This window comes from Henckelia pumila, chromosome 3 (genome assembly GCF_033568475.1).
Source record: "Henckelia pumila isolate YLH828 chromosome 3, ASM3356847v2, whole genome shotgun sequence".
Classification (NCBI taxonomy): Eukaryota; Viridiplantae; Streptophyta; class Magnoliopsida; order Lamiales; family Gesneriaceae; genus Henckelia; species Henckelia pumila.
The window spans coordinates 123,096,849-123,168,937 of record NC_133122.1 but is presented as its reverse complement, the minus strand read 5'-3'; the positions used below and the strand labels follow the sequence as shown (position 1 = coordinate 123,168,937).

General features: G+C 36.9%; 4 protein-coding genes and 1 long non-coding RNA gene across 10 annotated transcripts; 3 read left to right on the top strand and 2 right to left on the bottom strand.

The window, feature by feature from the left end:
* Positions 1-14,235: 14,235 nt before the first annotated feature.
* LOC140892114 (heparanase-like protein 3) lies at positions 14,236-16,661 on the bottom strand. The gene is made up of 9 exons (XM_073300862.1): positions 16,332-16,661; positions 16,229-16,265; positions 15,970-16,153; positions 15,741-15,889; positions 15,429-15,659; positions 15,152-15,341; positions 14,930-15,055; positions 14,742-14,841; positions 14,236-14,659 (listed from the first exon to the last, which is right to left on the bottom strand). The coding sequence occupies exons 1-9, from the start codon at positions 16,554-16,556 to the stop codon at positions 14,354-14,356; spliced, it is 1,548 nt and encodes a 515-aa protein (XP_073156963.1). The 5' UTR covers positions 16,557-16,661; the 3' UTR covers positions 14,236-14,353.
* Positions 16,662-26,295: 9,634 nt separating this feature from the next.
* On the bottom strand, positions 26,296-27,555 carry LOC140889417 (putative F-box/kelch-repeat protein At1g15680). Its single transcript, XM_073297130.1, has 2 exons — positions 27,392-27,555; positions 26,296-27,196 (listed from the first exon to the last, which is right to left on the bottom strand). Exons 1-2 carry the CDS (start codon positions 27,553-27,555, stop codon positions 26,296-26,298), a joined length of 1,065 nt encoding a protein of 354 aa, XP_073153231.1.
* A 1,948-nt stretch (positions 27,556-29,503) lies between these two features.
* Positions 29,504-41,186, top strand: LOC140891881 (uncharacterized). 3 transcript variants are annotated; one of them, XR_012152648.1, is made up of 6 exons: positions 29,504-29,758; positions 29,887-29,928; positions 30,241-30,383; positions 31,084-31,191; positions 31,318-31,400; positions 40,960-41,186. It is a non-coding gene; the product is annotated as an uncharacterized lncRNA (long non-coding RNA). The 3 variants fall into 3 exon arrangements; XR_012152647.1 differs by lacking the exon at positions 31,084-31,191; XR_012152649.1 differs by lacking the exons at positions 31,084-31,191; positions 40,960-41,186 and adding an exon at positions 35,116-35,893.
* A 3,239-nt stretch (positions 41,187-44,425) lies between these two features.
* On the top strand, positions 44,426-45,619 carry LOC140892856 (protein VACUOLELESS GAMETOPHYTES-like). Its single transcript, XM_073301881.1, has one exon. The coding sequence runs from the start codon at positions 44,582-44,584 to the stop codon at positions 45,452-45,454; it is 873 nt and encodes a 290-aa protein (XP_073157982.1). The 5' UTR covers positions 44,426-44,581; the 3' UTR covers positions 45,455-45,619.
* A 6,508-nt stretch (positions 45,620-52,127) lies between these two features.
* LOC140886286 (delta-1-pyrroline-5-carboxylate synthase-like) lies at positions 52,128-57,473 on the top strand. Of its 4 annotated transcripts, none has more exons than XM_073292810.1 (20): positions 52,128-52,259; positions 53,043-53,114; positions 53,253-53,356; positions 53,504-53,606; positions 53,711-53,872; positions 54,002-54,279; positions 54,397-54,547; positions 54,657-54,821; positions 54,985-55,062; positions 55,153-55,242; positions 55,491-55,577; positions 55,661-55,747; positions 55,820-55,916; positions 56,010-56,113; positions 56,189-56,264; positions 56,362-56,512; positions 56,639-56,707; positions 56,808-56,874; positions 57,003-57,073; positions 57,157-57,473. In XM_073292810.1, the coding sequence occupies exons 1-20, from the start codon at positions 52,209-52,211 to the stop codon at positions 57,251-57,253; spliced, it is 2,160 nt and encodes a 719-aa protein (XP_073148911.1). In that variant the 5' UTR covers positions 52,128-52,208; the 3' UTR covers positions 57,254-57,473. The 4 variants fall into 4 exon arrangements, with proteins under 4 accessions (XP_073148911.1, XP_073148910.1, XP_073148912.1 ...); XM_073292809.1 differs by having other exon boundaries at positions 56,362-56,527; XM_073292811.1 differs by having other exon boundaries at positions 52,210-52,259; positions 53,275-53,356; positions 56,362-56,527.
* Positions 57,474-72,089: the final 14,616 nt, after the last annotated feature.

The following is a 72,089-nucleotide window of genomic DNA, read 5'->3' as shown; positions in this document are numbered from 1 at the left end:
GAAATAATCAATCAGAGAATAATGGTCTAGAGGTTTAGATTTCACCTGGTTTCAACAACAATCAATCCTAATTAATTAATCTTCATGAATTTCAATGAATTAATAGCCAAGAAAACTTAAGTGTATTATTCCCTCTCCCGAGTGCCGAATAAAATATATCAACAACAATTCAATTCCAATATCCCTATTAAGAATCTATTTGCAGTGATCAATTCAAAACAATGTTCTCTTTAAAAAGCTCTGTTAAAATTATACACTCTCCAGAGCAATATAAATAATTAACAATGTATTTTCTATTGGTCCTATTCAAAATCTCCTCTCCCGAGTGCCTGATTTCAAATAAATATAACAAATCAATTATTGATCAGATAATTGAAAAGACAATCAATTCTAGAAAAAACAATTAATCTAGAAGAAACTCAATTCAATAAAATCAAAAATTCATGAAAGCGTCTACACCAAGTTCCATCGGATCTCTAGACTTCAAAAATTTAGTTCATAATAAAATTCTGAATAAAACAAAACATGTTCAGAAATCCAAACATAAATTCAGAATTAAAATAAAAGATAAGAAACAAATCCGTCGATGCGATGCCGTGTCCGATCGATCGAACTCCGTCTTCGTTCTTCAGAAAAGCTCCAGAAATTCCTCTTCAAAAATCACAATCAAAGCCCTAAATTATTCTCTGATATGCACGATATGTGTGTGTGGCGGCTCTCCCCATTGTCTGATGAAAATTTCCTTTTATATAGTCATGGAAAACCCACTCAAAAGCCCAAGAAAATAATTGCCCGAAATAATTAAAACACTCAGATTCCCGATCGGGGCAGGCTCTCCAAGAACATGCGCGGGCGCGCATAAGCCTCTGGAATTCAATTTCCAGACCTTCACTACTCAGCGCGATAGCGCTTCTTCAAGCGCTAATGACAAGCGCTAATCTTTGGCCCATTAAGAAAGCCCATATTTGTTCCTTCTCCTTTCTTGTCTGACTTCTTTTCTTTTCTTCTTTCTCTTTTCTTTTATTCTTTTAATTCCCTTATTTTCTTCTTCAATTTCTTATTTTTCCTATCTTTTCCAAATAAATTCAATAAATCACTATAAACACAAAAACAACAAAATACCCACAGAAATATGCTCGAAACAAACATTTAACAATTAAAATCATAACTAAATTAAGTGTATAAAATACACTTATCAACCAGTGATGAGTTTGATGCATTTTGTCAGCATGAGGGCATCAAAAGACAGTTCACGACGGCTTACACGCCTCAGCAGAATGGAGTGGTGGAGCGGATGAACAAAACTTTGTTGGATAGAACAAGGGCCATGTTGAGTACTGCGGGTCTACCAAAGTCATTTTGGGCAGAAGCAGTCAAAACCGCTTCTTATATCATCAATCATTCTCCTTCAGTGGAGATTTATCTGAAGACTCCGATGGAAATGTGGACTGGCAAGCCAGCTGATTATTCTCGATTACATGCATTTGGAAGTCTTGTGTACGTGATATACAATGAACAAGAAAGATCGAAGTTGGATTCCAAATCCAAAAAGTGTATCTTCTTGGGCTATGCTGATGGAGTAAAGGGGTTTCACTTGTCGGATCCCACTGTCCACAAGCTTATCATCAGCAGAGATGTTATCTTCGAGGAAGATAAAGTAAAGGGAGACAAAGGCACACTGAATTCAGAAACTACTATAATTCCGGCGGAAAATAAGACAGACGAAGATCAAGTTTCTTATGAAGCAGTGCCAGAGCACGAGGAATAAGAACCAGTTGAGTCAGAGGTTTCCAAAGTGAGGCAGTCAACTCGAGAGAGAAGACCACCAGGTTGGCTTTCAGATTATATCACTGAAAGCAACATTGCATATTGTCTACTAACAGAGAATGGTGAACCATCAAGTTTTCATGAGGCTACTCAAAGCTCGGATGTATCCCTGTGGATGACAGCAATGCAGGAAGAATTAGAAGCATTGGACAGAAACAAAACTTGGGATCTTGTTACACTACCACGAGGTAGGAAAGCTATCGGTAACAGATGGGTCTATAAGATCAAGCGTGATGACAATAACCAAGTGGAGCGGTATCATGCGAGATTGGTTGTTAAATGGTATGCTCAGAAAAAAGGAATTGACTTTAATGAGATGTTTTCTCATGTGGTTCAACTTTCAACAGTCAAAGTAGTATTGGCAATGTGTGCGGTTTTTGACCTTCATCTAGAACAGCCAGAGGTGAAAATGGCATTTCTTCATGGCGATCTTGAAGAAGAAATCTATATGCTCCAGCCAGAAGGTTTTGCAGAAAAAGGCAAAGAGAACTTGGTTTGCATGTTGAACAAATCTCTGTACGGTCTCAAACAAGCGCCAAGGTGTTGGTACAAGAGATTTGATTCCTATATCAAGAGCCTTGGGTACAACAGACTCAGTGCAGACCCTTATACGTATTTCACGAGGTGTGGTGATGATGATTATATCATTTTGCTGTTGTATGTGGACGACATGTTGGTAGCAGGCCCCAACAAAGATCGGGTCCAAGAATTGAAGGCAGAGTTGGCTAGGGAATTTGATATGAAGGACTTGGGACCAGCAAACAAGATTCTAGGGATGCAAGTTCACCAAGAAAGAAGCAATAGGAAGATTTGGCTTTCCCAGAAAAATTATTTGAAGAAAGTCTTGCAGCGCTTCAACATGCAAGATAGTAAGCCAATTTCTACCCCTCTTCCTATTAACTTCAAGTTATCTTCTGAGATGTGTCCTAGCAGTGAAGCAGAGAAGATGGAGATGTCTTGAGTACCATATGCATCAGCAGTGGGAAGTTTAATGTTCGCTATGATTTGTACAAGACTAGACATTGCACAAGCTGTGGGAGCAGTCAGTCGGTATATGGCGAATCCTGTACAAGAGCATTGGAGCACGGTTAAGAGGATCCTTAGATACATTAAGGGTACCTCGGATTCTGCATTATGTTTTGGAGGATCAGATTTTATACTCAGGGGCTATGTGGATTCAGATTATGTGGGTGATCCAGATAAAATAAAATCTACTACTGGTTATGTGTTTACAGTTGCAGGAGGGGCAGTCAGCTGGGTTTCAAAACTGCAAATAGTTGTGGCATTATCTACAACGGAGGCAGAATACATGGCAGTTACTCAAGCTTGCAATGAAGAAATATGGATTAAAAGGTTATTGGAGGAGCTTGGACACAAACAAGAAAAGATTCCTCTATTTTGTGACAGTCAGAGTGCCTTGCACATTGCAAGGAATCCAGCCTTTCATTCCAGGACGAAACACATTGGAGTTCAATTTCACTTTGTACAAGAAGTAGTAGAGGAAGGAAGTGTGGATATGCAGAATATCCATACAAAGGATAACATTGCTGATATTCTGACCAAACCAGTGAGTACAGACAAGTTCGAATGGTGTAGATCCTCAAGTGGCCTAGCAAAAACATAAGCAGCGGGAATGACAAGATTAAAAGAATGTGTGGAGATGTGTTTTATTCGCAAACAAATCTCCAAGTGGAAAAAATGTCGGCAAAAGAAAAAAAAATTAAAAACAAGTGGATGGCAAATGGCAGCATGTGGCAGAGGAAAAATTGTGGCAGGCCATGTGTACATACAACAAAGAAGGAAAATTCAGTTGAGAATTTTCCTTATCCTTCAAACACCGAGGACTTGCCCTATAAATAGGTATCTATGCTCCTTATTTCCATCATCCCATTTTCAGTTCTTTTCTCTCGTTTTAAACATTCAAATATTTTGAGTGTATTTCTATATATTTGTGAGATAGGTTTTCTCTTGTATTAAGAGAGTGAGTATCTCTTTGAAAACACAGAAAGAGGTTGTAATTCTCCAAATATTATAGTAGAATCTTTTGATCTTGCCCGTGGTTTTTAATCTAATAATGTTTGGGGGTTTTTCACGAAAATCTTGGTGTCTATTTTATTCTTCAATTTTCATAGTTTATATCTTGTGATGCCGCACCTGGGACCAACATGCATACCATTAAATATCACTGGTACCCAATAAAATTGTGGTATCAGAGCCTCGTTCATTTTCTCCTTTGCAAAAATATTCTGATATAAAAAATGTCTAAAGATTCATTAACTACACCCATTCTAGTATTTGATAGGGAAAGTTATGAATTTTGGAGAGTCCAGATGAAAACTCTTTTTACCTCTCAAGATCTTTGGGAGATAGTAGAAAATGGTATACCAGAACCAGCAGATGCCGAAACCTTGGCCACGTGGACTCAAGCAAAGCAAAAGGAGTACCGGGAAAATACCAGGAGAGATGCCAAAGCCTTATTGTTCATTCAACAAGGTGTAAATCGATCCATTTTTCCTAGAATCATGAGTGCCGAAAATTGCAAAAAAGCCTGGGATATTCTAAAAATGGAGTTTCAAGGGTCCGAGAAATTTATCTTCATCAAGCTTCAATCTTTATAACAAGATTTTGATAATTTAGCCATGAAAGATAACGAAGAAATCCTTACATTTATTTCACGTGTCGTTGAAATAATAAATCAAATAAAAAGTTACGGAGATACCATTGAAGACAAAAAAATTGTTGAAAAAGTCCTACGGAGCTTGCCACAAAAATTTGAACATGTTGTGGCTGCAATTGAAGAATCAAAAGATTTGTCAAAACTCTCGATGGTGGAGTTGATGGGTTCTTTAGAAGCCCACAAAAAAAGGATGAGTAAATTCGTTGGACCTTCCATTGAGCAAGCCTTTGAGTCCAAACACAAAATTGCGGAGAAAAAAAAATATGAAGGTGGAGAATCAAGCACATCCCAACAATTTCAACAAAAAGGAGGATTCAAAAATTATCGATACCGTGGACGAGTAAGAGGAAAACCACACTTCAACAACAGTCAAAGAGGCAGTGGTAATATCAATTCTAACTCTTCATGTTTTATTTGCAAGAAACCGGGACATGAATCAAAAAATTGTTGGGATAGATGCAAAACTTGGAAAATTCTATACCACTCTTATAAATACTGTTGGCACAGACAAAAAAATGAAAGAAAACGAAGCCAACTTCACGGAGGAGAACGATAAAAAATCATGTTTTATTCATGTATGAACATGACCAATAATTCCTTGAATATGTGGCACTTGGATAGTGGTTGCAGTAATCACATGACATGACACAAGGATTACTTCATCAAATTTGATGAAAATTTCTCATCGGAAGTCAAGATGGGAGACGGAAAATTACAACTTGTTAAGGGCAAAGGAATTGTAGCCGTGAGGACAAAGGGAGATAACACAAAATTTATTAAAAATGTCCTATATGTCCCTAATCTTACTTCAAATTTACTGAGTGTTGGAAAATTAATTCAAAATGGTTACTCAGTTAATTTTGAAAAAAGTGAATGCAAAATAAGAGTCAAAGATAAGAAACTGATTGCGGAAATTAAAAATGGCTCCGAACAAAATATTTCTGTTCACAATGCCACTGGATAATAATATCTCATTAAATGTTGAAAAATCTGAAGAATCACTTTTGTGGCATTTGAGATATGGACATTTGAACTATCATGGACTGAGACTGTTGAAACAGAAAAACATGGTGATTGGACTCCCTGATATTGAAATTTTGGACCAAACATGTGAAGGATGTATTTATGGTAAAATACACCGATTACCTTTTCCTAAGACTGCTTGGAGAGCAAGACAACCACTTGAACTGATACACGCGGATGTTTGTGGACCAACAAGGACATCATCATTTCAAAACAAAAAATATTTTCTTCTTTTTGTTGATGATTTTAGCAGGATGATGTGGGTGTACTTCTAGGAGAAAAAATCAAAATCTTTTGCAGTATTTGTCCGATTCAAGAAGATCGTTGAAAGAGAGAGCAATCTCCAGCTCAAGATACTCAGAACTGATTGTGGTGGGGAATTTTTATCTAAAGAATTCTCAAATTATTGCAGTCAAGAAGGAATCCGAAAGCAGCTGACAGCTCGCTACACACCTCAACAAAATGGTGTAGCTGAAAGAAAAAATCGAACCATTATCGAAATAGCTAGAAGCATGTTGAAAGCAAAAAGTATTCCCAAAAAATTTTGGGCGAAAGCTGTCAATACTGCTGTGTACATCCTCAACAAATAACCTACCAAGGTCAATCCAAATAAAACTCCTTACGAAGCTTGGCACAACCGCAAACCAGAAATAAAAAACCTTCGAGTTTTTGGATGTCTAGCTTATTCTCTCATTCCTTCACAACGACGAGAGAAATTCGACGAAAATAGTGAAAAATATATTTTTATTGGCTACAATGATTAATCAAAAGCCTATCGTTTGTTTATCCAAAAACAAAAGAGTTGACAATTTCAAGAGATGTACACTTTGATGAAATGAAAGCATGAGACTGGGAAAATAAAAATTCCACTGAATCAAAACAAATAGAAGATTCTGGTGCAAGTTCTACAGTGGATCCAGTACGCAACCAAAATATATTTGACTTATATTTTGATTCAGAATCCCGTGTGAGAAAGGTGGTACGTTCACTAAGAGAAATTTATGATTTATCAAATGTTGCATTTTTCTCTTGTGAACCACAAAATTTTGAAGAGGCTGCGAAAAAAAAATCTGGAAAAAAAGTCATGGATGATGAAATGACCATTATTCTGAAAAATCAAACCTGGAGCTTGGTTGATCTTCCAAAAAATAAAGATGTGGTTGGATTAAAGTGGATCTACAAAAACAAATTTAATGAAGATGGATCAATCCAAAAACACAAAGCCCAACTTGTTGCAAAAGTCTACTTACAACAGTCTGGTATTGATTTTAATGAAACATTTGCACCTGTTGCGAGAATGGAAACAATTCGTATTGTACTTGCTATTGCTGCATAGAAGGAGCTACCAGTCTATCAATTTGATGTCAAATCAGCTTTTCTAAATTTGGAATTGCAAAAAGAAGTTTACGTAGAACAACTAGATGACTACGTAGTGAAAAACAAAGAAAACATGGTTTATCGCCTCCACAAAGTACTTTATGGCTTGAAACAAGCACCTCGGGCATGGAATAATAAGATCAACAATTACTTCATCAGCAATGGATTCCATCGAAGCCCAAGTGAGCCATCACTTTATGTCAAAAAGGGAGGTACAAATGAATTTTTGATCGTGTGTCTTTATGTTGATGATTTGATATATACTGGCACTAACCATGTGATGCTAGAGGAATTTAAAAAGGCCATGATGATAGAATACGAGATGACAGATCTTGGTTTTATGAAATATTTTCTTGGCATTCAAGTGCAACAGAAAAAATGCTATGTCTATGTGTAATCCTATCACAACTCCAATAACCATAAATGAAAAATTGCAGAAAAATGATGGAGAAAAAAATGCCAACGCTACAATTTATCGAAGTTTAGTGGGCTCATTAATGTACCTCACTAACACCAGACCAGATATTGTTCATTCTGTGAACATGATATCCAGATTCATGAGTGACCCAAGTCAAATTCATTTTTTCGCTGCCAATAGAATACTGTGATATTTGCAAGGAACAAAAAATCATGGTATCAAATATACCAAAGAAGATGAAAATAGCATAATTGGCTACACTGATAGTGACTGGGCTGGATCAATTGATGACAGGAAAAGCACATCTGGATATGTATTCTGTATTGGTACAAAATCAATTTCTTGGTCTTCAAAAAAACAGAAGACAGTTGCACTTTCATCTGCCGAAACTGAATATATTGCTGCTACTGATGCTTCTTGTGAAGCAATCTGACTACGAAAAATTTTGAAAAATTTACAACAGGAGCCAAAAAGTCCTACAAAAAGATTCTGTGGCAACATGTCTGCTATTGCTATGACGAAAAATCCAGTTTTTCATGCTAGATCAAAGCACATAGAACTTCGTCACCATTTCATCGGAAATCTCATCAATGATGGAGAAATTTAGCTGAGTTTCGTTAGCATTGGAGAACAAATAGCAGATCCATTCACAAAGCCAGTATCCTCAGAAAAATTGGATCATCTCAAGCATCGTATATGCATTACAAATTAAGGAGGAGTGTAAAATATTAATTTGTACGCATCTAGAATAATGTGGCAGACAGCTTCATTGGTCATTGTTGGTAGGCTATAATGCACATTCGTGTATTTAAGAATTTGTCAACAAAGGCATGTATCATTCAATATAGTAGGACATGAATGGGCACACTTGATTGGAATAGAATTAAATGTAGTATGTTAGTCACCATCAACTTTGAACACGACACTTTACATGTGTTAGAATTCCATGTATACGAATTGCCTATAAAAGGCAATCACTACGTGAAGATTAGATATACAATTCAATTCCTCCAATTATCTCTTGTTTCTCTCGGTTGTTTATTCTTCTATCATTTTCTTCTTGTTTTTCTTAATTTCTTCCGCGTATTTTTTCTTGCTAAATATCCATACTAAATTAAAAATCTCCAACGTCTCATCCTTTCATGCCATTAAATATCACTGGTACCCAACAAAAGAGACATGCCAAAACTGGTGAAATTGGAACAGGAAACAGATCAATGAGTACTCACCCTTTGCTTCATCTTTCGGGCCTACAGTTTTTTTAGCAAAACTATAACATATCATATAGTAAATAATAGAACATCAAAGATAAGGGACCCAAACACTTATCTCAACAAAGGGAAATTCGATATCAATGCTAATCCCTTGATTCAAGTCGATCGTATCATAGAAGATTAAATGTCACAAACTAAAATCACGATAAATGAATAAAAATAATCATTGATTTCCCTTTATAAATTCCATCCTTTGCCATCACAATTCTAAAAATAAAAAAAAAATTCCAGCTAGCCACCACAAATCTCATGTACTACATTATAGGAAAAAAGAAATGAAAACAAGAGAATAGTATGGTTGTGAACAAGGGTTTGGTAATTTTGGTGATCACGATTACATGTTTGGTGTACTCGAGCATCTCAACAAAAAACGATAAACAACAAGAAATGATCAAAATTCAGGATCAAGATGATCGATATGTCAAGATTTACCACCAATTTCACGAAAAAGCGGAAAAACTAAACTGATGAAAGCGAGTTTGTGCGCCATTTTTACAAAATAAAAAAAGATTTACCTCTACCCTTACTCGTCCCTGCTTCAAAGATGAAGAAGTTGGGTGAACAACAGGGATAGAACGCATAAGGTGTCAAGATGAAGAGAAATCATCCATGATTCTCAATTGATTTCCGAGAATTTGCGATGGAGTTGGAGAAAAAATCAACATCAAATTGGGGATCACTGTGAGAGAGGCATACACAGGATATTTTGGAAGATGGGTCTGATTAAGAATAAGATCCGAATTAACGAGATGGATATTTGTATTTTAAATGGGCCGATCCGTCTCACGGATCTAGGTCATGAGATGGTCTCATAAAGAGTCACTCTTTGAGAATTTGGATTACAATTTGGTGGGTTCAATAAAAGATGGTGGATTCGGGTTAAAAGATCCGTCTCACAAAACTAGATCCGTGTGACAATCGCACACAAATGTTTGCCTAAATTAAATTAATAAATTTTGAAATATACATATAAAAGATAATATAAGCATGATTTTCAAACTAGTAATTAATTGGTTGGCATCTGAAAACGGCAGACGGGGCAATAGTGACTAACCCTCAGCCATCTCTTGATGCAATCCCCATGAAATATATGGGAGCACGGCATGCAAACACCCTCGGAACCTGCTTCGAAATCTTCCAAGCATATCGAACAGCACGCGTGATTTTCATCCAAAGGATCAACCATCTTACTTTCCAAAGATTGGATAGATGCTTCGCTACATGGGATCATGGTCTGCAATATCAACTCTTGGATCACACTTTCCTCGTAACGAACACGAGTGTGTACCAGGTTAAAACCGATGTCCAAACACAACTGATTGTTTGATTGAGACATGGAGCAGACAAGGATATTCCTACCGCGAACTCAGCCAACTTTCTTCGGGCCAAAAACAATAGACGAAAACCTGTTGGACCTCTATTTAATGCACGAAACATTTTTTTTTTTGGACGTCGCCGAGATTTGGGGTTTGAACTGGATTTGTTTCGAGCGCGAGTATGACCAACGCTGTCCCAACGACTCTAACTCCGTCGAATTTCCATGTAAAACCCATCGGCGATACTGGCGAGTACCAGAAAAATTGAATATTATTTGAAACTGTGTACAGGGGACTGATTTTATGTTAAAATTTGGGATTGGTATAATCAACTCTTGAGAGACTTCGTGGAAACGACATGAACCCATATTCTTGTTCAAGAAAATTAACAAGAACAAATTAATGAATAGGTTTTTGAGAAAGGGATAAATTTAAGGATACATGAATTGTTTCAGTCCTTTATGGAAAGAAAAATCTGTAACTCTCCGGAATTTTCCTTTTTTCAATGTGAAGATATACGCGGGTGGAAATTTCAGATATAACAGCCAAATTTGTTTCCTGAAATTTAACACTTAATTATAGTTCATGGATCTGGAGAAATTTCATGTTAGAATTGTTTTTTTTTATTAAAATTCACCATTGGAGTTTCAATTCATCATATTTTGTTTCTTTTTAAGAATTATGGTATTCCGAGGAAAGGGTATTTTGAGTAAGAAATACTATAGATAGTATCTGATGTTATGGATTATGCCGGAGTGATCATGACGATAATAATTGCGGAATAAAATAATCAATAAGAACACCAAAGATTTACGTGGTTCACCCAAAATAGGCTACGTCCACGGAGCTGCTGCAAATATTTAATACCGGAGAAATATTACAAGTGTACAAAACACTATATCTCTCACCAGATCCCAACACCCGAGTATTACCGAGAAAAAAATATTTCTCTAACTCACACAAGAGAAGACTCAAGAAAACCAAAAAACTCTCTCTCTTTTTTTCTTTCTTTTTTCTCTGCTCTCTGCGATGTGGGATACTTTGAATGGGGGAGAGGAGCTCAATTTATAGAGCTCCTCTCCGCGTTTAATTAAATGCAGGGCATTTAATTTACTTCCCAACTAAGAAGCCCCATCTGCCACCATCCCACCAATCACCTGCCACCTGCCACCTAACAAATCTCCCACTTGAAGACTTGATTTCAATCATGGCTTCACACAGTCAATGTAGTAGCTCATGTCTTTTCTCTTATATTTGCAGTCCATGTCTTCTTTCATGGCTAACTCCCACTTGATTGAATCATCATTTTGCATCGCTTCTTCAAAGGTCTCCGGTTCACATTTATCTGTCAGCAAAATATAATGAAGTGTTGGAGAGTATTTCTGAGGTGGTCTGATTGTTCTAAAAGATCTCTTGAGTTCAATTTCCGGAGTTTTTGGTTCATCATCTTGTGCAACAGTTTCTTTATCTTTCAGATTACTGGTTTCCGACTCATTCATAGGAATATCCATCAATGGTATTTCATCTGTCTTCTTGACTTCAGGACATTCATCGCCAGCTCCAACGCTTGACCTGTCCTTATACATCACATACTCATTGAAGATTACATCTCTGCTCCAAACGATCTTTCGATTTTGGTCATCCCAGAACCGATAACCAAACTCATTATCTCCATAACCAATAAAGAAACACTTCTTTGATTTTGGATCAAGTTTTGTTCTGCTAGCTGAATCAATGTGAACATATGATAAACATCCAAACACTTTCAAGAAAGAAAGGTTTACTTCTTTTCCGCTCCAGACTTCTTCAGGTATTCTGTAATCAAGCGGAACCGAAGGTCCTCTGTTGATCAGATAAGCTGCAGTGATAACTGCATCTGCCCATAATGATTTCGGCAGTCCAGCGTGAAATCTCATGCTCTTGGAACGTTCATTTAGGGTCATGTTCATTCTTTCAGCCACACCATTCTGTTGAGGTGTACCAGGAATGGTTTTCTCCATTTTGATCTCGTTCTGTGCACAATACTTCTTGAACTCAACATCTTCATATTCTCCTCCGTTATCAAACCGTAAGCACTTCACCTTCAAGTTGGTCTCATTCTCCACCATGGCTTTCCACCTCTTAAAGTTTTTGTACACATCAGATTTATTTTTCAAAAAATAAACCCAAACCTTCCTACTCGAATCATCGATAAATGTGACATAATATCGTGAGCCGCCAAGGGATGTCACAGGAGATGGCCCCCACATGTTAGTATGAACCAGCTCCAACTTTGCTGCTTTCGGTTCTCTACCGCCTTTCGAAAAGCTCACCCTTTTCTGTTTTCCAAGAACACAACTTTCACACAGTTTGTGTTCGACAGTTTTTAACTCCGGTAGTTTCCCTTTTGACATCAGCATCTTCATTCCTTTCTCACTCATATGTCCAAGTCTACAGTGCCATAGACTTGAGTTAACTCCAGCATCCATAGCTGCTAACATGTCTCTGCAACTGGAAGTCATATAGAGGGTTCCAGTTTTCTGTCCTCGAGCAACAATCATGGCTCCTTTGCTCACTTTCCAAGAGCCATCACCAAAGTCACTTTATGGCCTTCGTCATCGAGCTGTCCCACTGAGATCAGATTTCGGATCAACTTTGGTACATGCCTCACTTTGTTGAGTTTCCAGATAGATCCGTTTGACATTTTCAAACTGATATCACCCATACCAACAATCTCCAAAGGTTTTCCAACTGCCAAGAAAACTTTTCCGTAATCGCCAGCAATGTAATTATCGAATACATCGCGATTACCCGTGGTATGAAACGAGGCTCCAGAATCCATAACCCAAGAGTCAACAGGGCTTTCCATGGATAACACTAAAGCATCGTGTACTTCCTCAGTCACAACATTTGCATTATTCTTGTGTGATCTGCAGTCCTTTTTCATGTGACCAGTTTCACCACTGCTCCAGCACTTTAATTTCTTTTCGAATGTATTTTTGTCTTTTTCACTCCTTGAGCCACGCCATCGGTTAGAACCTTTTTCGCTACTCCTGCCCCTACTCTTGTTTTCGAGATTTAGGGCAGATGATGATGTCCCTTCACCCGAATCCCTCCTTCGAACTTCTTCGCCAAGAATTCGATCTCGGACATCATTGAATTGTAATTTTCCCTTTCCAGCAGAATTGCTAACCGCTGCCCGCATTGGCTCCCAAGCATTTGGTAAAGAAGCCAAAAGAATAAGTGCACGGATCTCATCATCAAATTTAATTTCAACCGATGTTAGCTGGGAAACAATCGTGTTGAATTCATTGATGTGTGCCGGCACCGAAGCAACTTCCTCCATTTTCAAGTTGAATAACTTTTTCATGAGGAACACTTTATTATTTGCTGATGGCTTCTCGTACATGTCCGATAAAATGGACATCATCTCCTCCTTGGTATTTGCCTCCGCCACGTTGTGTGCCACATTCTTTGTTAGGGTCAATCGTATTACCCCCAACACTTGTCGGTCAAGAAGCTCCCATTCATCATCCTCCATCTTTTCTGGCTTCACCCCGGATAGAGGTTGATGTAGCTTCTTGCTATACAGATAATCTTTAATCTGTAACCGCCAAAACGTAAAATCTGTACCGTCGAACTTATTGATTCCCGGTCCCGATCCGTCATTTCCGGCCATCGCTTCTACTGCCTTAATAAAATTTCAAAAAAATCTTTTCTGATGTGGAAGATCAGACAAAGCTGCAACCACAGAGCATACTCAGAATTTTAAGAAATTTTTCATCAAGGCTCCCGGACACCGTAACAGCTCTGATACCAGTTGTTATGGATTATGCCGGAGTGATCATGACGATAATAATTGCGGAATAAAATAATCAATAAGAACAACAAAGATTTACGTGGTTCACCCAAAATAGGCTACGTCCACGGAGCTGCTACAAATATTTAATACCGGAGAAATATTACAAGTGTACAAAACACTATATCTCTCACCAGATCCCAACACCCGAGTATTACCGAGAAAAAAATATTTATCTAACTCACACAAGAGAAAGACTCAAAAAAACCCAAAAAACTCTCTTTTTTTTCTTTCTTTTTTCTTTGCTCTCTGCGCTGTGGGATACTTTGAATGGGGGAGAGGAGCTCAATTTATAGAGCTCCTCTCTGTGTTTAATTAAATGCAGGGCATTTAATTTACTTCCCAACTAAGAAGCCCCATCTGCCACCATCCCACCAATCACCTGCCACCTAACATCTGATATACGATTTTCATTAAAAAAAAAAATGAGAACATGTCTCAAGTAGTATCTAAGACTATATGTGAGAGCGAGACAAGTTGTGAATTAGGAATATTGGGCTATATATGATCCCATTACGACATTTGTGTTTGCCTTGTTAATTAGCCTCTCCTTGTCTTGCAACTTTTTATTATTTGTAGGCGGTCGCGTAGTCGAGTGCTAGCTCACCTACAAGCAGGAACATCTATGGAGGGTATGTGTTCAAATACAATGGAGAAAGGAGCGACAATTATTGGCTCTGATAGCTTCACTCTCTTGGGTTCTAATGCAGGGATTAAACCGGAAGAATTTACAATTAATATTTGACCATTCAGAAGCATGGTTCTGCTATGCAAGTCCCCGTCTTTAGCTGTCAGATGGTATTCTTCTCTCAATATCACTTTATCTTCATACTGGTTTAACAAATCCGAAAGCCCAACCTCGACTGCACTGCTGTTATCCAGGTTGATCAAGAGCAACGTGATTCCGGACTGTCACGTTTAAAAAAGCGAGCTAGACTCATATATCTGTTCTTGTATAATAATGAATCAGAGAGACAAGTGTTTTGCTTACTGAGTTTTTTGAGCAGTGAGCATATGCACGCAACTTCTTGGTCCCAACGAAGCTTGTCGATAGAACGTTTCTTCCCATCAGACGGTGCCACAAAAGCGCGCTGCATATGTTATAATGATGTAAATAATCTTTCGTTACCAAGTATATATATTCTGATGAAAATCATGTCATGACTTATAAGCATATGCCTGTAGTAGTCAGGATTTGGCACGAAAGTGGCCGTGTCGAGTAGACCATAGTTTCCGCCGATCAGTGACTGCCTGCAGTATGATTTGGTGTCATAAGAAGAAGCCATCCCTAGCTGATCCAGATACCTTATATATAAATCTCAAAATCAAAACATAATCACTTGGTCGCTTGTATGTTTCATTGACGCATGTTTTGTAAATGAAATCGAGTTAATGAGTTACCAAAAACTGAACACAAATGCATTCGTGACGAGATTGCGACCACTGTTATACGCCCCACCAGCTTCACCGACCCACGCAACAGTTGAAGCGCCAGAGATGTTGAGAATCTGCTGCAAACTACTCAGCTGCTGGGATTCACCGTCTAGGTATGATGGATCGAGTATCTTGTCGATCAGGTGATCATCAACACCTAGTTTACATGCGATTAGTTGTCCTAAATATTGCTAGTAGTTTCATTTACTGTGCATATGTGCAAAGATGTATATTAATTGTATACCTGGACCAAGGTTGTAAATATGGTGTGTGACCACCTCAAGTGATTGGGATGCTCCATTTACGAATTTCGCGTACCATTGTGCGTCGAAAAATCCCCCTGGTCCAAGAACCAATGGCTTAATCTCAAAGTTTTTGTAGATATCTTTCACTACTTTTTGGAGATTGATGACATCTGCTACATATTGTTCTGCTGCTACACTTGCTCCAACTCCACTGCCACTGAGTTCATTCCCTGTCGCCAAATTAACGATTTTTCGAGCAATCCCACAAAGAAGATATCATCATAATTCATACATTAACCAACAAATCCTACCAAGCTCCCAGCCATGGATAGTATATCCACTATTCACAGTGTGCCTCATAAGAGATTCTGCATTGCTGGAATTCCATGCTCCTGAACAAGTTCCATTATATGCAACCGTTCGCCCGTTCAGTGCGTTCAAACCGAATATAACCTTTGCTCTGCGAATCGATGGAAAAGTTATGTATTATGATTCACTAGTCATGCTACACAAATGATATATGGAAATATTGTAGCTAACTTTGCTGTTTTGAAGAAGTTATTCAGCTCATCCCACCGCGACATCGACAAGCAACCTTGGGTAAATCCGAATAACTCTGAGCTGTTGTTAACAAAGTCATTACATGGTGCTGGATTATCTATAGATTGGTATATCACCTTGTCTTGCAGAGTTCCACCAAGCCTTATTTTTAGTGGAGAAAAAGCTGCACTTGGATATAAAACTTCAGTGGCGAAATTCATCTTTACTACACAATAGATAAATAGTCAAACATGTTCACCTTTGATTGCGTTTAGCAACATCTTGTTGCTTAGGTCCTGTCAGACAAGATGAATGATGTTAAACATAAATTAAGGTTTGATGACAATATCCCAAAAAAGTACCAGATTGAGAAGTGAAGCATTGCCCCAACTACAATTTCCATAATCACATTTGGTGGGGGGCCACCAATCCATTGTAGCACAGACGAAATCTTCGTCGGTGATTGCTATCGGGGCTGACCCATTAATACGAATGGTTCCATTAACAATGGGAACCACTGCTTTCGCAGAACCGCCGCTTCCAAAGTAGAACCAGAAGCTCAACCCCAAAAGTTTGAACATGGACATTTTATGGAGCTTGTGTGTGTGAACAAGATGCACTCATTCGAATAGCACTAGTTAACAATATTATAGTCAACTGTGATCTAACACAAATGAATCCTTACTAACATAATAGACATAGAGAAAAACAAATGAAGCAAACAAATGTTTGATTCCCAAAAACGACCTACATCTTCATTGGATTCCAATACATGCAATCCCCATATATATGTTAATGAAGCAAACAAATGTTGGACAGATATAGATATCATAGGGTGGCTGACAAGACAAAAGATTAATCGTATTTAATCAATCACATTCATGTATACCCTTTGTAATTTGTTTTTATTGAGCTGTTGGGAAAAAAATTGTATTAGGAATCACATCAACATGGCAACATCTAAATAAATAAGCCAATTTTTTTTAACAATTTGAAACTTCTTATATTTCATGATTTAAACCAATAATGGATCGGTATCATCTTCAAGATAACTTAAAATAACTCCTGCTTTTACTCTGACTATGTCACCTCAATTATGCATCTATGTTCAAACCGCGGATAAAACCAAAAAAAACGTAAATCAAACCGAAAAAACCGAAAACCGAACCGAATCGAACCGACCGAACCAAAAACTAGATTTTGATTCGGATATAAATGTTAAAACCAAATGTATTTGGTTCAAGTTCGGACTATATGTCAAAACCGAACCGATCAAAAAACTAAAATTTCATTAAATTAATAATTTTATTTATATTATATATTTTATGTGATGATATTTAGTGAATAAATGATCATTTTTAATAATTTTTAGTTGATTGTTGTTTATTAAAGTCATTTAGACTTTGAATTTAAATGTTTTACAAAAGATATTATATAAAAATATAACATATTATAAAATATATTTATATTATTAATTAAAATAATTGAATCAAAATCAAAATAACCAATCGAAATATCCAAACGTTTTAGTAGAAAACCAAATCAAACCGAAGGAAATCGATTCGGATATCGAATTATATATTTTTAAAATCTAAAACCGAAAAAACAAAAACAAAAAATCGAAAACCAAACCGAACTAAGCGATGAACAACCCATATGGTTTAACTATTTAACGGGTCAGACAAGTATAATTTCGGGTACGGATCAGAATGCGTTAGGATATATTCAAGTTTAAACGGGTATTTGCCCTTCATAATAATATTCAAGTTTAAACGGGTATTTGCCCTTCATAATCTTAATGCATCAGGTAGGTATCATTGCGAACCGGGTCGATTATCATCAGTGATATGGTATTGCTCATTATAAATGGTAATGTAACTATATTTGATTTTGAAACTCATCAAACATGTAAAAAATAACAAGACCGATTTAATGAGCTCGGCTTTATGGGATTTTTTTTGTGATTTTGAAGTTCAAGGACGAGTAATATATCTATTAATTCCCTCTTTTGGGTGTTTCCTTGTACATTAGCATTTCCGAGAAAATACGAAATTAAATTTACATTTCTACTATATATCAAGGTGCACTTCTCCTCTGATATTGTTGATGGATTTGTGAGTTATATATCCTTATTTTTGGTGATGGATATATGTTATAATGTTTGATTTTGTAATTTTTTATGGCGATATTTTTTGCCATGCACGGTATGATATTCAAACCTTCTACTATGATATATATATATATATATACATATATATATATAATCAAAGATGCATTTTTAAAAGTAATTTGATTCAGGCATTTCATTTATCCACTTAAATAAATATTACAATTTTATATGCAAACATAATTTTCAATGAGATTTTGTCATTGTACGTAGTACCCGACCCGATCATGCATGCACCTACTAAGCATGTTTATATCATAAACAGATAAACATAATCAGACATAATTGCAAAAATATAAAATAAATATCAATTGGCCAGTAAACAGGAATAAACTGAACCCAAGAAAATCGATCAATACAACGCAAATGAAAATAATCAAATACCACATGTAAATGAAACGAAGCTACTAGCAACCTTTGCTAGCTCTCAGGCCCTGGTCACCAACCAACAGCTGAACTAAATCCTGGTCAACTTGAAAATATGTCCCGTCGAATGGGGTGTCCAGAATAAAAACAAAGACGTGAGCGACACTCGCTCAATACGTAAACATGAGCATACAAATCTATATAATGCATGAAAATGATATGACTGGGTATATTGGGTAACAAGATCAATGCTGCTCAGAATAAATGATGTGAGTGCATAGTACCATCTAGGGTCAACTCTGTTGAGTAGCTCACACACTCGTCTAGATCACCGTAGCACTAGTCCCCATCATCACGATTTCTCCCGGTGTCAGATATCATATCAAGAGTGTAGGGCTGAGCGACTTTACTCGAAAGGTTATATCAAAGGAGATACGACTCAACATGATATATGCACATGCAGCATATGAACAAAACAGTAAAACATGTATCATGACACATAACGCTTGAAAAATCCATAAATTCACTCACGAGTATTAAAGGGATTTGAAATGAATTTGAAATGATTTTATTTTATTTATTTATGATTTAAAAGTTACGTTTAATTAAATGGTTTTATGTTATATATTCATGATTTAAAAGTTAGGTTTAAAAGATTTCATACTATTTATTTCGCGTGAGATTTAATGTTTCAAAGTTAAGTTTTGAGGTGTTAAGAGATATGTTTAAATGTTGTGTTAAATGATTTCATGTTATCTAAAGTTGTTTGATATTTAATGTTTGCAAGTTAGTTTTAATATGTTTCAAGTATGAGTTTAATTCTGGTAACGAAGAGAATCGAGACTAGCCTAGAAACGAGGTTTGAGGATTTTAAAGAAGTATATGACCTTACATGTTATTTAAGTTTTAAGTTAAAAAGTTTTAGGGTGCAAATTTATTTAAAGTGGAGCTTGACAGCCAAGTTTTAAATATTTGGGAGAAAATATTTAAAAGTAGTATTTTTATTTAATAGGTCATCTTTCGGCTCATGAGAGACAATAAAAGTTGGCGTTCAAGAGAAGAATCCTCTTCTCCCAATTTCGGCCGCCTACTCTCTCCCAATGATATGAATTTGGTTGATTAACGAAAACCAAACATGAAAATAATCCAAATCGTGCCCTCAGATCAATTAAACAAAAGACTCAATTGAAGTTTTCGATCCTTTTGAAACAAGTAAAATTCACACAGAAATAGCAAAAGATAAATTTTGAATTTCCACCTTTAATCGATAAACGATTAACAATGAAAATTATGAAACAATTGATTTTAAGGAGACCTTCAGTCTTCAGATAACTTGTATCTAACAATCTTCAATAAAGAACAATTGACAAACGCCACAAAGTTTGATAACTTTGATAAGTTTGATTTGAACAAAGCCAAAGCTTCAATAAAATTCGTGAGAGAATTGTAGACTGATAAAATCAATAATGATATCTGAATTATTCTTCAATAATGAATGTATGAATCTTATTTATATTACAACTCAAAAAGATATAAAATAATGTAAAAGATATCAAAAGATATCACTAGAAAGTTTCCTAGTATGATTAGAACTCTAAAAAAATAGGTAAAATATATCTCAAAAATAAAAGAAATCCCGAAACACATACAAACATGCCGCACTGTGTGTTTTCGGAATACAGTCCGCGCTCGAGCGGTAGGAATTCGCGCTCAAGCGAGAAAGGTTCACTTGGAAATTCTTCTTTCTCAAGGTCTTTTTGCACTTCAAGAACAATAAAACATCCTCCAAAGTGATCTCCAATTATTCCAACACCCTCTTGATAATTTAGCATCATATTTTGAAGAGCTTCCTTGAACTGTTTAGCTTGACGCCTTGTAATCGAACCTTCTGGCAGCTCCAATGGATCTCAAACATTCTCCACAACACGATCCGCATGAGATCTGTCCACGATCGCATTATCCTCCCCTTCTTGAAAAAGATTTGTCCTCAAATCTCGCTCATCACCTACATCAAAGAAAGAAAGATCAACAACATTAAAAGTAATACTCACATTATACTCACCTGAAAGATCTAATTTGTAGGCATTGTCGTTGATTCGCTCAAGGACTTGAAATGGACCATCCCCTCTAGGCAACAACTTTGAACGTCTTTTCTCCGAAAAATGCTCTTTTCGCAAATGCAACCATACCCAATCACCCGGTTCAAATACAACATTCTTTCTTCCTTTGTTCGATTGCTTAGTATACTGTAAATTCTTCTTCTTGGTGTTCTCATGCACCTTCTCATGCAAGCTCTTAACAAATTATGCTTTCTTCTTACCATCCATGTTAACTCTTTCACTCATAGGTAAAGACATCAAATCTAATGGAGTCAATGGGTTAAATACATAAACAATCTCAAATGGCTAATAACTCATAGTAGAATGCACACTACGATTATAAGCAAACTCAATGAATGACAAAAAATCTTCCCAATTTTTCAAGTTTTTTTAATGATAGAGCGCAACAAAGTTCTTAAAGTTCTATTCACTACCTCATTTTGCCCATCAGTTTGAGGATGACAAATAGTAGAAAATAACAACTTAGTTCCAAGTTTACGCCACAATATTTTTCAAAAGTAACTTAAAAATTGAGTATCCCTTTCAGAAAAAATACTCCTAGGCATGCCATGCAATCTAACAATTTCATTAAGAACAAATCTGCAATATGCGAAGCATCATCTGATTTTTGACAAGCAATAAAATGTGTCATTTTAGAAAACCTATCAACAACAACATAAATAAGATCTCTCCCCTTCTTAGACCTCGGTAACCCAAGAACAAAATCCATAGAAATTTCTACCCAAAGTTCATTAGGTACTGGAAGTGGAGTATACAAACCATGCGGTTGCGATCTAGACTTTGCTCTCTTACATGTCTCACACCGCTCACAAATTTTCTCTACATCATGCTTCATTTGTTGCCAATAAAAATACTCATGCAAAACTTGATATGTTTTAGCCACACCAAAATGCCCCAGTAAACCACCACCATGCGATTCCCTAACAAGTAACTCCCTAATTGAAGTTTTAGGAATGCACAATCTATTTTCCTTAAACAAGTAACCATCATGCAAATAAAATTTTCCTTGAGGACTATGCATACATGATTTAAATATTTCACCAAATTCACTATCGCTAGCATACAATTCCTTCACATGCTCAAACCCCAAAAACTTAGCATCTAAAGTAGTTAAGAGTACGTACCTTCGTGACAATTGATATTCATCAATAATGTGATCTCCTTGGATGAGCTAACAAAACTCTTGGGATGAGCTAACAGTGAACTGAAATCACAAACAAGAGTGTTAGGCGGAGGCCGGAAGGTGTTCCGGTGTATCCCCTTCGACGCTCAAGTCAGAAGCGAGGACAGCGAAATATAGTGAGTGAAGTGTGTGTCTCGAGAGCAAGAATTGGAATCCAAATAATGAAAGTAAATCTGGTATTTATAGGAGATGGCTCCGGATTTGGCCCTTACCTTCCTTATCAAGAACCCAAGAATCCCGGGATCACAATCCCGAATATCTAAGCTGAGAACTCGCCCGAATATTGTCCGAAAAAGGTAACATTGATATGTACATTTTATCCGAGCTGAACTGCCATCACCAGGACACTATGTTGCTGCCCTTTTAGGAGTAATAGGGAGAGTAGTGATTGAGCTGCTACTGAACTCCCCCCATTCTGCCGAACCCAACTCCCAAGAAGGGATGGTGAGTGAGCTGTTGCTGAACCCCTGAGCTCAACATAAACAACTTATCTTAACATCTTTAGCTAACTTATTGAGGTTGATGAGCCCACATGCTAAGCTAACTTCCTGGTGAAATAAGAGTAAGGGAGATTGCTGAGCACCCAAGCTTCAACATTACCGAGCCAACCTTACAACTAACGTTCCGAACTCGGCAGCGAGGGAGCTTGGCCAAGCTCCCGAGCTCCCATGGCCGAGCTCCCGAGCCGACCTAAAAATTATGGCGAGGGTCCTTGGACGAGCTCTCGAGCCGACCTGACAAGTATGAAGAGGGTCTTGGCCGAGCTCCCGAGCTCCCATGGCCGAGCTCCCGAGCCAACCTGACAAGTATGGCGAGGGTCCTTGGCCGAGCTCCCGAGCTCCCATGGCCGAGCTCTCGAGCCAACATGACAAGTATGGCGAGGGTCTTTGGCCGAGCTCCCGAGCCGACCTGAAAAGTATGGAGAGGGCACTTGGCCGAGCTCCCGATCTCCCATGGTCGAGCTCCCGAGCTGACCTGACAACTATGGCAGGGGTCCTTGGCCGAGCTCCTATGGCCGAGCTCCCGAGCCGACCTGACAAGTATGACGAGGGTCCTTGGCCGAGCTCCCGAGCTGACCTGACAAGTATGGCAGGGGTCCTTGGCCGAGCTCTCGAGCCGACCTGAAAAGTATGGCGAGGGTCCTTGGCCGAGCTCCCAAGCTCCCATGGCCAAGCTCCCGAGCCGACCTGACAAGTATGGCGAGGGTCCTTGGTCGAGCTCCCGAGCTCCATGGCCGAGCTCCCGAGCCGACCTGAAAAGTATGGCGAGGGTCCTTGGCCGACTTTAGGTTTCATAATGAAAGCCTTTGAGCTTAGGGTCGCCGAGGAGCTGAGTTGTTCTCCTCCCGGGGTATCAACAAGTATAACCAAACCAGTGCCAGTCACATGATCAGCATGTACATGTGTGTTGATTGCGTATATAAGCTTTATACCCAACTCTTTCACCACAGAAAGGTCCCTATCAACTGTCTTGTCCACAGGGTCAACCAGTTGTTTACAGAGAAGTTGCATCAGTTCATTGAAGGTTACATTGCAGTGTGAAAAATAAGGAATAAGAAGCACAAATGTCGTCACACAACAAAGCAAGTCTCCAGTTAGTCTCTAGTTATCTGTACATTGATCAGTAATCCATTTTTCTCATAAGAATTTTTCTTCTCCTACTCAATAAAAGGAAAGTGGGACCTTTTTTGATGGATTTTTTTTTAAAAAAAGTATGAAATATTAGTTTAAATTCCTTTCTAAGTTCTCACAATTTGAGCACTCAAATTATTAGGTACATAAGTTTTTAAAAATAAAATGTCACCCTCATTTTTTTCTTTTCAAAATACAAGCAACAAAAAGAATTGTTATTATTTTTTAAAGAAAAAAAAAAAGATGCAAACTTATTCCCATCTACTCATAAACTTGTAATTTGATAAACATATAAGGCAATCAGAAAGTACATGTCATAAGCATTAACTATAACAGAGACGCAAAGGGACTGTACACAAAACTTGGCAATAACTATGAAGAAAATCGCCTGATTACATTTCAGTGTTGCGCATATTTTAAGGTCGAAAATCCATCAAAAGCATCCAAGGTTACCTGCTAGATCCTGTACACTAGGAAGAGGGGAAATGAAAGAGATGGACTAGTTGATGAACCTGAATATTACATCATTGTTTTATCCACAAAATAATATCTTTCAAGGGAAACCCCCAGTTTGTGTCTTTCGCGCCTTTTTTTTATCGGCTCCATCAAATGACCCAACCTAACACTAAATGAAGCGATGAACACTGCCATAAACATAAAATATAATTAAATTTATAACATCATTTATCAATTCAAATTGAAAATTAAAAATAAATAAATAAATCAGATACCCAAATTACCCAATCAGTAGAAATTTATTAGGTTCAAGTTCTACTCGAACCCGACGAACTACCCAAACTACCTGACTTTTTCTACCGATCGGATCCCGGTCAGGTCGGGGAGGTCCTTACCCGAATGCCCCACAAATTCCGATGTCAACTTATAATTCACTAAAAATTATAGTAACGAAAATCTTATTTCCATAGACGATCAACTCAAGGACAAAAGCCTTTGAATTTCAAAACAAATTAATCAACCTCAAACTCTTACACAATTCAATACTCTCGATATATATGTAAATGCACCAAAAATACACAAATCACGGCCTGGTGTTACTCACCATCACAGTTTCGATTTTCAAATCACCCTGCATTAAACATCTACTCACAAACGGTTTGTAGCTCTGAGGATGGTCAAATCTCCTCACCAGAAACCAAACCTAAAGCAAAAAAAAAAAAATAGAATCTAAAAAATCAACAGAAATCATGGGATCGAACTCAGATCTGAGATGGGATCGACCAAGACCCTCATCGTAAAAGTTCTATCCAGGATTCCGAACGCCGATCTGGGCAAGACAGAGAAAGAGATTCCGAACACTGACCTGTTCCCAGCGTTCGATCGACGGCTAGGGCACCGAGATGAGCGAAGGGGCGAGGCGACGGGTTTCTCTTTTCTTTTTGTTTTAATTGTGTAAGGTGTGTATATATATGTGTGTTTAAAAAAAAATAAAAAAATAAAAGAAACCAAGACAACGTATAAAAAATAGTGTTGTTTCAAGTTATATAAAACAATAGAAAAAGACAACGGTTAATAAAAAACTGTTGTCGTAGACCTTCCAAAAACTGTTGTCGACAACGGTTAATAAAAACCATTGTCGTAGATCACAAAAAACCCGCTCAAAGAAATCGATTTTTTAAAACCGTTGTATTTGATTACAAACCGTTGTCATATTTCATCAAAAAATGACCAACAACAGTTTTATGAAAAAACCGTTGTCTTTCAGGTGTTGTTAAAACCATTTTTTGTTGTATCTGAAATCGAATCATGTTATTTATTTGTTTATGCATTGTAAATTATTGTAAATTCAGTTTATGAATGACAATGCATTTCAGTTTTATGAATGAATAGACTGGTTTTTGAGTTTCTGAAAACTGAGGCTTGTTGTTTTCGAATTAATGTTTGAGAACAATGCCGATATCAACCAACCTCGGTTTCGAGGCGTGACATTATGTGTAGTTTTAAACTTTAATTATGTGTATTTTTAATTTATTATATTTATGTGCAATTTTATTATGTTTAAAAAAATCATTATTGAATGGAATAAAAATAATATATTTGAACATCATCACTATAACATCACCACACTGCTGTAGAAACAGACAATGAACTTATCAAAACTGAGATCATCTCGTGATCACGTTACAACTTTGACCACATCAACTTTCTCACATTATTAGTAATGCTCTTATCTTTATGTTGTTAAGGTATCTGCTTCGTCCACTGTACGAACCATCCAGTGTGTATCATGAGAGTGGATATCACCTACTTTTAATGTGATCCCAATCTAACTAAAATAATTATTGCAGCTCATCTGTTTGGTAAATGATCTACGTGGCTGCAACAGATTGGCTTATACTAGAAATTCATGAGTATTCGTTAAGCTAATCACTTAAACTTGAATTAATAAGTCTAGATTTTTTAGAAATAATTATGAGCTGATCAAAATCATGTAAATAATGAAAGATAAACAATATTTACAAAAGGAGCAATTGAAGCATCCCCAAAAGTCATGCATGTTTTATTTATGGTCATGGGAAATGCTACATGTACACATTGATTTACACATTGGGTTACACACTACACATGAAATTACAAAATTATCCCTCTACTTGATTTGAAAAAAATCTTTCCAAAATACATTAAAGATATTTATGTAATTTTAAGTGCAACGTGTAACCCAACATGTAGCCCTCCGTATACACGTAGCATCACCCAATGCTCATAATCTAAGATGCCAATCACAAGCAATCGAGTTGAGAATAATTCGTAAGTGCACAAAAGACAATTATTTCACCACTAATATTACATGATCCAGAGTTCAAATTAATAATGAAGCTTCCTGCAAAAGATATCAAAAAATCAGTTAGTCTTTGGTGGTAACATGATCTCATAGTTCACTAATACTGGCCATGGTGGAATGACAAACAAGAAGAGTTGCAACAAAAATGGAATCCGAGAAAGGACATTTTTACTTGAATCATCCATTGTTTCATCCATAGTTTTCAATTCTCTTGTGTTGATATCGTATGACATAAGGTACTGCGAGGCGCGCTCCTTATATAGCATGTACACAACGTTAGAACCAAAAGGATTGAAGCACAACTGTCTCAGATATTTACTTCCATCACCATCACACCTGAATTTGTCTAAGATAACTTTGTGTTGCAGACACCACTCCCCCGAATCGTAGTCGATTAATTCCCATAAACTTAAGGAGAACTCACGATCCGATCGTCCACGTAGTAATTCAAGATATCTCAAATGGCCTTGGTCACTGAACAACATGTATTCGCCGATCTCATCTCCTTCACATGCTAAAGTACTGTCAAAAGGCAGCGAAATAAGTCGAACGGAATCAGGGTTATTGTAAAGATCAAACGCCATTATATGTCCCCTAACGATCCCGTGCAGAATTTTCTCTATCTCAACACAATTATCCCACATATGATCAAAATACATATTTTGGTCAAAATCTACAATGTACCACACCCATTCACGGATTTCAGAAAAGTACACCTCGTATCTAAAAGATCTATGGAATGATTTATAACCCGCAACTATGCGCAAAACCCTAAAACTTTCGAGGACGTTATCTTTAATTTGAGTCACAAAACCTGTGAAAATTTGAAACTGAAAGCTATGTCGAGGTACTGGAGGAAGGGTAATCCCTTGACCAGTCATAGGATTGTATATATCATAACTATATATTGGTCCTTTGGTATGATTCTCCATAGCAGGACCAAAAAGTAATAGCCCGTTGCTGATTCCGACAAGTAGATAGCGTAATTCATACACACTCGTGCTTTCGGGCAAAGTAAGCAAATCTAGACAGTTGATGCCGGATGAACAATCACGTAGGGGTAGTTTTTTCTGGAAAAATTGCCGGACGATAGGCTGACGGGCAAAGCATGAGATAAAAATCCACCGCGGGGACAGTGATGCCCGGGCAACATACCTGCGATCAAACGAAGGGTCGGAGATCATAGAAAGCCATTGCTTGGAAACCACTTTAAACCGGAATAGAATTTTCACAGGTACTCTGATGAGCACTTCGAATAACGTATCTCCACATGACATAATCAACTCATATTCTCTACTACTTTTTCTTTTTGAACCCATCTTCGTCTATATGACCTCTAGAGTTAATTTGCGGCTGACTCTATATACGAAAATAAATATTTTCCTTTTCAAAAATCACTTTCTTTCAATAATTTTCAGGATTTTATTAATATTACTTTACTATATTATTTTATTAATTAATTATAAAACAAGAGGATCTTACACTAACTAACTTTGGTGTTTATAATGTACACAACCAAAAAAAACCGAGCTTTTGCTACGATTTTTTAAAAACCGTAGGAAACAATATGCGACAGTTTTGGACGGTTATTTATAAACTGTCGCTATTTCGACGGTTCGTTAGATTACGTTGCAAACTGTTTGCAACGGTTTATAATTAACCGTCGCATATTGCGACGTAAAGATCCGTCGCAAAAAAATTTTCACTCTTTATTACAACCGTCGCAAGATGCTATGGTTTAAGCAAAACCGTCGCTCATAATGGATGTCTTTTCAACGCATCTGCTATGCGTCTCATTAATTGTACGCGTTGAAACACTACAAGAAAATTGGTTATTTAGCAACGATTTTTTTTTAAAACGGTGGCTAAATTTAGCCACGGTTTTAAAAACCATGGGTGGCTTACTAACCACGGTTTTTTTAAAACCGTGGCTAAATAACCACGGTTTGTCAAAAATCGTAACTAATTAACCACGATTTTTAAAACCATGGTTAGTTAGCCATGGTTTTTAATGAACCGTGGCTAAATTAACCACGGTTTTAAAAACTCTGGCTTGTTTTAGCCACGGCTTTCAAAAAATCGTGGCAATGTAACCATGGTTTTTAAAACCATGGCTAAATTTTAACCACGGTTTTTAAAACTGTGGCTAAATTACAACGGTTTTTAAAAACCGTGGTTAATTTAGTCACGGTTATAAAAAAAACCGTTGCTAAATTTAACCACAATTTTTTTTAAATCGCGCTCGAGCACAACTTTTTGTGCTCGAGCGAGACGTAATACCCTTTGTTTCTGTACAGGGTTCACTCGAGCACAAATTTTTGTGCTCGAGCGAGCCCTGGACAGTAAGCTTTCTTTATAAATCGCGCTGGAGCACAAAAAATTGTGCTCCAGCGCAATTTTTTTAAAAAAAATAGAAAAATTATTGGATTTTATTAATTTAATACAAGTATTATCCCAAAAAATTTTGCATTGTTATTTTATTTGTGATGAATGTAGTAATTTTTTTTTAAAAAAATCAGTAGTATCATATGTATTATTATTGTCATTTTATATAAATAGTATCTAAAAATTTCATTACTAATATATTATTACAATTATAATAATATAATTATTTTTATTACTAAATATATTTTCATTATTATTATTATTATTATTATTATTATTATTATCTAACCATTATTTGTATTTTTTTATGTATGACATAAAAAAATTCATTATCAAAATTTTTGTAAGTATTATCCCAACAAATTTTTGAGTCATTATCTTATTTGCGATTAATATAGTATTTTTTAAAAAAAACATTATCGAATATATTAATATTGTTATTTTATATAAATAGTATCTGGAAAAATTCAAATACTATCGAATATATTAATATTTTTACAAAGGGCGTGACTTTCTTTTTAACACGCTAATTAAAAAGGCGTGTTATGATAAAAATTGAATTTTCTCGGAGACACATTAATCGTGTAAAATTTTGTGAGATATACGGTAAACAATAAAAAATCCTAAATAATTTTTCAATAGACTTTTGCGTTCGAACAATTATATCTGACCGTCAAACGCGTTATTTTAATTGTTAATTAAAAAAGTTCTTTTAATTAAACACACATATTATATTAATCAAATATTTTTTAAAAAAAATATTTGAATTTTTTAAACCGTGACAAAATTTAGCCATGATTTTTAAAAAAATGTTTTTTTTACAAGTTAATTAATCCATTTACGAAAAAACTAACACATTTATTTTCCTCATTTTCCCCTCTCTCTCGGCTGACTCTCTCGATCCTTCCTTTTCTTTCTTTTCTTCATCTTTTCTGCCGCCTTTGACCACCGCTAGCTCCGCCGTCGGCCGCCCAGTTTTGAAACCGAGATCAGTTTCGGAATCCTAATTTTGTCTAGGGCTATCCGTCACTACAAATTTTCCTAAGTTTTGAGCTCGTTTCGTGGAACCTATTTTTCCTAGCCGCCACCGTTCCGCCGCTTTTGCCGTCGCCAACCATCGTTCAGCCTTGGGTCGAGGTTGTTTAGTCGTTTGTAGCTTGTTTTCATAGCCTAAAAGTTATAATTAGAAAATTAGGGTTCGAAATTTGGGGCTTTTGGTTCATTCGAAGTTATATAATTTATATATGATTATTTGTTTGTTTTAGGTGCTATATTTGAACCGATTGGAGCTATTGATCAAATTTTCGGTAATTTATTTTGAATTTTCCAAATTTATTTATATAGGATTTTCGGAATTTTTTGATTGAATTGATTGATAATTGGGTATTTAAATGCTCTAGAAATTATATATATATATATGCGTTAGTTCCAAGATTTGATTTATTTATATAGATTCTGCTCCTCCAGAAACACGTGGATCGAAATTAAATATTGAGTCATAGGGTTTCAATTTTTTGTATTTTTTTCGTACGAATGTTGAATATTAATCTCTGCTCATGTGTGATGTAAATCTGGTTTTGGATTTCAATATGATGGAATATTTTTGGGTTTGGTTGCAGTGAAAGAATTTCACTCTCGAGAATGTTTTCAAGATGAGGAGAATAAATTCGTATTACTGCATGAAGCTGAAACTGATGAGTGTCGTCTTTTTCGATGTGTTGTCTATGCATTGCGTGACCTTGTAATGCTTTGTGAGATCCTGGTACAACTTTATTTTTCCCTAGCCAAATCGTGTTTCTGTTTTAGCTGATTTCCATGCCATCGTTCTTCCTGGTACAATGTCGTGTACTGTTCTTTTCATATTTCTTTGTTATGTAGTATTGTTGTATACATTAATCTTGTTTATGTTCATATATGTTTAATGCTTGACCTTTTGCTCGGATTTAGGTTCCTTTAAGCTCACTATTTAGCTCGGTGTAGGGGTAATATACATGCTGCCCGACTGAAAAATTTTATTCACTCCGATTTAATTAGTTCCTGTTGATTTTATCACTTCATTATTAATTGTTATTCAGCTTTATATTGTAGATTACAAAGTTGAACGAGTTTAAGGTAATATTTGATAAATATAAAAATTTGATTTACTTATTGTACAAAATTTCTTAAAAATGTTGTTCTTCGATAAATATTGAGCTTTTGGATTTCTCTTCAAATTTCTTTCGGGAATCTCATTCAATTACAGTGTTTCGAAGCAGATGCTGAATTTTCATCATTGGCATAATGTAGTAAATCATTGGCATAGTAATATCTTTGTTTTTTTATGTCAAAATTTATCAAATCATTTAAAAACTGTTGTCTTTTACATTTTTTAGCTACTGATTTTGGTGCCTTATTGCTGCTGGTCATGCTCTTTAACTTTTGCACTCCAAGTGCTTTACTTCTATTGCGCTTCTGTGTTTCAGGTAAGCTGTGGTTGTGCTAAGAGTGGTTGTATATTGTTTTTACATCGTTTGTGAATTGTTTGAGGTGATTTGGGCAATTGCTTGGGTGTTGGCCGATTGCTTCATGACGTGGGCACACTTTCTGCTCATCAAGTTTTTGTTGTTTTGTTTATGCCAATTCCAGTCTTTCATCATTTTAATCCCTCATTCTTGGACATGGCAGTGATGAGATATACATATTTTTTTATGTTACAGATGACCTTATTGCGGAGTTCAGACATGGTGGATTTCTCGACGAAATAATCAACTTTGTTCAATCTCTTCAAACACAATTTGAGGTAAATTTGCTAAGCTAAACCTATAGGCAATAATAATTGTTTTAAAAGCATGTTTCAATGCAAATACCGACACTGGATTTTGAGGTCGATAATCTCCTACCTAAAAAGGTAATACTTGGGGAACTAATTATTTATTTGATAGCAAGAGTTAAGAGTTGATGAGCATTTTGATTCTATTTCTTAATTACCCTGGTGTGTGCATCACTAATTTAGTCAAGGGACAAAGAAATTAAAGAATGTTCAAGTGAATTATGCTAATTACTTTTGATCAAATGCTCCTCTGCTCATGCAACTTAAACATGACACAATAATTTTTTTCTTTATTTGTAAAAGTATATATAATGTTCATCCTCCATTGTCAAAAAATGTGTTGCTAGATTGCTGCTTCTGTACATACACTTCAGTGTTGCTTGTTGATAGAAGTCTCAAAGCTACGACATAAAACTTGGCCTCGGAATAGAAGTTGATGTAGTTTCTTGGTGAATATTTGTAGTGACCCGTATCCAGAATTAACGGTTAATGAGTAATTAATCGTGTATTCCTGTTCTGATTAAGTAAAACATGATTAAGGAAATTTCAAATGGATTAACGGAGTTCAGAAATGGATTCAGATCACTCAAAAATAGTGGGTAAGATTCGGGATGTTCGGACGCTCTGAACTTGAGTTCGAAGGATCCGAACATGGACGGAGCCAGGATTCGGAGGCTCTGAAGACTTTGGATGGTCCGAAGTGAGTTCGGACTACCTGAACCCATGCGCCCAGTTGTCCCAAAATATTATGTCATTGGTGACGTCATCCGGACAGAGTTCGGACGATCCGAAGGTACAGAACGGAGGCTCCGATCTGTAGTCTCGGACAGGTGTATGGTTGCATGTGTTTGTTGACACGTGGCAGGCTTCAGACGGCCCAAAGAAGAGATTGGAGGATCCGATCGGGTTCGGACGATCCGAACGTGTTCTATAAATATGAGGTCCGAGCTCCTCATTCATGCAAATTCCGAAATCCTCTCCTTTGCCCATGTGGCTCTATTTTAGGGCTTTGGGTACTCTTATTTTAGAGTTGGAGTAGGGAATATATTCTAGCATAGTCAGACAGTGTCTGACATAGTAGCGGAACAGTGCTCGTGTAGTGGAGCCGTGCTCGAGGCTGTGAAGCTGCAGCAGGGGTGTGCCCCTAGTTGCGGGATAGTCGCCATCAGAGGGCTGACTGAAAGAGTGGGTGCCCGGTTAGCCAACTTTTGGCTAAGGGCTTTTATGACTCTATGTATAAACAGTCTTTGTTTAATATAATTTACATTCATTAATGGCATTTTCTTTGTCTTTCTTCATTTTGTTATATTGTGATATACTATTGTTGTTTTGATAAAGACCTTGAATATACTATAGTGTAAGTAAGATGAGATAGTGAATAAAGAGAGATCACTATTATGAAACACATCTTATAGTCACTGTATATTCTAAACAGTTCCTAGTCAATTGAGCCGTCCGCTAATAAGGATAAGGATCGCTCGAGATTGAGACTAGCATTTGTGATGCCATGTACCACGTTTCATTGGTAATGGACATGGAGATGTTCAAAGTATGCAAATGGATATTCATATGATGAATGATCGAACTACCCTATTCGCACTTTCCAAGTGGTTATTATTATTTGAGTGGATAAGTCCGCGGTTTTGGTTGTACACCATTAGTCCTTACTACTTGAAACATCATTGAGACTCTATATGCTAGTACTGTACTTTGACTCGTTTACCGACTCTATTGGGGTCATCAGGTGTCGGGATTGGGTACAGTTATGACACATATAGGAGTCGATGCTTTGTTGTCAAGAATTCACCACATACTTGCGAGTGTGGATATCCTATGCGATCTGAGGAGATATTAGTGTGACGAATCTCTGGCCAGAGTACATGATGTGTTTTAGGTTACTCGGTTTTCCTAGTAATACATGCGATGTCACTATTTGATCTCCAAGATGTAATGCATAGTTATCGAATCTTGAACGACTCTCGATGCACCAATGGTTGTTGATTCGATCGGGATATATGGATGAAGGGACCGTACTGTACGCTAACCAAAATCTACTGGTTCTTGCAGACACTATCAGTGATACCTTGGAAATCATGGGGCGATGTTGCTAGACGCTCTTACCATGATTCGATGGGTAAGTCGAAAATTGTTGTTTCGAGTCACAAGGAGTTGTGAGCCCACGGCTAACTGTATCCCTGAACCATTGAGGGTCACACAAGTAATGAATTACTAAACCCCGTTGAGATAGTTAAATTTAAAGAGTTAAATTTAATGAAAGAGAAGTTGGACTTCTTAACTAAAAGGGAGTGAAATTTCCTAAAATGACATAGGGATGGGCATTTTTGGAAATCACTGAATTCGGATTCAGAAAAATTATCTTGAGTTTAAAAGATGCAGAAATGGTTTCTGTGCACATTGGTAAAATCAGTTTATCAATCGGAGTCACGATGAATTTTATATTAATTTCTATAATAACAGGCTTGGCTTGTTGGGCTTAAGTTATGGATTGTGGGTCCTAAGGAGTTAGTGTCCTAATACAATTATAACTTAATCTAGTCTAGAAATTATCTATAAATACATGTGTAGTGTTCGAAAATTACATAGCATTCACTCTTGCAATTTTCGAAAATACTGCATAATATTTCAAGGGGAATTTTCGAATTCCTCTGCTCCTTTTTGAGATAATTCAGTCTGTAATTTTTGTGAAAAATTACATTCTGAATTGACAGATCAAATCTATTTATTCTTTTCGATAAACATCTGATTGATATCTAGTGCAATCAATCAGAGGGTTTTAGCTTTCTATTCGTGAACTTAATTCCGGAGGTTGATCGTGATAGTCATCGGTTCCCGGGATTTACAAGAAGAGCAGATTAAATTATGTTGGAGTCCATAATCAAGCCTTAGCTTGAAGAGGTAAAAATATTTAATTGTGAATTTATATTTTTACTTGCAAGATTTTAATCGTTAGGATTTGATACCCACGATATGGAATCATTCCATATCGAAAAACAAAATTTTTAAACTTCCGCTGCTCCGGGTATCACATCCGTGCGATCAGAGAACCCGTGTTCCAACACTGACGACGGACTCAGGTATAGATATGGTCTCTTTAAATTATTTAGTAGTATGCAATATCTTAGTTAAGGCTTTTAGAGCTTAATTAATGATACATGGGTAATTGCATTGTAGAGTTGATGATAGGCTTGGAACCTAGAGTGGGACTGCTAGGACTGCCTGTAATAAGGTACGTAAGTACTGACTTAGATAGCCAGCGGTTTTTGCATGCTTATATGTTGCATTTGTGTGTCATATTATTATGCAGCATGTGCATATCATATTGTGTTTGTCCATCTTTTGAGATTAGCCATGTAGGGCCGCTCAGCCCTGTTTGGACGGTTGATGTCTAGTGCTTTGCTACCGACGGGTATGGGCTGGTACTAGCATCTAGGGGACATGGTCCACGTCCGGTAGGAATGAGCAGTGTACGTAGGGTTTGCTCCCCGGGTTGTACCAATCATGTCCTAGGCGCCATTACTGAGCAGTTGTATACAGTTATCCCAGATATGGATACCCTGTCATTTGCAAGCATCATATTTGTATGTTTTACCCGTGCTTTTGTATTGAGCTTAGAGCTCACGTCCAGTCTTTTCTATGTATCTGGACACCCCATTAGAAGGGGCAGGTGTAGGTTCAGGATCGAGCACCAGAAGCTTGGAGTAGCCAGTGACCAGTGAAGACAGCAGGATTAGCTGTAGGTTTTGCCCTTTAGGCTTATTTATTCGATTGGGTTGTATAATCAAATTTGTTTAAATCGGTTGTATTCTGCCGGCCTGCTTTTATTTAAGTCTTCCGCAGCGATTTATTTTAATGCATGCTTAATTATGCTCTTAACTCTGATTAGGTAGTGGATCTGGGTTGGGTCGCTACATTTATTGGTATCAGAGCGCATGCATGCAAGAAACTTGGGATATAGTAATGAGACTTTGGGTTATCCTTATAGGATTGATGAGACCTTGTAAGAGGTGATGATGTGGCGATTAGGTTGCCCGACGACTATCATCATCGGCAGGAATTCTAAAGATTTGACTTATGGGATTCCATCAAGTGCGGACAGGAGTGATGGATCGTGTCCGAGTTTTCAAGACTTCTACTCATGTGAATCCTAGATTTGGATCAAGTACCAGATGCCAGAGGCAAGGGCAGATGATTGGTGGGGACTTACTTGATGCTTGCATCTGTACAGTCATTACCATGATGACACTACTCTGAAGATTCTCCAGCCGTAGTTGGAGAGATTGTCAGATAGACCTTCACCAGGGAATGCCTCGAATGCCTAAGGCATGATAGGTTTCGAGATTAAGGTCTTTAAACTCATGCAGAACATAATTTTGCCGATATGCTTGTATTGATGCATTCGGTACGCAAACGGGAAACTTCATGTTCAAAAGCATGATACGATTACAAGAAGAAAGCTGATGGTAGATCATGAGCAGAAGAGGTCGACTTACATGCACTGACGCAGAGCATAGCTGGTTAGCTATCACGTGCCATTTCTCCGGAGTTCTTTGTAGGAGGACAGTTAGAGAGACTTGGATGGGAGTACGCTTGCATTGATGCGTGTGTCTATTAGAAGCTTCATACTCAAGAAACGAAGACTAGTACGATGATTTGAATACTGTATTGATGTAATTTGTAAATAGTATTTCAGTTGTAATGTATCATCATACTTTGGTTGTATCATTTCAAGTTCGGTTGTACATTTCATTGTATTTTGAATACTGTATGTATTACATGAGATTGTAATAAAGAGAATTGTACATAACTTGAAATAAATGGTACATGTACTTTTTATTCGGCAATTCGTGAATGATTGCATGATTGTACGGAAGTTTGGCTTGGGTTTAGTTGATTAGTGTTCAACTATTGCAGCTCATGGGATTTGAGTGGGCCGACTGTGAATGTTTGACTTGTGGTTAGTCTAGGCGTTTTCCTAAGGATTGACCTAGTTAGTCAGTGGACTAAGATAGTGTCAGCAATGAGTGGTCTCATCTAGAGGCATTAAATTTATTGTTCGGTTTAGAAAATTGGGCTTTGTTCTAGGTTGTTCCTTAGAACAGTAAGCTGTCTGACCTTCGTTAGGTTGAGACTTGTGATGATGGGTTTTCATCGAGATGCCAGGTCCAGTATATGCCAAGAGTTGTGGTCTATGTCCCTGACTAGACGTGATGGGGCGCGACCCTATGCCAGTGTTACTCTGGGAGTCCTTGTACTTCAAAGGGTACCTGGGAGCCTTCGTGCTTCAGGATTGGCAGGGGGAAGGCTACTCGGTCTAGGGATTTGGTAGCAGTCACGACAGGGTCTGACCTTGGATTAGATATCAGGTTTGATATCGATGGTTCGATATCGTCTGGTGTGCCAGAGATATAGTTTGAGTGTTCTGCTATGGGAACCAGTCTTGAAGGGATTTCCTTGACAAGTCTGTACTCTGAGCAGATAGGTTTTAACCTTTGGGTTACTGCTAGACGTGTGGATCTAGTAGGTGGACGGATTTCTACCAGCGATGACTAGAGGTTTTCATTAGAGTTGTGGTTAGAGTTTTCCCTGTGATAGGAATCATCCAAGAACTTGGATGGGATGTTGTTTTAAGACTTCAACTCGAATACGAGGACTACTCCATGATGATTGGCTTCATCTGTGATGGATTATATCAGATGTTGAGGATTGTACAGGACTATTTAAGATGAGAGGGAAGCGTGGCCTATGACCATGAAGCCTTGGTGGTTGTCCAGGTGGGTTATCATGGTAAGCTACATTAGTCTTGAATTGTTGCACAATCTTAACGAGAGATATAATCAAGAGTGTGTCCAGATATTGTGAGAATCTTGGAGATTCGTTAGTTATGATTCTGAATTTAACGAATCGTGATGTTCATCCTGGATGAACGAAGCAAGGATAGTGAGTCCAGTGTTTGAGCTAAGTACTGTCTGATATTTTCAGAGATTGAGCGTAGGATTGTCCATGGGATGGAAATGGGCTTAGTTTATCTTGATGTTTGCCTTGGGTGAACAAGACAACGATGGGTAGTGTTAAGGTGGCACGAAATTTGTGCTAATGACTACTAGTGGCTATTGGCTAACTCTGTCGGAGTTAGGTTGATTAAGTTCAGTGTACGAGGCAGCTGTCAGTTGTAAGGAACGAGATTTTTACGATAGGTTATTAATAGCTATTGTATGATTATCAATTATGGGTGTGTTGAAACCAGAGCGAACTGAGTATTCCATGTGTTTGGAAATAGTTCTTCATGGCAGCTGAGTCATGGTTATTGATTGAGCCACGTAGGTTTTGATGATCAGTGGTTGTCTGATCGGATGAGTGTAAGCCGAAGTAGCTCGACGAGATCGATAGGGTAAATCCAATCAGTGATGATTTGGATAGACCAATCGAGAAATACTTGGGATAGTATTTTGTCGCTTAGTGCTTAGGAGATGAGTAATGGGTACAGTCTCAGAGCATTCGGCAATTTGGATGATTTAGAGTCTCTAGGTTTGCCAGAGATGAATATACCAAAATATTTCAATTGAATTGTATGGTCAAGTTAGGTGTTAACTTGACAGGAGAAACAAGAAAGTAAATTGGTAGCTCCCAGGACAGTGTTATTGTGATGATGTCTTAGTATACCGTTGTGTTTGAGATCCAACGAGAATTGTGTACTCGTATGAACATCAGTTGCGGATCGTGAGATGTGACATTAGCTGGGATCTAGTTCTCGAGATCCAGCAGGTGGTGTCACTAATCTTTCAGCGAGTGATGTGCGATATCTCTGAAGTGACTGAGATAGTCAAGGATCGACTTAGTAGCCAACGAGGTTTGCCTTTGGGATCGAAGATTTCGCAAGATCGTGACGGATCAAATTTGTTATTTCGAGTCAGTGAGTCACATCCATGCAGACTGTTTGTCAAAGATATTGCACTTTAGCAATGAACGACAATCAGAGACATTTTCTGTGACAAGTTACTTCGAGCATAAGTGTTTTCCCGGAGTGACTAAGGAATATATGAATTAGTCTTTTTAGCGCTAAGGCTGATGCCTTCAGCAAAAAGGAATGATTTGACTCTGAAGGATCCGTTGGGATTTAGTTTCCAGGATCTTTATGTTCAACCTTGGGAAGTTGGGACGAGCGATAATGGTATCACCAGAGACTCCGAGTTGAGTTATATCAGGCGCATGTAACTTTCGAGTTTCGAGACGAAACAGGAAGTGTTTCCATATGTCTGTGTACTGTGGAATGTCCCAGTCGAGCATATTGGTAGGAGCTTGTCTTAGTCTTGATGTGTGCACAGTGATTGCAAGTATGTATAACAATCAGGAGGATGTCTATCGATTGAATTCGTGGGTGAATAACCTATGGTCGAGATGATGTAGATCATCAAAGGTATGATAACTACTATTGCAATGTATGCGTGACTTCGCAGGCCAATGGTTAGAAGATGACTTATTGTCATTATCGGTGAGCGATGATAGTTTTCATCAGGGCACAGTGTTGAGTTATACTAAGAAACGTGAACTGTGATTGGTACTAGACTGGATGGTCTGAGTTCCCAGTAATTGCTTGGGAAGTTCGTTCGCTTCGGTGGAGCATGGGATGTATGACCAGTTTGGAATCATGTTAAGTAGTTATGTTGGAGTATAGATTTGGGTCAACAAGATTCTCTTGAGAAGAAATTCGGGCTTTGTTGTGTCAGCACAGTGATTGAGATTGGTGTTTCCTAACTAGAGGTGTTGAACACCGAGAACTTTTGGAACCATTAGATGGTTAGGTTCAATTAGTGATTCGACAGATGCAGTAAACCAGTCGGATTTGGCTTGTTCTTCGTCAGTCTAAGACTTTTCCTAAGGATGATGATCTCAATCAAGTGGGTGTTGGTATCTTTTGTGATCAGAGAGATCGTGGTCAGTATGGAAGACGTATCAGTGTTGTGATACATTAGTGCCAAGGAAGTTTGAATGTCAACCAGCAGCGCAGTAATCTTCAGTTGGGAGGATGTTAATGCGGTTCAGCATTAATGGAGCTTGCAAGAAATTCGACAAGAGTCTGAGTGCGTCGGAAGCTATTTCGACCAGACACTCGAGCAAAAGTTTTTAATACATTCTCGAGGTTATACCCTAGATTTCGAGGACGAAATCTTTTAAGGGGTGGATAATGTAGTGACCCGTATCCAGAATTAACGGTTAATGAGTAATTAATCGTGTATTCGTGTTCTGATTAAGTAAAACATGATTAAAGAAATTTCAAATGGATTAACGGAGTTCAGAAATGGATTCAGATCACTCAAAAATGGTGGGTAAGGTTCGGGAGGTTCGGACGCTCCGAACTTGAGTTCGGAGGATCCGAACATGGACGGAGCCAGGCTTCGGAGGCTCTGAAGACTTCGGATGGTCCGAAGTGAGTTCGGACGACCCGAACCCATGCGGCCAGCTGTCCCAAAATATTATGTCATTAGTGACATCATCCGGACAGAGTTTGGACGATCCGAAGGTGCAGAACGGAGGCTCCGATCTGTAGTCCTGGACAGGTGTATGGTTGCATGTGTGAGTGTTGACACGTGGAAGGCTTCAAACGGCCCGAAGAAGAGATCGGAAGATCCGATCGGGTTCGGACGATCCGAAGACTAGTTCGGACGATCCGAACGTGTTCTATAAATATGAGGTCCGAGTTCCTCATTCGTGCAAATTCCGAAAGCATCTCTTTCGCCCACGTGACTCTATTTTAGGGCTTTGGGTAATCTTATTTTAGAGTTGGAGTAGGGAATATATTCTAGCATAGTCAGACAGTGTCTGACATAGTAGCGGAGCAGTGCTCGAGGCTGTGGAGCTGCAGCAGGGGTGTGCCCCTAGTTGCGGGATAGTCGCCATCAGAGGGCTGACGATGGACGCAGGTGTAGCTATGGTCTCCTTATATTATTTTGGAGTATGCAATAGTTTAGTTAAGGCTTTTAGAGCTTAATTAATGATGCATGGGTAGTTGCATTGTAGAGTTGATGATAGGCTAGGAACCTAGAGTGTGACTGCTAGGACTGCCTGTAATAAGGTACGTAAGTACTGACTGAGATAGCCAGCGGGTTTTTCATGCTTATATGTTGCATTTGTGTGTCATATTATTATGCAGCGTGTGCATATCATATTGTGTCTGTCCATCTTTTGAGATGAGCTATGTAGGGCCGCTCAGCCCTGCTTGTTCGGTTGATGTCTAGTGCTTTGCTACCGACGGGTATGGGCTGGTACTAGCATCTAGGGGACACGGTCCACGTCCGGTAGGAATGAGCAGTGTACGCAGGGTTTGCTCCCCGAGTTGTACCACTCATGTCCTAGGCACCATTACTGAGCAGTTGTATACAGTTATCTCAGATATGGATACCCTGTCATTTGAATGCATCATATTTGTATGTTTTACCCATGCTTTCGTATTGAGCTTAGACCTCACGTCCAGTCTTTTCTGTGTATTTGGACACCCCATTCGACGGGGCAGGTGTAGGTGCAGGATCGAGCACCAGGAGCTTGGAGTAGCCAGTGACCAGTGAAGACAGCAGGATTTGCTGTAGGTTTTGCCCTTTAGGCTTATTTATTCGATTGGGTTGTATAATCAAATTTTTTTAAACCGGTTGTATTCTGCCGACCTGCTTTTATTTAAGTTTTTCGCAGCGATTTATTTTAATGCATGCTTAATTATGCTCTTAACTCTGATTACATAGTATATCCGGGTTGGGTCGCAACAAGATTAATCTTTTAGTTAATTTCATATTTTTATGTTTATGGTATTTGTTGTATTTAATTTATCATGTATACTTTTATGTTTATATGATATGTCATTTAGTTGGTCGTTTATGAAATTTTTTAGAATGTCATAAATATTATTTTCAAACGTTGGAAAAATGTATATTAATTTTATTTTCAAATTTTTTATTTTGATTGATTCATAATATTATAATTTTTATTTTTTTTGTTTTTTATTTGAAAAAGTCAGTATTTTTTTCAGTTGTAGTAGGGAGTTTAAAAATGTTGTAGAAGGTTGTTAAAAGTCAAGCTCAAATACAACAGTCAAAAACTGTTGTCATCTCTCGAAGACAACAATTTTTCACTGTTGTCATTGAGCTTGAATTTTAACAACATGGTATTCTACAACAGTTTTAAACCCCCTACTATAACTGAAAAAATGTTGTCTTTAGTAGTTTTTCTTGTAGCAGTTGATGGACATATGGATCTACCGATTTGTATGGAAAATATAGCCACGGTTTTTTTAAAAACCGTAGCTAAATTAGTCACGGTTTTTTCATAACCGTGGTTAAAATAACCACGATTTTATGCAAAACAGTGCTTACGTAGCCACGGTTTTTTAAAAAATCGTGGCTAATTTAACCACGATTTTTTTTTTTATAAAACCGTGGTTAAATTTAGCCACTGTTAACAACTTTTCAAAAACCGTGGCTAAATTAATTTAACCAAACCGTGGCTAAATAGCTTGTTTTTTGTAGTGAAATAAGGTTCCAGACTCGTATAGACTTGAGAGAGCAATCAAATTAAAGTCGAGTCAATCTTTTTTCTTATTCGAAGAATTGACTTTTAAAAAACCGTGGCTAAAATGATTTTAAACAATTACTGGGAAATTATCTCATTTATTGAGTGACATTCATATCACTCACTCACCCGCATCACTCATCTCAGATAAGAACGAGGAAGAGATGAAAGATGACGAGCAAAATCAATTCTGGGGCTGGTGAAGAAGGATGTTATTCTGCTGTTTAGTTTTTATTTAGTTTTTTTTATTAAATTAAGCCACTGCATTTAGAATTTGTAATTTCAATTTGAGTTGTAAAAACAATTAAATTTCGAGTTTATGAATACCATGTTATTCAGTTTTAGGTATGAGTAGGTTTCTGAAATTTCTGAAATCCGAGGCTTGTTGTTTGATGTGAAAACGTTAAATAACGTTGATGCCAACTAGACCCAGTTTCGGAGCGTAACACATATGGGTGGTTTTTCGGTATACTGTATCAAAAATATCGGTATGAAAAAAATTCATACCGATATCGATACCGAAATTCTGAAATTTTGGTACGGAAAAAATGCATATTGATCTCGTATAGATACCGAAAAAAATTCGATATACCAAAAAACTGTCTGTATATCGAAAAAATTTCGGTACAATAGTAAAAAATTTGATATTTTGGTCCGGTATGCCAGCCCTAGTAACACAAACTCACTTTAATTTGCTCATGTGTTTTTGCTCAAAATATTTTAAACCCCTTAATCAGAAATCTGAGTGCTATTTATAAGGATAAATCCGACTATTAGGCTTCTCATTTAATGTCATTATTTACCATTAATTTGAGTTACTGCAATATTAGTTACAAATATGGAGCTGCAGCTGTAGCTCGACTGACTTTCTATCTGTTGATATAGCTCGGCTGAATTTGAGCTCAACTGAACTTTGGCAATTGAATTTGCTCCTCAACTTAAATTTGAACCTCAACTGAATTTCAGTCCTCAATTGATATTTATTCCTTCATTGAAATTCAGGTTTCACGGTTCAGTTGAATTTGAATGACCAGTTTGGCTCTAACCACTTTTTAATTTGTATTTGTTAAATCACCAAAACTTAATTGATCCAAAATTATTATTATTATTATTATTATTATTATTATTATTATTATTATTATTATTATTATTAGTATTATTATTATTAAATCTAGAGTAACTACTTTTAGGGTAATTGTGTGAATTGTGATTTTGATAAATAAAAGAATGTTCATGATTATAAAAAAAAATAAAAAAAACTCCATTTTCATTTAATTAAGAATCATCATAAAAATATATTTTAGTAAATTTGTATTAGTATCTCAATAAACTATTTCTTTGTATATTATTTAAAATTTTGCATGATCATATATATTTATATTACCAACAATATAACAAATATTATTTAACACGAAAAAAATTAACATGAGTTTTTGTGTTATATATTGTGGGTGAAAATTGCTTTCTCAAATTAATGGTAACACAATCACACTCTTAGAAGTTCAATTAGGTTATCGTCGCGTTGAAACATTTAATTTGAGAAAAATATATTGAAATTAATACCTTAATTTATTTTTAAAAAATAAATATTATTTTATGGGCTAATTACATTAATATTCCCGTAAAAAGTCTAAAAGTCATAAAACCCCCTAAAAATTATTAAATCCGTGAGAACATCTCACATGAGTCTTACCCAAACTAAAAATAAAAAATAAGGAGAAAAGACGATTACATAAAAACACGACGTATCCCTGACATAAATAATTGATGGTCATGTTTGCCTTAATCCACTAATGAAATCGTCCTCCTGTTGATATCTTCAAACCTAACAATCTTTTCGTCCAAGAAATGTACTTCATAAACATCATTGGCCATGTAATTTTTTTAAATTAGGTCGCAAGAAAATGTAATTTTTCAATAAATTTAGGGAAAATTGAAAATTGTTCCGGTACGTATATTTGTTTTTTTTGCAATTAATTTTGGTCCTTTATATTTTTATATTTCAGGTTTAGTCCTACATGTTTCGATTTATGGCAATTTCGGTCTTTTTTATTCAAATTAGCTTACGTGGCATTATACACATCAGCTCCACATCAGCAATGAATTTGTGTCACGTCAGCGCCATGTCGGAAAAATGACTAAAATTGTCAAAAAAATAAAGATAGCGAACTAAAACCGAAATCTAAAAATATAAAAAACTGAAATTGCAAAGTGACAAATATAAAAAATTAAAAAAACAATTTTCTCATAAATTAATAGTATTCACGAGTTTTCGATGTATATCATGGCCCGGGATATACAAGATGAAGTGTATATAATACACAATTTCGCACAATCCCGCGTCTTTCTCAAAGTCAACTGTACCATTACATCTCAATATATTAGTCTTCGTCGTTCTTTTATCATACTCTGCGCTGCAGACAAAGTCTCCCCCTTAAACAAATCAACGTTTAAAGTCTTCGTTTACTGCAACCAATTAAATAAAATAATACAGTTTAAAACTTTGTAATTGTAAGAGACAGCTAGCCTTGTCTACTTCACTACCAGCTCGATCGATATTTTCAACCCTAGCTTCCATGGCTCCGGTGCCAAAGAAATCCGCAATACACGACCACTTCACCCATCCAGGCCATTCACTAAGCCCGATAGACAACGATCAAGAATACTTGTGCGATGGCTGCAAGACCATGGGTAGCGGAAAACGATACCGATGCGCCGTCGGTTGTGATTTCGATCTGCACGAATACTGCCGCACCTGCCCTCGTAATCTCACCAACTTCATGCACCAACATGAACTCAGCCTGGTTATGAGAAAGGCCGAAAGCCAGCGCCAGGTCGATCGGATATGCAACGTGTGTTTGGACCCCGTCGAGGGCCTCTTCTACCGCTGCAAAGGTTGCGAATTCGACGTGCATCCGCTGTGCACTCAGCTGCCTCAGCAGCTGCACCATGCTCTTCACAAGCCCCACTTTCTGACCCTCAGATCGTCCAAAACTCCCGGGTTCTGCACCGTCTGCAAAGGGGCGTGCAGCGGCTGGCGTTACAGATGTGGAGCCTGTAACTTCGACATCCATTTGGAATGCGTGCTGGTGCCTATCGTGCCATGCCCGAAACAGCTCGATACTCAACAGCGTGGGATTCCCATGTTCGATCAAGGGATCCCTTACCAGCCGCCGCCACAGTTCGCATCTTATTTCGGCTACGGGTTCCCAAATTACGGCCACCCTGGTTACCATTACCATCCTGCAGGTTTTATGATGCAACCAAGCTATCCGCACGGCATGTATATGCCATCTCCCAGTTTCGGGCCGCAAACGCATCAAGTGGCTACAAACAGTGGGGGCTCGCGGCCAGGGAGATCCATGTTTTCTGTTGTTGGGCAGCTTGGATTTGGAGTGCTTTCCAATATGATATTTGGAGTGGATATGACATCTTTGTTTGCAAGTTGAGTCAAATTAATGTATTTTTGTGAGGAAATCCAGAGCTTATGTAAATGTATATTTGTGGGCTGCGGCTCTGCTTTTGTTTCTTAATTCTGTGCTACAATAAGTTTTAAGATGTATATTGATATTACTATTATATACGAATTATGAAATGAAATGCTTCTTTCCATCTCTCCGAACCCTTTATTTTTTTTTCTTAAATACATGAGTACTGATCATTTTAGTCAAGTCTTTAATGCACTTTCAGATTCCCAAATCCTTGTCGAGATAGTTGAGTTGGTTGTGTGAAACTTGATCAGGTCAAAGATCTAAGTTTGAATCCTAAAAGGTTTAATTTCTTTGTTCGAACTTCCCAGCATTCATCTACATTTTTACGTTGTGTGTATATATGTACTTACAGACTACATATATATATATATATATATATCTAAGCCCTGTGCACTTACACATCCGAAAGATAATGACGGTGGAATTCTCATCTTCTTCGGGCTTTAACTGTAGCTGAAAGAAATATAAACGGGTCGCCCATGAGGGTTGACCCGAACCGACGCAAGAGATACAAATTGGTAATATGAATTCTCTTGGAGGGAGTAGTTTCTTAACTACCATTTAACTCTCATTATTTTATATTATGAATTAATTAATTCATATTAAAGAAGAAGAGGTTAGCCGAATCAGTTTTTTGTGAGTTGGCTTTCATTCTTATTCTTATCAAAAGAAGCCGTGACTTCTTCATTATATTGCAATCAATATCATACCACTTTGATTAAGCATTTGGATTGTGAACTCTATTCCTTTCCATTCGTGATCGGCATCGAATCATTGCATTGCTATTTTCGTCGGAAGAAAGGTTGGTAAATTCAACTACGTTAACGATCTTGTCTCGAATTAATTGTTATTCAATTCGAGATATTTGAGTTTGATTCGAAATATTCGAGTTTAAGTTTTTCGTCATTGGTATCAGAGCATGTGTTAGTTGATATTCTAACCTGTTTTTTTTATGCATTTCGGTAAACATGCTTGGTCCAAACATTGGATTAAGTTTTCTGTTCGTTCAATAAGGATTCTGAAAACTGCATATGGTATTTGAAAATCTATTGTCGAAAAGTAGTCCTTCATAAAAAAAAAAAAAAAAAGGGAAAATTGTTTTTTTTGTGTTGTATGTTTGTCACTTTGTGATTTCAGTTTTTTATATTTTCATATTTCAGTTTTAGTCCGCTATCTTTATTTTTTTGGCACTTTTAGTCCTTTTTTCGACATGGCGCTGGCATGGCACAAATTCAGTGCTGATGTGGAGCTGACGTGTATAGTGCCACGTAAGCATTTTTTAAAAAAAGGACCGAAATTGCCAAAAATCGGAACATGTAGGACTAAAACTGAAATATGAAAATATAAAGAACCAAAATCGCAAAGTGACAAACATACAGGACCAAAATATGACAAGATTTAAACACACTCTTAGCATCCTCCGGGGAGCAGCTAAACTTCAAAGAGCCCCGGAACGAATAGCAAAGTTACACATGTTTAAGCAATATAAAATGAATCACATGCATAACATGCCTCAACATATTAAAGTTTGGGACGACATGCGTATGGATCTTGTACATTTGGGTCATTATTTTCGAGATTATGATATATTTTGAATATTGAGAGATTCCCTGCCTGGACGTTGGAAGAGCATGTTCGATGAAATATTTAATGAAAAAAAATATTCGTCGATCTTCCTTAAAGATTTACAGTCTTCACTAATTAAAAGATGGAGGAAAGAGATAGAACTTGAGATGAAGAAGTCATTATTTTTAAGAATAAATACTGGTGCTCGTCTCTTGAATTTTGCTCCATCTTACAGGCTCTCAAAAGGAATGACCAAAATGATAGTTTGCATGTGCCATAAGAAGAAATTAGATTTTATTTAGGGAAATGACTTGTTATAATCTATGTTTCTATGTTTAGTTGTAAATGTTTTATATGAACATGTTATCTGGCACAAGTAATGTAGTTTATGTTTTATTTGTGTTTGAATATTAGCATGCTGTAAACTTTAATGTTAGTTTATGTAAATACATGCTTATCTATATATGCCTATTTGGAATTTATTGAGATATTCCAAGTTAAGTGGGAGTTTTAGGCTGAAAGAATTTGAGTGATTCTCACCTAAAATCAAATGATATATTTTGTAACTTTGAAATTAAATTTATGATGATGCAACATTAGGATTGTAGATGATGATTGGGAACTTAGTGAACTTTCAAATCTATGTCTTATGTTGAATCATCATATATGTTAATTACAAGTACAAAACTAATGTGTACATTTAATGAGCATTAACATGTGTTATCACCTCTAAAATATACAGACCATGACATCCAAATCTATCATTGCTGATCTTAAAAAAGGTGACAAATTGAATGGTGACAACTATGATACATGGCGCCATAAGATTTGGTATGTGCTTGATGAGCAAGATGCCTTAGATGGTATCAACCAAATCATGCAGGATCCCGGTATGGAAAACACTGTTTAGCAAAGGAGAGATAAAGAAGCTTACCAAGCATTGAAAAAGAAATATTCCACTGCACGTGCTATTCTGGTTAGCTCTGTGATTGATGATCTCATCCATGAATGTGAACAGCATCCTACTGCTCATGACATTTGGGTGTACCTGAGAGAGAAATATTGAGGTACCACTGTCACCCGCCTGAGGCAATTGACTATCAAGTTTGAAACTTACAAGAAACAAGATGATCACAACATCAAACAGCATTTGAGAACTATGCCAAACATGATACGTGAATTGACATCGGCTGGTCATATTCTCTCTGATGAACAACAAGTCCAAGCTTTGATTCAATCTCTTCCTGACAAGTGGGAGCATATGAAAGTCAATCTAACTCACAATGATATCATTAATACTTTCTCTGATGCTGCTCGCCATGTTGAACTTGAGGATGAGCGGTTCGGTGCTGCTAAGTACATAGCAAGTGCTTTTGTGGCTGAATCTAGTTCCAAGAAAGCTTTGGGATTTAAAAGTTTTAAGAACTGGAAGAATAATAGGAAGGGAAAGAAATGTTGTGGAAGGATCCAAGAAGAACAACTTCAAGCCAAACCGAAAGAATAAGCGTAAGAGGTTTGGGAAAAAGAAAGATAAGAGCAAAATAAAGTGTTATAATTGTCAAGAATTTGGTCATTTCGCTCGTGAGTGCCCTGAGCCTAAAAACATAGCACTTAATAACGCTTTTGTAAGTACTATATGTGTCTCTAGTACTGTTTTATTAACTGAATCTTATCCTGTGTGGAATATTCCTAGAAACTTCAAAAATTGCAAAACAGTCCTCGACCCTCTTTTTCATTCAATTTCAATTCTAAATAATTTAAGAATATTAGAATTTAAATCTAAACTCTAAAAATTCTCAAATTAAATATTCTCGGATTAAAATTAAATAATCTCAGATTAAATCAAATAATCCCGAGCCTTACAATTATGCTCCTTCGTGGATTCAAAAGCACGAAAACAGCTCTCCATGCGTTCTAACCAATCATGAACTGCCTTCGGAGTCTCGCCTCCCACCAAAGGCTTAGCAATCATTTGAAGCAACATGTGCATCTCGAAACATTGTCTACCCTCATGGTGATATGGCTGTATGCACGGGTACGTCTCTCAGAATCATCATCTCCCCAACAATCTAAGCTATCGTGGCTCTCGTCGTCTCTACCGACCATCTGAAAGGAATAGTGCACATCAAAACCCAAAAATCCAAACCCAAGTCCCAAAAGTCCTATGCATGCTTTGATAACATAAATGTAGTGACCCTACTCGGATCACCTACTACTTGACTTAATAAGCAGGCAAAAGAGATAACTTAATCAAAGTGAATTAAACAACGAAATCTAAATTGGGTTTACAAACCAAACCGACGAAATACAACCAGTGACTAAAACCAAAACCGATAAAATTTTTAATACAACCAAATCGAAACTCGGTATCAACACCTTTGAACTCGCAAAAACTCTCTGCAACCACAACTCTGGCTCTCAATCGTGTCTGGAACAATGGGCCTCGTCCAACCTGAGACTCGTCCCGTCGAATAGGATGTCCAAGAAATAAAACATTGGACGTGAGCGAATACGCTCAGTACGATAAGTAAGAGTATATAAAACTAGTATGATGTATGCAAATGACTGGGTACGTGTTATCACAAGTCTTGCTCAGTTTAGGAGACAAGAAGTCTGTAGTACCATAGCATCAATCACCATCATCACGACGTATCCCAGTGTCAGACAATATATAAGAAATATAGGGTTGAGCTACCCTACTACAAAGACTATATCGAAAGAGACTCGGATCAACATGAATATGCACATGCAACTTAATATATCAAAGCAGTAAAACATGTATCATGGAACATAAAATTCAACATATAAGTATTCAAACTCGCTGGCTATCTCAGTCAGTACTTACGTACATCACTAAGGCAGTCCTAGTAGCACCAGTCTAGGGTTCAAGCCTGTGTCCGTAGTCAACCCTTTGTTGTCGAAGACCCTAACTCCTGGGCACGACTTTTCTATGACTTCGGAAGTGCCTCTTTATCGTCCGGACCTCACCCAGATGGCTGAAAACGCCTCAAAGAACTCAAGACAAGAGAGGAAAATAGTGTGAATGAGCAAGAAATCTAAATCTCGGATGCCCTATTTATAGGTGACGATCGGAAGCTTCGATCCTCACTTTAGAAGCTCCGATCTTCGCATGCCAGCCATGCTGCTAGTCTGTATTAATCGAAATCTCCAATCTCATCTTCAGACGTTCCGATCTCATGCATGGGATTGCGTGTCTAAATGCTAGTGATACCTCAATAAGTACGCATGGTCTAAACTTTGGAAGCTTCAATATTACGTTCGGAAGGTTCAAACTCACCCTTTGCTTCCGATCTCCAACTGCTAGGGTTCCGTGCTTCCAGTTCCGATTTGTTCGATGGTTCGACTTCGGAAGCCCTTATTCCACATTTCTGATCCAATTAATCACTTGGTTAATTTAGATTGGAAATCCTTAATCATATTTAATCATTAAGTTCGTAAAATAGGGTACGTGTTACTACAGTGCATAACAATACATTTCATATTGTCGACTCTTTTAAAGACTTTGATATTGTGTGTGGATTCGAGTTACGATTTTGGGATGATACAGAATTGTGATCTTGCCTAATAGATGATGTAGGCCAAAAATATCACAATGTGACCATAATCATCGCGAACCTAAATAAGGTCATGAATGGATAGCTTACTTGTGGGGAAGTTTTCTTACACTAATGTAGCATCGCTTTATCTGATTTAGCTCAAGCATATGATACATTTGAGCAGCTGATATCTTTACTTTTATTCTGATTATCTTTGCACGAGATTTTGACCTTAACATGCATTGCATATATATATATATATATATATATATATATATATATATATATTAATTGCTACAGTGCATGTTTTTATGTTGGTTATATCATACTAGATTATTACTCACCCTTCGGGGACCGTTATCATTTTGTGCATTGACAATAACAAAGTAATGAAGTTAATCGTACTTGTGGATGAGCATAATTATATTGTTTTGAGCAGTGATTCCGTCTGATCATTATCTGGTTGAATTGCTTTGATTGGTTGAACAATTTTTAAAATATAGATCGGTTTGATCGGTCCGATTAATAAAACATTGATACATATGTTGGTAGTGGTACATAAAATCTTGATAAAAAAATGTTTTTTAAAAAAATACATAAAAATATTGACGTGTATAAAATTTTAATTATATCAAATGGTATTGTTCTTACACAAAAATACAAAATATTTTTATATTATAATATTTAACTAATGCAGCAGAGAATTAGGTTCTTTATTTTATACACTAATGTGAAATGTCATTGCACAGAAACTCCTATGACATAGCTAGTCTTACGGATCAATTTTTTAAATGAGTTTTCTATTTGATTTGATCCATAGCGAATGATTATTTATTTGCGAAAAGTATTATTTTTAATTGTAGATATGGGTCGGATCAACTCATATCACAAAACTCAAGAGAGACCTACTCATTTCACTGTACACGCATTGCGTATTTGTATTTTTTTGGTAATTTGTGTTTGCCCTCGCCTACACTATGTATTGGGCATTCATCTCCCTTTCATATTATAATTTTTACACTTGATAAGAAAGGTGAGTGTCAATAATTATAAAGTGCAGGAGAGGTGAATGTAAATGACCCGTTAAATTTTTTGTGAGTAATCAATTTTTTTTTTGGAGTTTAGTTAAATGTTTACATAAATGATTATTCTGCCACATTTTGTAATTTTTTTGGAATCTTGTGTGATTTTTAAAGAAAAATGATGATGCATCTATTTTAAAATATATTTTCACAGATAATGTGTGAGTTTTAAATTTTTGAAAAATAGATAGGATGTGGTTAGTAGTTACGACTAAATTTATAGAAATTCACTAAAATAGATTTTGATGATGTTTTTTTAACTTAAGTTGATGGGAATTTTCAAAATTTAAATTTACGTCTCAAAATCAAGATATAAATAAAATATAATTTTTCATAAAACGTAGTAATGGACATTAATTAATTAATTAATTTAAAAAAAGAAAATTCCCGTCTAATATTTATTTACAAGTGGCGGGGCCTGAATGGAGGTTCCCTCCCAAAGTCCATAAACTCTCAGGAAACTCGGACTCCAGAAAATCGATCGCATTTCTGCGTTTCTACGAAACCATGGATCCCACGAGAGGTTTTGTGAAGAACGTGAGGCGCGTGGTTTTTAAGGTACATTTCTGCATTTTTCCCGATGATCATTTCTTTTAATCAACAGTGATTTTTGTTTCACGCATTGTTTTGATTTCATTTTATTGTTGTTAGGGTTGCATGGAAACCATTTGATTAACTGATCGGATCTTGTTGTCCGAATCGGGGTTTAGTGCAATCCAAACCTGGCTTTTAATGCTACTGCATGCTTGAAGCTTGTGTTAAAGAATGTCTGATCCATTATTTAATTTGAGATAAATATTTATGTCGAAATCATTTTTGGTCTGTTTGATCTGAGTAGATGCATGACTTGTAAAATAATATTCAAGAACAGTCTAAGGTTTTCAGACAAGATATTTGCATCATCAATCATATTTTCATGTTTGTGCTATGTATATTTTGGTACTTGATATGTTCTACATAATTTCGCAGACTGCGGTTTGTTGTTCGGAATGAACTATGGCTAGACAAAGGAAACAAACCACACTGTTTATTATCTTATTCAGTTGCCGAAATGTAACTCTGTCCTTGCACTAGTTTATGCAAATTATTAAGTAATTTACTGTGTTTGGTGTTTTGAGTATGTATTAAGTAGGGAATCTAGAATCATCAACTATTGCATTAATGGAGCCATGAAATAAATTTTAAGACTTTGTTTTTGGTGGAAATGTGGATGAATTAGTACAGAAAATGCTTCTCACCTGTTTCCATACTTGTTTGGACACATTATTCTTGCATTATAAAGCAGATTATACTTAAGTTGAATATAAATGTGTTGTGTGTCCTTTCCCGTTTGTAACATAGGTTGGCACAGCCGTGGTTACGCGAGATGATGGAAGATTGGCAGTTGGCAGAGTAGGAGCCATCTTTGAGCAGGTATTTCCGATGTTTTCGAGGAATTGAGATCCATTCGCGTTTTTCTTTCTGCAATACACCAAAAATAATGAAAATGGTGGAACAAAGTGGTAATGAATTGATGTTAATGTACTTGTGTTGCCGATGGTTATGAATCAGCTCGAAACATTGAACTCTTTAGGCTACGAAATAATTTTAGTGACATCGGGTGCGGTTGGAGCTGGTCGACAGAGGCTCAAGTACAGGAAATTAATCAACAGCAGGTGAATTGGCTTTCTTTTTTTCTAGATGGCGACAGAAACTTTTCTAGGGAGAAGATTATGGTTTCGAAAAGGCATTTTTGCCGGATTTTGAGTTGGTTCATGTCCATTTTTTTCAATCCGTTTGGCTGAAGTTTACCCTGCTTGCAGTTTCGCCGACTTACAGAAACCACAACTCGAAATAGATGGAAAAGCGTGTGCTGCGGTTGGACAGAATGGTCTTATGGCACTATATGATTCTTTATTCAGTCAGGTAAGCAAGTGATTCACCTTTCAAACTTTCTGCATTTTACAAGCATCTATATTTTCCTTGGAATGAACAATGAATACTTAGAAATCTACTTCTGAATTTTTCAGTTGGACGTAACTTCATCTCAACTTCTAGTCACAGACAATGATTTTAGAAGTTCAGACTTCAGATATCAACTTTGTCAAACAGTGAATTCATTGTTATCCCTGAGGAGCATTCCAATCTTCAACGACAATGATGCAATCAGTACTAGAAGAGCTCCGTATGAGGTACACGTCACCTGTACTTTTCTACGTCTCTCTTTAGTTGCAACAATTGGAACATTAATCTAACTGTATCTTTATTTACCTCAAGAAAACTAGGATGTTTTTATGTCAGTAACAAGTGTGACTATGCAGGATTCAACTGGTATCTTTTGGGATAATGATAGTTTGGCAGCATTATTGGCGCTTGAACTAAAAGCGGATCTTCTGGTATTGTTGAGTGATGTGGAGGGCCTCTACAGTGGCCCTCCGAGTGATCCAAACTCGAAGATGATATATACATACGTCAAACAAAAACATCAAGGGGTGATAATGTTTGGAGAAAAATCTAGGGTCGGAAGGGGAGGAATGTATGCTAAAGTAAAGGCTGCTATCAGTGCAGCTGATGCTGGTACACCAGTTGTTATAGCCAGGTATGACAATCACACCCTTTTCTTTGAATAATCGATCACTAGGTCTTACGCAGTTGCACAGTTTTATTCTGGATCACACTTGGCCTCCTTATGCCCTCTGTTTCGATTTTTTGGTAGTGGCTTTGATGCCAACAATATTGCCAAAGTGATTGATGGACAACGAGTTGGGACTCTCTTTCACCGAGATGCGCATAAATGGATAACACTTGATGAGTTTGGTGCATATGAAATGGCAGTTGCAGCAAGAGAGTCTTCCATGCGCTTACAGGTCTAATGTAGCACTGTTTCGTGTCCTTTTGTGTCTTTGTATCTTATAGTTTCTTTTCGGACAGATTATACAATATTATTTCCGTTATCAATTGGCCCATATCTTGCAGTGCATGTCTTCAGAAGAGAGGAGAAAAATTTTGTTGTGTGTTGCAGATGCATTAGAGGAAAAAGAAACTCTAATAAGAGATGAGAATGAGGCCGATATTCGTGCTGCTCATGAGGCTGGATATGATGAGTCGTTAATTTCCCGCTTAGTTTTGAGTCATGCAAAGGCAAGCTAGCACCTTTTGAATTCTTTAGTTCTAAGATTATCTTTTATCAAGCAGCTCCTTAATCAACATGATGATGAATAAGCAATAGAAATGTTCTCTATTAATATTTTTTATGTTTTCCTCTTAGACAGAATTCCTTGTTACATCTTCATGTATTTTATAGATATCTTCCCTGGCGAAGTCTATTCGTACACTTGCAGATATGGAAGAACCCATTGGTCTCTTACTGAAGAGAACCGAGGTAGACATCAAAAGTTTTTGAAACATGTCTTAGAATTTCATTAGATTGGTTCAACTTTAATGTTTGAAGCCCGACTATTCCTCAATCCAGCTTGCAGATGGACTCATCTTGGATAAAACGACATGTCCATTAGGTGTTCTGTTGATCATTTTTGAGTCCCGACCTGATGCGCTAGTTCAGGTACCCCACTTCAATTGAATATATGGACTATGTTGATTCCATATACTTGTTTCATGGTCAGCAAAATGTTGTAATGATTCCACCGAACCACGCTTCTCCTGCTCCCAATCTGGTGGTCAACTCTAGCTCCTTCAAATTCTTGAATCATCATAAGTGAACTTTAGGCTGTGTTAAGACATGATTTATGATAAAGAAGCTGATAGATTTTTCTACTTAGCTGCAAATTTTACATAATTCTGACTTGATAGATAGCTTCACTGGCAATTCGGAGTGGGAATGGTCTCCTTCTGAAAGGAGGAAAAGAAGCTAGGCGCACAAACGCAATTCTTCACAAGGTTTTAATTTAGCATATTCATAAAAATACTGCTGCCTGTCTCCTCTGCTCTGCCTCCGAAAACAAAGATTTCTGTTGTTCTAGGTAATCACCACAGCCATTCCTGATACGGTTGGTGAAAAACTTATCGGGTTCGTGACATCAAAAGAGGATATTCCAGATTTGCTAAAGGTAAGGACAAAAGTTTGATGAGAAATATTCTTCATAAGCTGTTAACATCCAAACTTGTATTCTATGCATCAGCTTGATGATGTTATAGATCTCGTGATTCCAAGAGGAAGCAATAGACTCGTTTCTCAGATAAAAAGCTCCACCAAAATTCCAGTTCTTGGTCATTCTGGCAAGTCTCTGCACGTGTTTTTGTCACTCCTTTTACGTCGTAGTTATAAAGCAATGGATATTCATGCAGTACGATTTATTCTTCTGTGTATAGATGGAATTTGCCATGTTTATGTTGATAAATCTGCCAATATGGAAATGGCAAGGCACATCATAGTGGACTCAAAGCTGGATTATCCTGCTGCCTGTAATGCAATGGTAATTCGAGTTTGCTTCATATTTTTACCAATGCTGCAAGCACATTATAACTAATTACCAGTTTCTTTTCTTTAGGAAACACTTCTCATTCACCAGGAATTATCAAGCAGCGACGGTTTCCAGGAGCTTGTTCTGGAACTTAAACATGAAGGTACTTTGTTTCACCACGCGCTGAACTGCCCTATTATACTGAAACCAACCACTTACGAAACAAAATATATCTGTCAATCATGTATTCATGATCGCAGGTGTTACCCTTTATGGTGGACCGAGAGCAAGTTCAGTTTTGAACCTCGAAGAGGCTCGATCATTTCATTTTGAGTACAACTCAAGGGCTTGCACTATTGAAATCGTGGATGACGTGGAAGCTGCCATTGATCACATACGTAAACATGGAAGGCATGCTATATATATGTATATATATATATATGTGATCTTTTTTTTCGGTTTTGTTAATATTTGCATGTTTGTTAGAGGAAATAAGTTGGTGATTTTTCTACTCTATCACATCTGATGCAATTGCAGTGGCCACACTGAATGCATTGTTGCTGAAGATAAAGAAGTAGCTGAATATTTCTTAAGTCAAGTGGACAGGTACATTCATCATATCACGGCCTTAAAATTTGGGAGATTAAGCTGAGTTTCTTGCTGTTATGGTAAACAGTAAAAGTGACATTTCTCTTGGCATTGACAGTGCTGCGGTTTTCCACAACGCAAGCACAAGATTCTGCGATGGTATGCGTTTTGGACTTGGAGCAGAGGTAGTAATTCATTTGTACTATTGATTAAGCAACATACTAGACTGAAAAAGTAAATAATCTCTATAGATTTATTTTGTGTTACCTGCGATGGTATGTGCTTAATTTTTTTCTTCATTTTTATTTTTTAGGTTGGAATAAGCACAAGCAAGATTCACGCGCGAGGTCCGGTAGGAGTTGAAGGACTTCTAACAACAAGATGGTATGAAATGATCATTATGTTACTCTACGTTTCGATTGTCACTGAATCCGCGCAAGCGTTTTATTTGTGATGAATGAATGCAGGCTACTGAGGGGAGATGGACATGTTGTAAAGGGGGATAAAGGGGTCGATTACACACACAGGATTCATGACCTTACTCAGAGAGAGGTTGAAAACTAATCAAGGGTTGCTTAATTCTTTTCACATGATTTTGCATGTCTTTGCAGCAAATTTGGGTCCAATTTCAATCAGTTAGAACGATTCTTTCAAATATTTTGTGACGGCTGAAATAACTCTATTAAAATCATAAGAGGGTTAAGTAGAGATTTTTATTTCAGTTTAGTGAAAGAAAATTGTGAGACAAAAGGGGCAAATTTTGAAGATATGGAGCAATGATATTGAGGAATCTATTTTTAAATTTACTAGTTAAAAATTGGAACAAAACTCGTGTCTACTTTGACAAACTATCTATATTCGTGAGATTGATCTATATTCAATGAAAATAATATTTAATATATAAAATAACATTTTTACATGAGTCGGCCGGATCATAAATCCATGGCCCAAAATTGATTTTTAAAACGGCCTCATAACGGTTATTGTTTTATTTTGATAAAGTAAGTTTTGAAAGTGTTTGATATATGTACTTTTTTTAAAATAAAAAAAAAAGTGTTTGATATATATGTAAGCTTCCAGTACATGTTAAAAAAGATTTTTTTTTTTTTGGCATTATTATGTATACAAGGGTTAAGTAGATGTCATCCACTGGGTAGTACCCTATGGGTGGCGTGACAGATTTTGATTGGTTAAAATCAGTGAGGCCCACATGGAACCCATTGATTTAGACCAATCATTGAATTACACGTCGCCTGCAGGGTAGTACCCCGCGGGCGACATAAACAAAACCGTATACAAGACCACTGGCCTAACCCGTAGATTTTAAAAAAAAATATTGCATGGGCTTACAAAAATTTTCTTTACAATCCGTGAACCCTCACACCAGATTATATAATTTTACAACTAGTTTAAAAATTTGGTATATTTTGAAATTTTGTATGTTCCTTCAACAGTGGGTGATATGCGAAGGTAGAAACATAGAGGTTTTGTGAATCATCACTAATTTTGGTTCCTACGCATGCCAAATAATATTCTATAAATTACATATAGACCACGACGAATACTAAATATTTTATCAAAGGAGAAAGAAAGATTCGAATACTGTTACAATTACCATCGCGACATTTGAATTTTACGTGTCATATTTGAGTCAACAGGATCATCACTCGACAGCAGCTCTCGGAGAATCAATTGAATGGCATGATCGGTACTGACTGGATTTCGTCGGAAACAATACTCTCAGTCTCTGTTCGCGGCAGAGAGGAGACAGACAACCCACAATCCCATCGGAAATCTGAGTTGTCCAGAGTCGAAGACCATCCCAAGTCACCGGGAAGCCTCATATATCCATCAGGCAATGGTTCGTCTAGCCATATTCCGACCACCCCTTCACCTCCATTTCTGTATTGCATTATTGCTTTATACACGAACGGAATTAGGCCTTCCATGTCTTCTTTTATTATGTTATCTATTCTTGCCAAAAAGGCTGATCTACGTTGTATTTATATGTACATAGGAAACAAATGTAGTGTTGGGCTTTGTGCTGACGTGGCCTATCGTTAGGCTGGATTCTGGCTGTTTTTGTTTAATTTAATATGAGATATATCATTATAAGAGGGTCTCCCAATCCGATATTCGAATTGATGCAGTGAATAAGCTTTTGACAAATGTTTAGGAGTTCAATTCCTTTACTACCATCTTTTTGGGCGAGTTAATCGCACAAAACATGCATAATGTGGTTTACGCCGTGCAAAACGAAGAATAACGACAGCAGTTTTTCACATAATAAAAAAAAATTGAAAAGGGCTTAAAACAACACTTACGCACGAACATATGGACACACAATATTTGAAAATTCTATTTTAAATCTTTGGGTTTGATGTTAACTATTATGTAAATAAAATAATAATTTAGCTTACATTTCAATACTTTAATGAGTAAAGGATTCACACGCCTTTGGTTTTTCATTGGCCCAAAACCATTTTCAAAACATACATTCTGACCCTTAATTATCATAAATCCAAGAATTTTAGTCAGCTAGCAGGGTGTTTTCTGGATTTACAAATTTAATAAGCCAAAAAAATGGCACAATCAAATCGAGTGTAGCTTTCTTCATGCCTGCACGAACTGAGATGATGGAATATTAGACAGATGAGCAATATCTTCCAAGTACCAATGTATAATAAGATGTCTAGGAGTCGATCTCAATCAGTAATTTAATGCATTCCGACATTGAAAGCCTATAAAATTAAACACGTTACATATGATCCACAAAATTTTGATAAACTTTTATGCTATATTTTTTTATACAAGAGATGATAGAAAATCATCCACGATCTCGTCAGAATAAGTTGTTCAAGGGTTAATCCAACACCAACAGTATATAATTAATGAGTTACATCTAATTTTTTATGTTGGGGTATAGAGCAAAAGTACGAATCCGACCCAATGGGTGAGAACTGGGGGAGCGAGCTCAGGATGGGCCAGGAAGAGCGGACAAAGACTGGTTTGAATAGGAGGTTAGTCCAGGGCCCGAGGACCTGAGATGCTAGAAGCGAAGAGAATCTTTATCGAGGTCCTGAGTACCGGGGGTCTGTGACTGAGAGCAAGGTAAGGGGAAGAAAGATGAGAGGGTTGGGAGGTAGTAGAAAGAAAGCAAGTGTCTCGAGCTCGAAGGCGCCGTGGTCGAGCAAATGATTTTAAGGCGGTGCGGTGCATGACAAAATATCTACAAAGATCTTGTTTATCCTTCAACATAAACTAGGATCTTGGATAAGAACGAAATCTTAAATTCAAATAGAAAGAAAATCTTTTTGCATGGATAGGACTCTCTTGGATTTCACTATAAATAACTAGCTTTGGTTCATTTTTAATACAATAAATATTGCAATACACTGCATATTACTTCTGAGTTTTTCCTTTTTGGAAGCATATTTCTGACTTGAGCATCAGAGTGTCATGCCGAAAAATTCTTCTGGCACCCATTCACGAGTTCTTAAGTGTGTGCAAGAGACAGGTTCTGTGAGGATCTCGGTTCTAAACATCTAATCAAAGATTAAACTATATATCAAGCATCCACAACAAGTCAAGGCTTAAAGCCAAGAATTTTTTTTAGAAGGGGCCTTGCTCGAGCGGTAATAAAGTGCCGCTCGAGCGAGACAAGATTTGTCTCAAAAATAAAACACCTCTCGCTCGAGCGGTAACAAACCTCCGCTCGAGCGAGCCCTGTTCTGAACCAAAATCCAGAATTTACTCAACTCCAATTCACAACTCAAAATCTTAAATCAACAAGCACAAATTCATAAAACATGCATAAAGCAATACAAGATAACTTCTAAAGTTGTACAAATATTCGAACGAGTAGAACATGAATCAACTCTAAGTTCTACAATTCAAAATACAATACGAGATACAAAAACTACTTCTAACACCAAGTCCCCACTTCTATCATCACAATCCCAGTCTAGTCATGCTGCCTCTGACTCGAACATGTCTCACATGTTGCCAAGCACACATACAAAGGCAAGAAAACTGCCTGATAACTCAAGTGAGAATACAATTCCCAGTAAAAGAGACAAAACAGACAATATCAAATAATATATCAAGAATGATATATCAACAACCTGACATGCAGTTTCACGTAGTATATCAACAACAGGAATAGCAATAACTCAATTCAAATGCAATAAAATGCAATGTATGTCATCAGGGTTCAAGATTATCTAATCAGATAATCAAAGGAGATATCTTCTGCAATTGGGATCCCGAGGCCGAGATATATCACCGTGATCTCACCGACTACACCGATCGAGGTAAATGCGGCATATCTCGCTCCTCTAGACTTTGGAGCAATTTAATGAGTGTTCCCAACGATTGGAGCGAATCCACAACCAATGCCCACTCGATTATAGTCCAAAAACGTCTAATTCAAAAGGTAATCAAATCTTTTGGCTTAATATGAATGCATATGGTAATCGTAATACATTTAAGAAATTCAATCAATGCATTCAAGCAACCTAAACAGGTAATCATGCATGTATGTGATTTAGGGACTCGTGAATCAATCGAAACACGAGTATTCCATCCCATTCTAATCGATGTCGTCATTTACCTCTTCTTCGGTTTGACGTAGCTGCAAATCCGGACAAGCTACAAGAACAAGAATTCTAATCAGAATCCATTCAATCAAAAATCGACGATTTAAGTAAATTCTTTACCAATCCTCGATCAAATCTTCAACGATTCGGATTCTACGAACTCTGAACTCTGCGATCTTCAACCAAATCTGTATGGAGGTAAATACAATCCAATATCAATCAATACAACTCAACAAATCCCAAAACTCAATCAAACTCCCTAAAATCCAAAAATCTCAAACCGGCGGCACAACAGCTATATATTCGACTAACAGGAAATGCAAACATCATGAAATCAATCCAATCAACTCATAACAACAATAATTCAACCAATTCAATCCAAATCCAACAAATCCCAAAACACCCATTTTCGAATATAGCTTCCAAAAATCATAACAATTCTGAACGACGTTCTTTTTTCAATCCGACTTCAAATATACAATCTATATCCTAGCTCAAGAACAACATATCCGAAATTCATCAATTTCTAACAGCATCCAAAAATTGAAATAAAGCCGATCGAAGAAAAACTTACGGTATAACGGAGCTCTCTCAGCCGTGATCGTGAATATACCTTCGGATTAAATTTCTACCGGACGGATCGTGCGAAATCGGAATTCAAGAAGCTCGAATGGGGCGTTAATGGTGGTGGTGTGAAGAAGGAAGGAGAAAGAGAGAAAGATGGTGACTCACACGCCTTTTCCCCTTTTATATCAAGTCAAAGTAGCCAATTCGTACTTTGGCCCCTGAATTTCTCAAAAATTGCAAATCGGTCCCTGATCAAAAATCAATTAAATCCTTAAATTTTCTGATCTTCGATTATCAATCTTAATCTCCAATAATCTCGAATAGACTAATTTTTGGGCGTTACAATTCTCCCCCTCTAAGAACTGATTTTGTCCTCGAAATCGAATACGGTTCAATCTCCAAAAGAGATAATATCAGAACTGCAAATACAATTCTCATCACAGAAATAACAGTGGAAAAATTTCTGCTCCAATTCGACTTCTGTCTATCAACTGCTTCTTCAAATCTGTAACGTATCAACTGCACTGCCACCAACTGAATCGGATGGTTTCGGAGCTGCTTCTAATTCCGGTCGGAACTCTGAATCGGTCAAAGCAACTCGACGATTCACTACAATCAGTCTCGTCGGTCGAAGAACATAAGAAGAATCTGGTGATATTCCACAACAACAGACGGAAATATCTCATGAATACCAAAAAGAGACGGAACAAACGTACGTCTAAAGGAAAAATTTCCTATCCTCTTCAGAATCTCCTAATAATCGGTCAAACTCGGAGACGATCTCTCTCTTCTCGAATCAGAAAAAACCTCTGAAAGAAGAATTCTTCTGAATTACTCGGTCTCCCTGATCAAAATACAGATATCTGTGTCTGAAATTCGAATACTTCGTCTATCTGTCCTGAGCCGTCATTAAACTCGTCTGATAATTCTTCATCTATCCATTCGAACCTCGAATCGAAACACCACATTGTTGTAAGAGCAGAGTCGTGCTTAGGGAGAGAATATACAGTTGCTACTGCAGGCTCAAGTGAGCAATGATGATGTAACACCCCAAAAATTTATTACCGAATTAATTGACAATTAAAATATTTATTTAGTTGGTAAAATAGTTATTACTTCCAAATGAGTTATAGAGTGTATTTACAAAATACATGTGTCAATTAGTCAAATAGTTTGACTATTTCTGGTGATCTGGTAATATTAACATTTTGGAATAATTATTGAGATATTGGAATTAAAATAATTATATTGCCAGATAATTTAATTTAGAAGAATGTTTGACCGACTTGACTGTTCATGGTCTAAGGTTGACTTAATAATTAATTTGAGAAATTATAAGCCTAATTGACTGGTCAAAGTCAACAATTTCAGAAACAAAATGGTGTTAATAGTTGTGGGGTGTGTGTACCAGAAAAATATCAGAATAGAGACTAATTTTACCAGTTGGATATCAAGTAAATTAGTTCGGCTCAGAAAATTATCGATATGCTATAAATAGCAACACACACACTGAAACACACTCAAGAAAACACAGATATCAAATTTTTGGCCCATATTATCGATTGGTACTATAGCAGTGCACGGTTTAAGGTTCGCCGGCCGTTTGCCGGAGCTCCAATGTGAAATCCGAACGGTCACAACCAAGAAGAGATCAAGACAATTCCAACAGTACCAAGAAATCAAAGTTTCAACGGTTGGATCGCCGAGAATCTTTGATTTTCAGTCACAATTTCACTATTCATCATCTTCATCGGTGAGATTTCTTGTTTTTAGCTCGATTTTGTTGGATTTGGATGTGTTATTAGATGCTAAATTTTGTGTAGAACATTTTCCAAGCTTGTTACATATTTTTCTGGTTGAAAATCGTGCAGACTGGATCTTGGAATCTTCGCCGGTGCTGCCACTTGTTTTTCCTAGATATTCGGCGCGTCGGAGCTCCGATCCGGTCTTGGCTTAGTGCGTTGGAATCGTCTCGTCAAGCTCTACAAGCCTGCCAAATGTCGTAAATTTTGGAGTAGTTTTGCTCGTCATCGCCATGCCACCGCCTGAAATTTTCAGATCTATGCCCCTTGGTGGTCCGTTCCGATCATAGTCTAGTGCGTTAGAATCGTCTCGTTGAGTTCTAAAATTTTGCAAAATTTTGTAATTTTTGGAGCTGTTTTGCGAGATTTCGGCGACCGCCGCCGTCGCCGCCATCTTCCCCAATTTTCCGGCGACCACCAATAGGTTAACCATTTTTGACTGGTTCGATGTGATAGATCCAAATATTCAAGTTTCGAGTCGAGAATAAAAACCGTGAAGCAGTGAGAACGCAATAAAGTTCGAAAATTTTTGGTTAAAGTTTAACCAGAGTTGACCAGGGTTGAATTTTGACCATTGTGTGATTTTTCGCAGATCGGAAGCTAGTTGAAGATATTTAGAGGCAGAAATCAACAGTTTAGGGATTTGAGCTTCCAGAATTGGAAATTGTGAGATTCCCGACTCTCGATATATGCAACCGCAACCGTATAAGTTTTTCGTGCGTTTTAAACGCAAAGACATGTTATAATCTTCCTTGCTCACCCGTTTAGATTAGTATATTTACTGTTTTGATGATTACATTGTGTTGTTGCATTTGTATGTGGATATGGTAGCTCAAATTTTAACTCATGCATCATTCACGTGTTTATGTATTATGGATGAATTTTCTGCCATAACTAGGTCTTAACTGTTGTTCACTGGTTTGGTGACTAGGTTAGGTCCCTTTAGGTCTTGGTTTAAGGTGTATTGAGCTGGTGTTGGCTAGGTGAAGAGCTGGATGCTTGTAAGGTGTTCTACTTATCGGGCAGATCCGGCAGGGCTCGGGCAAGTGGGTGGTCTGGATCGGGTCAAGTGTATTAGGGTTATATGTTATGGGTTTGGGTCCGGGTAATTTATTTAGGAGTTTGAGTGTTTAGTTCATTTATTGGGCCAAGTCTGTTTATTGGGCCAAGTTCATTTATTGAGTCAAGTCTGTTTATTGGGCCAAGTCTGTTTATTGGATCAAGTTCATTTATTGGGCCAAACTCATTTATTTGAGCCATGTTTATTTATTTGGGCCAAGTTCGTTTATTGGGCCAAACTCTTTTATTTGGGCCAAGTTCATTTATTGAGCCAAACTCATTTATTTGGGCCAAGTTTTTTTATTGGGCCTAGTTTGTTAGTTGTGTCGAATTGTTTAATGGGCCAAGTTTGCTAGTTGGGAGAAGCTTATTGGGCTTAAGATATTTATTAAGGTTTAATTTATTAATTGGGCTAAATTTGTTAATGGGTCTAAGTTGTTTAATTTATTTGGTTGAGCTAAGTTCTAAGTTGGGCTAAGTACTATTGAGCCAATTTATGTCTAATTGGGTCAATTTAAGTGTTATTGAGCTAGTCTAAGTATTTTTGGGTCAGCATAAGTGTTAATGAGTCAATTTAAGTTATGGGATTTAGTTAAGGGGCAACAATTCGAACTATCCAGTGACAAATAAAATTAGTCCGTAAATATATATTTAATGAATGTCTATGTATATTTTGATATAAGTATGATTTCTATGAAAAATGAATTAAATATATATTTACGGGCAGAATTTTAAGAAAAATGATATTTTTAAGTTCATGATTCATGCATGTATTTTTACGTTAAGATTATGGGCATGCAAAGAAAATATTTTTAGGAAATTGATGTGATTTGTGACAAATACGGGATGGATGTCGGGATACCGGGTCCAATGACTTTTCCAATTATGTTTATGAGCCTTCGGATCCCAGAGGTTTGGTAAAGAGACATAGGAGGCGTAGGAAAACCCCATAGGTTCGGTGGACCTTGCCGCCACATACGTTAGTTTTTAGATTGATCAATCTCTTATGGTTGCACTTCACTGATATGACCCACATTAAATGATTTTCATGATTATGACATGCCATGATTATGTTATGTATTTATGTTACGTATGATGTATATGATAAAGATTATGATGATGTTTACGTTTATGACTCAGTATTATATAAACGTTTTTATGATCATGCATGCATAAGACAATTCATGATATTTTTATATGATATGTGTGTTGGGGATCGATTACCTCGTGCTCGGAAATGCAGCGGAAGTTTAAATTTTTAATTTACAAACACCAAGCATTTTTGTAGCATTCAAATCATCAAACATCCATAGGGTGTTTAAGAAGATTTTACCTATCAATCTCAAAAGATTGATTTATGGTTGGTCGTTTGTTTTTCGTTAAGAGATACAGATGTTCTGCTGTCAGAATTAGTCTTGAAAGGGATTTTCATTGACAAGTAATCGTTCTGAGCAAATAAGTTTCGATCTTTGATTTGGGATTTCGAGGATTTAATCCAAGAGTTTAGTTGAATTAGTATTCAATAGGATTGAATTGTCAGATACTTGCAGACTCGGGATTTGAGTTGTGCTTCTGTAAAATTATGGAAGTTTTCCTTGACCAATGATTTTGGTCCAGATAGAAATGTTGCTCAATAATGATGGAATTCATTAGGGACTCAAGAATGAGTTATTCCAGGATGCTGATGACTGTCGGGTTTCGAGATGGTATAGTAAGTACGACCTTATGCCGGTGTACTCTGGGAAAATTGTTCTGTTCCAATTTGGAATTTTAGGAAGACTTACCTCAGTCTCGATGTATGCATAGTCATAGCAATGGGTATAACTACCAGGAGGATATACAGATTTTGATTTCCGTGGATAGATCATAGTCTTGGAAAGGATTCCTTGACAAGCGTATATTCTTGACGGATGGTTTTTGCACGTGATACTGGGGGAGAACCAAGAGGTTTGACCAGTATTGTCTGATTTTATAAAAAATAGAGTTAGTAATCATGGTCTTGATTAACTTGATGAATAGAAATTCTAAGTGATGGATTTACTTATGTAATTTTTCTTGTAAAAAATTAGAATATAATTTTGAATTTTCAAGTAAATACATGTTTCCATCAGGACACCGAGATGACCTATACTGGGAGACGTGAACTGTGATCAGGACTAGATATGATGGAGTACATTTCCAATGTTACTCTGAAAGTCTTTTGTACTTCAGAGGGTTATGAAAAATTTACCCAATCTAGAGATCATTGCAACAGTTACGTTAAAGTATAACTTAGTGTCAGTATGATAACTTTGTGAAAGATAATTTATCTTATTGGTGGATAGAACTGTGATGGGATAAGTGCTTCCTGACTAGGAATATTTTGCATCAGAAGAGTTTGGGATCTACCAGATGATTGATCTAGTTAGTGTTTGAGGGATGTCATGAGCCTGCTAAGTTACAACATGGATTCGGAAGTATTATAATTCACATGGATAGTGAAATTTGAGCACTTGGGATCTACCAGATGATTGATCTAGACATAGTTGTTTCCAATAAATATGCTAGTTCAGCTTTTGGTTTTATTTTGTTTAAGAAAATTTGATAAGAAGTTTTACTTCTAATTTATCTTTGGCAGATACAGATATTGTAACCTCGTGATGGGGGAGGAAAATGTTCTTTTATAGAAAGAACGATTGGAATTGTTCATTACTTGGTGATTAGGAACTTAACTGTGAGATTGTTAATCATTGGAAGAAACTAAAAGGATGAATACAGAACCCTGGTTAGAAGTTCTCAGGAATGTTTTTGCAGTACTTCTGGTATTTCAGTGTCAGAAATTAATCTAGCAAGTGTTTGCATTTCAATGGGTACTAACAGGATATCATCAAGTGTTTAGACGTGGAAAAAGACAGCAGCTGAGATCTAAAGTTATTAGGTCTAGCGGGATTATTGTCACTGATTTTCCGGGATGTCTATTGGATGTGTTAGGCCATTGATATGTCTGATTCGATGAGATTGAGTCAAGGGTTAGCTAGATTATATCGATTTAAGGACTTTGCCAAAGAAAGATGAAACAGTTTTGTTCATCTAGTAGGACAAGTCAGAATTCAGCAAGGAATTATTATTATTCGTGATAAGATATTCAGTATTCTCATTTTCAGGTGTTATCTCAAGTTATGAGATAGAGATCATTATATTAGTATTAGGGATTGTACTAATCAACTTTTGAGTCAACAGAATAAATATTGATTTTTCCAAGAAGATAACCTGAAGGGTTCATAAATCAGAAAATTTGGACAACGACGTTGTCACATAAAATATGACAAGTGTTAGTCATTAGTATGAGAATCCTTTTGGTGTACAAGGACTTGTGTACTCATTTCAGGTGGAAAGGTATAAAGTGTTTTGTGTATCAGCATGATTCTTGTTATCGGGCGTGTCGACAGATTAAGACTGAACATCGAAAACCTGGAAGTTTGTATCATAGTTATCAATTCCTGAATGAAAATGGGAGTGATCACGATGGACTTTGTGACCCATTTATTAGTATTCTTGAGGAATTATGATACTATCAGGGTTGTGATGTATCAAATCACCGAGACAACATGTTTTGTTTTGTGTAATCGAGATTTAAATTTTGATAGTATTGATAGATTATACATTTGGGAAATCGTGAGTTTCCATGACATACCAGTAGGCATTGTCAGGAAATGGAACTCCAGATGTATTTCCAGATTCTATGGGAGTTTGTAACATGATAAGGGTACTATTCATGGTTCGAGTTCTTCTTATCATCCAGAGACTGATGATTAGTCGAAATTCATGATTCATACTCTTGGAGATATGTTACAAGTGTGAACTTTGTTCCATTTTGACAAGATCAGTTGTGACTGATTGAATTGCGTACAACAATAGTTAAATAAAAAGTATTGGTGTGACACCATTTGAGACGTTGTATGGATGACGATGTCATACTCCATTATTCTGGAAAGAAGTGAAGGAAAAGACAGGTCGAAGGAACAGAATTAATTCAACCCGAGGGTTGATATAGTTCATTTACCAAAAAGATATCTCTAGATTTATTGGTCCAATTGGGATGTTGAACAATAAATGGGAAATAGTACATACTAGCATTGCTACTATATGGGTCTAATATTCATGATGTGTTGTATGTATCACTATAATAGTGATTTGTGGTAGATGAGTCTTACATCTTGCAAACATCCAAGGTGCAGTGGATACAGATTTGACATTTGTGGAGGGGCCAAGTTGTTACTAGTAATTATTTGAATTCAGAGAGGTTTTGTAAAATGATTATGAGAGAATAAGAAACTGTTAATCTTATTCAAGTTCATTCGGTACTTAAGATATGATTTCGAGGACGAAATTATCTTAAGTGGGGGAGAATGTAGTAGCCCGGTTCCATTTTACAAGATTAAGGGACTTAAACATGATTAAGGAATTGATTAAGGGACTAAATTGCAAAATGGATTCGGGTAAGATCGGACTGTCTGATCCAGGAACGAAGCGTCCGATCTCTCCCTATTAGGTGCCAAGTTGGAGTTAACACGTTGCAAAGATCAGAGCGTGCGATCTGAGATCGGAGCGTCCGATGTGTTGGCGGCACAGGAGTTAATAGGATGGTGACATGTGGCGTCCAATCGTACCTATAAATAGGGATTTGAGGGATCTCATTTGAAATTCAATTTAACTTCTCCTTGGCCCATCATATCTCGATTTTAAGAGCTTTTGGGTACTCTTATTTTATGACTTAGAGTAGGTAGTAGTTTTTATATAACGGACAGTGTCCTTAGTAGCAGCCAGGAGATGGAGCTCTAGCGATGTGTCCAGGGGTCGTAGCTAGGCTATGCCCAGGCTCTGGGGCATGCGACATCAACGGGCTGACGATGAAAGAAGGTATAGCTCTGGCTCCTTGTAGTAAATGGGGAGTATTCTATAGTTTAATTAAGGCTTTTAGAGCATGATAGGTGATGTTTGACATGCTAGATAATACATGGTATTTATGTATTTTAGTGTTGCATGGTAGGCTTGGACCTAGAGGGGAGCTTCTAGGATCTGCCTTAGTAAGGTACCAGAGTATTATTCGAGATATCCAGATTGAGTATGCATGTATTATGTGATTGTATGGTTTATATGCTTTATCAGTGCGGCATGTCATGACTGTATATTGCATACATGAGCATATTGATCCAGTATCTTTGAGATATCCTGTAGTAGTAGGGCGCTCACCCTATGAGTTGTGGATGGTTGGATACGTAAGTCCTGTTCCAGGTCACCGATATGGTTGGACACTTGTACTAGTATTAGGTCACCATTATCCACTGGGTATATGAGCCACCTCCTGAGATGATGGCGCAACGTGCTATATACTCTGGGCCCGATCTATGAGCCAGTGTTTTAACCCGAGTGTCTTTGTACCCATTTCATTTTCTTACATGCACACATTAGTGTATACTCATACTCTCATACTGAGCATGTTAGACTCACTTTCGGTTATTTTTCTGCTATCTGGATACCCCATTAAATGGGGCAGATGCAGGTAGTTCTCCTGGGAATAGGGAGGTTAGGTGGTGACCAAGGCTAGATGACAGGGTTGACGAATAGGTTTTGATTTTTTGGTATTGATTTATTTAAGTTCCGAAATTTACTCTGATTAAGATTATTTATTGATTAATTTCATGCTTAAGTTTCTGATTAGTAGGTGATCACGGTGCGGGTCACTACATGATCAGTTTACTCGGGGTTGATGTAGGCTTATTCTTAGAAGTCGTGGGATTCTTCACCAAAGGATTGATATTTAAACCCTCATTTTCATGTTCATCAGTACTATAAGAAGTAATCAGTCGATGTTTCAGTCGAGGCTTGGGAACTGAAGTGACCTTGTCTTACCATTTCTTATCTCTTGATTCTTCAGTCTCTTTCTTGGCTCCCATTCTTAGAGAAAGAATTCCTCGAGCATTAAGAAGATTCTGTTTGATAATGGAAGAGTCACCTAATTTTTCTCCAGAGGCTTCAAAAGGCTAACTCAACTGAAATTCATATCCAAACGACTACTTCAATGTTTTGAACATAAACTTCAAAATGTTGAAAATGATGAATGACCAGTTTACCTTGATCCTCTTGAATATGGAATTAATTATTTGAATTTTTTTAGAGTAGCAAAGGATCCAGATTTGGCTAAAATACACTTAGATACCACATCTTCCAACAATTGGTAATCCAGCTTCACTTTACTCTTGGCCTCAGATAGCTTAACTGGTTCATCTGATGCAAAGAACAGGTTTCACATTTCCTCAATATCTTCAAGCGGAACTGAGGAGAATTTTGTGATACCTTTGTTTGGCAACTGAAATAACCCTGCAAAGAATTCTTCATTCATCAACAGTTTTTCACTTCTAGTATACATGATGATTTGGCCTTCCATAGGCTTCTTCAACATTCAGAGTTAGTTTATTGAAAAATCTATAAGCTTTACTATCTGAATTTGCATCAAATGCAGTCAGATGATTTTTACAATTTTTTTGGATATAGCACTTGCAACCAAACACATTAAAATAAGAAACCACATAATTCTTGACTTTCCAAGTCTCATAAGGTGTCTTCATATATTTCTTACAAATCATTGACATGTTTTGAGTATAAAAAAGCAGTGTTCAATGCCTCTGCCCAAAATCTTTGAGACACCCCAGAAGCAGCCAACATAGTTCAAGCAGCTTCCTAGTGTTTTATTTCTCCTTTTTGCAACACCATTTTGTTGCGGTGTTCTAGATGCTGAGAACTCATGTTTAATTCCATGGTGATCTAAAAATGAAGACAAAGATTGATTGAAAATTTCAATCCCCCTGTCACTTCTGATTTTGTCAATCTTATTTGATTTTTCATTAAAAAGCTTTTGAAAATCTTGATCAATTGAGGAGTATTTTGGTTTTTTGATTTAAAAAAATTACATAGATGAACCGAGAGTGGTCATCAACAATAACTAGAGTGCACTTTATTCCCTCTAAGCTCATTACTGGTATAAGACCAAATAAGTCCATGTGCAAGCAACAGTCTAAGCATCGAGTTTATGAGTTACACACTTTGTTTTTAAAAGATTACCTATTTTGTTTCAAAATCTGACAAGCTGAGCAAAATTTGTCTTTAGAAAAATAAATTTTGGGTAAACCAGTGACCAATTAAAGCTTACTTAAACTGAAAATAACCTTGAAATTAAGATTATTCAGTCGCTTATGCCACAACCATTTTTGTTTTAGATGTGAAGCTATTAGGCAGATTGGTTGAATTGGTTGATCATTCCAACGAACTTTGTATGTATTTCTACTCATGTTTCCTGCCAGAATGATATTTCCAGAAAGATCTTTAACAATACAT

Bases quoted from the DNA above. Each gene is read 5' to 3' on its own strand.
- LOC140892114 (XM_073300862.1), bottom strand. From the start codon at position 16,556: ATGTCCATGTTCAAACTTTTGGGGTTGAGCTTCTGGTTCTACTTTGGA. The intron at 14,842-14,929 runs GCATATGCTTAT...TAACATATGCAG, and splicing joins CCAAATCCTGACTACTACAG to CGCGCTTTTGTGGCACCGTC. The intron at 14,660-14,741 runs GTAAGCAAAACA...TAAACGTGACAG, and splicing joins CTCACTGCTCAAAAAACTCA to TCCGGAATCACGTTGCTCTT.
- LOC140889417 (XM_073297130.1), bottom strand. From the start codon at position 27,555: ATGGGTTCAAAAAGAAAAAGTAGTAGAGAATATGAGTTGATTATGTCA. The intron at 27,197-27,391 runs GTATGTTGCCCG...TGTCGGAATCAG, and splicing joins GACCCTTCGTTTGATCGCAG to CAACGGGCTATTACTTTTTG.
- LOC140892856 (XM_073301881.1), top strand. From the start codon at position 44,582: ATGGCTCCGGTGCCAAAGAAATCCGCAATACACGACCACTTCACCCAT.
- LOC140886286 (XM_073292809.1), top strand. From the start codon at position 52,209: ATGGATCCCACGAGAGGTTTTGTGAAGAACGTGAGGCGCGTGGTTTTT. The intron at 53,357-53,503 runs GTGAATTGGCTT...CCCTGCTTGCAG, and splicing joins AGGAAATTAATCAACAGCAG to TTTCGCCGACTTACAGAAAC. The intron at 56,114-56,188 runs GTAATTCGAGTT...TCTTTTCTTTAG, and splicing joins CTGCTGCCTGTAATGCAATG to GAAACACTTCTCATTCACCA.